Source organism: Telopea speciosissima, chromosome 11, assembly GCF_018873765.1.
Source record: "Telopea speciosissima isolate NSW1024214 ecotype Mountain lineage chromosome 11, Tspe_v1, whole genome shotgun sequence".
NCBI lineage: Eukaryota > Viridiplantae > Streptophyta > Magnoliopsida > Proteales > Proteaceae > Telopea > Telopea speciosissima.
The window spans coordinates 10,600,903-10,668,893 of record NC_057926.1 but is presented as its reverse complement, the minus strand read 5'-3'; the positions used below and the strand labels follow the sequence as shown (position 1 = coordinate 10,668,893).

General features: G+C 40.1%; 1 protein-coding gene across 1 annotated transcript; it reads right to left on the bottom strand.

Annotated features, from left to right (window-relative positions):
- Positions 1–9,839: 9,839 nt before the first annotated feature.
- LOC122644627 (monothiol glutaredoxin-S15, mitochondrial-like) lies at positions 9,840–57,245 on the bottom strand. Its single transcript, XM_043838007.1, has 8 exons — positions 57,235–57,245; positions 47,162–47,168; positions 45,139–45,302; positions 40,561–40,695; positions 40,320–40,419; positions 11,251–11,317; positions 10,034–10,112; positions 9,840–9,954 (listed from the first exon to the last, which is right to left on the bottom strand). The coding sequence occupies exons 3-8, from the start codon at positions 45,211–45,213 to the stop codon at positions 9,895–9,897; spliced, it is 516 nt and encodes a 171-aa protein (XP_043693942.1). The 5' UTR covers positions 45,214–45,302; positions 47,162–47,168; positions 57,235–57,245; the 3' UTR covers positions 9,840–9,894.
- Positions 57,246–67,991: the final 10,746 nt, after the last annotated feature.

Genomic DNA, 67,991 nt, shown 5'->3' with positions numbered 1-67,991 from the left:
GCCTGAACGGAGTCAGGGACGGACTTACCCTGTTGCTTCCATCTGTGAGTCCACTTGTGCTGTCTTGGTTGAAACTTGATTTTAACCTTGGGGGCATAACATGGGACCCCTCTATACATCTTTTAATGCTTGCTTTTATATTTTTAGGCTACCCAACTCGATATATAACTAGTGCACCGATGAGATTCATGTCAACCACGTCGGATAACAGTCGAGTTCGGCAAGTGGGTTTTGGGTGACTTTGTTGGGTTTGAATATATATATTTGGCAATCTTAAGCATGCTATTATATAAATATAAGCATTGTGTGCAGTGCATTATTTACCTCAATGTAAACTGTTATGAATGTGATATTATTCTCACCATTGTATCGGGCTACGGTGTCGGGTGTGTCGGTATCGAAACCCTAATTTATTTAATTATGAAAACTGTTATATGCCGTCCTAATCTGTATATGCCGTGCCGTGCTGGTACCTGGGTACTAGATGGAATAGAACGTTGATGCACCCGGAATACCTCTCGGAACGATAGGACTTGCATGTAGTATATCTGTGGCTAGGATGCTTGCTCCCTTATGCTACGACTTTTGCTAACAGGGGTTTATGTGTTGGATAGTCTGAGCACCTGTTGCCTGTGGAGGTGGGAGAGGCCAGGTCAGAGGTAGTGATGGCTATCGGGGTCTGCCACTAGGTGACAGGATGATTTCTACCAGCGTAGGCTCCCATGTGATAATTGAGGTTTTCCTGGAGAGATAAGTTAAGTGACCCTCAGTGTCTCCCAAGTTATCACAGTAGCATACACTTGACCTTGTGTGTTAGGTGGAAAATGAATCTAACATTAGCATGCATCATTTTGCTTGAACTTGTTTGTGTGTATGTATGTGCATTCTCCTTTGCTCCCTCACTAGTTGGTGTAGCTAACCCCGTTGCGCAACCCCTTTTTAGTTAATATGTAGGTAATCTCTTGATGAGCACCGTTGGATGCAAATCAAGTGAAGTCGATGGCTGTGACTTAGATGTAGATGTACACCCAAGGATGGTGCCCCTGTGGTAATTATTTATTATTTAATTTCTATACCCATCCACAATCATGCATAAACTTTATGTTTAATTATAAGGAGAGATTGAATGGTTACAAAGATTTAAATTGTACTATGTGTTATCATTAGAGAACCGATGCTCTATAATTTTACATGATTTAATTATATTTCGTTTCCACTAACTCTGTGATTGTAACTATTTATTCTATTTAGTATGTTCCTTGCTGTTATCACGATTGATGACAGGGTGGACTGTGGCTTGGGACACTGTATCTATGATCCTGGTAGGTATTGGGATGACACGTGTTGTCCTAGTCACCCCCTATTTAATGCAAAATATCTACATCGGGATGGGGGCGTGACACGAAATCCTTCATTTTCGGGAGGAGTGGAGAAAGAGAAAGAGAGAGAAAGAGAGAGAGAAAGAGAGAGGAGAGAGAGAGAGAGAGAGAAGAGAGAATAGTGGGACAGAGAGAAATAGAGTTCATGAGTACATCGGGAAGTGGAAAAGTTGTTTTTAAAATTAATTGTTGGATGATTTTAGTACACGTGTCTTACATCGAGTAAAGGAATTGTAGGAACCGTTAGGTGTCAGAACCGTAGAGGATAAAAATCTGATCGTCCCCACATACAAAACCAGAGAAGAAGAAGAGAGAGAGACTGCAAATCAAGGGAAAAGGCTGGGTAAGCAGGCAGCTTACCCAGCCTTTGTTTGTCTCTCTCCCACCCACCCCCTTCCCTCCCCATTGGGCACAACCACTAGCTAACTTGGACCTGGCAGCTTACCCAACCCTCTCCCACAAATCAAATCAAAATTAAGTACATTTTGGTTGTGTTGGAGTCATTGGGGTTGATTTGTAAAGAACTGGTTTTGAAATCGACAAGAAGGTCCATGATCATAGATAAAGGAAGGGTTAAGGGAAAAGATTTTGAAACTCGAAGCCGAGGTCAAATCCTTGTCCACTCTGATGCATATCAGCTCGAATCGGTCTCCAAAACCCTAGATTCAACCCCTCAGAATTGGTTGTTTCAGAATAGCCAGAATTGGAACCGTCAGATTGATTCCGATCCAACTCGTCAATTCTTTTGTAATTACAAAAACCTTTTTCTATTAATTAGATTGAAGTTAGCATGTCAAAAGATCCACAGATTACTTATACTAATTTTGTGTCCTATATTAAATCCTTTGGAAGATTATATACAAAGATAAGGACATCAACCAATATAACGTGACTAATTCGATGGACATTTGCTGAACAGACATCAAGAGTAGTCAGTAAAATTAAACCCACAACCTATTGTAGCCCCTAAAGATATTCTAAGGCCAATTCCTTCGTACCTATTTCAAATCACTCAGACCAATTTGCAATTGACATACAAGGGATGAAGAAAGTATGGGTCAACTAATTGAGTGAAACAATGGTTCAAGGACTTACATCCTCGAGTTAAAGCATGAGTGGCAGGCACATGATTCAAGATTTCAGGTCAATCGAGACATGAGACTATGAATTCTATCTGTTCCTGGTCTTGGTTGAGCGATGGTGGTCAAGTATGCATACTTTCCACCTTCCGAGTTGAAAGAAAGATCACACCCTTATGTTTTTCTATATTTACGGTTTCCACTTTGGCAGTGAACCCATTACATACAGTGTTAGGAAAAACTCTGTTTGAAGAAGGAAACTTCAAACTGCTTTGAACGCGATCTCACTGTCTTAAAGGAGATATTTGCCCCACACAACAAATTCACCTTCAGGAATCAACAAAGCAACAAAAATAAAAACACAGAACTCCCTTTTAGAGTTAATGAATTGCAAGAGAGAGATAATTTGTTTGAACACAACACTTCTATTTTATAGAAGTGGAGCACCTCTTCTGAATAGACATATCTATTCATTTTGTATTTAGACCATTAGATCGATTGTCATCCGATCTAACGGTCTAGATTAAACCAGAGATGAACCTGTTCACAACAGTCATATCCTATCAAACGTGACCGTAGGAACTTCTAATCCGACGGATCTGATCATTCCAAAAAATCAACGTACCAGATCAGATCGCTTGCATCGCGATGCAAGTGTGCAAAGTGCTAAGTGCGTGCGTACGCCACTAACACCTCTACAGTCCATTGCCCACGCCGCACGTGCACGTGTACAGACGACTACTCCGTCCTCGCATATACACCGTAGAATGTCTCCCTTTTCCGGTTTAATTTAAGAGATAAAGAAGGTAATATACTAAATAGCATTTATAACTCTTATAGTTTTCCGATGTGGGATTAAAGCACTTCTCCCAAAATAACAAAGTATTTATTTAATCTCTCATTTTATTACAATCTATCTAACAATCCCCCATTATATTGTAATAAACATCTTAATACCTCTAACTACATAGTTATGTATACGAAAATGTTGGCTTTGCATTAAACCTCTAATTAGTGTAAGTATTTCAGAGTTGTAATATAGAATGTGGTTGACTTAGCATTAAACCAATTCTTACAAATATTAAAATCGAAAATATTACACACACAACTATGATTGATTCTATGTCAAAATCTTTAACATAGTAGCACTCTTATGGCCTTGTGCTCTATCCTGAATTCATGAACACTTACAAGAATAAACCCTAAATTCTTATTTAGAAACGGCACCATTTCAGTATTCATATAGGTAGGTTCTTCTTTAATATTTCTGTTATTGTAGATACTCTTACTTTACAAAAACCTTATTAGAACTTTATAGAAGTTATCCTCAACTCATAACAGTTAAACATTGACACCTTTTGGGCTGTTAATTTCAATGTTTTTTTCAATCACTTAGCAGTAGCTTGTTATTACTCATTAAACCTTATTTATAAGGTTGGGTTCCCACTACTGGTGACTATAAGGGTTTCAGTCCCATTCCTTTGGATGTACTTTCTACAAGCTCCCTAGGTAGGCATTTCGTAAAAGGATCCGCTAAATTATAGTTAGACTTCACATACAGACTGGTAACTATACCATCTCGGATCAATTGTCTAACATATTCATGTCTTAAGCTTATATGTCTAGACTTTCCGTTGTAGATCTTACTATAAGCATTAGACATAATGGCTTCATTATCACAGTACAGAAAAATAGCTAGCATCGGTTGTGGCCACAACTTTATATCCAGTAATATATTTCTAAACCATTCTGCTTCTTTTTCTGCTGCTCCCAAAGCTATAAATTCAGATTCCATGGTTGAATGTGAGATACAAGCTTGCTTCTTTGAAGCCCAAGATATGGCTCCACCAACTAGTGTAAAAATCCATCCAGATGTGGACTTATTATCACCTCTACTAGTGATCCAACTAGCATCCGAGTATCCCTCTAACACTGCTGGAAAGTTTCTATCAAACAAACCAAAGTTCATAGTCTTCTTAAGATATCCAAAAACTCGACCAATGGCTTTCCAGTGATCCACACTAGGATTACTTGTGTATCTCGAAAGTTTACAAACAGCAAAAGCTATATCAGGTCTTGTACAATGCATTGCGTACATTAGGCTTCTAATTGCACTAGCATACTCAAGCTGTGCCACAGCCCTACCTGAATGCTCACTTGTTTTAGAACTAGAATCATAAGAAGAACTTGCTTCTTTTATATCAAGAAACTTAAATTTCTCTATCATTTTCTGAATATAATGTGACTGATATAAAGCAAACCCCTCACTATGTTTCTTTATTTTAATTCTTAAAATAGTATCCACTTCATTTCAAATCTTAAAGTAAGGTACTTTTTAGTTTCAAGTACACCAACTAAGTTCGTTCAAAAAATAAGCATATCATCGATCTAGAGGCATATAATTACACCATGTGTCTGTAAACTTAGAATATATGCATTTGTCTGCACTGTTATGCTTAAAACCATTTGACAAAATTACTTGATCAAATTTTTCATACCATTATTTTAGCGCTTATTTTAAGCCATACAGTGATTTAACTAATTTACAGACTTTCTTATTATTTTTAGGTAGAACAAAACCCTTGGGTTGTTCCATATAGACTTCTTCATCTAAATCACCGTTTAAAAATGCTATTTTAACATCCATCTGATGAACACATAAGTCATATAATGAAGCTAAGGCAAATAACACTCTAATGGACGTTATTCTAGCAACAGGTGCATATGTATCAAAATAGTCAACGCCTTCCTTTTGTTTAAAACCTTTAGCAACTAGCATTGCCTTAAATTTTTGGACATATCCATCTGTATTTAATTTCTTTCGAAATACCCACTTACAACCTATGAGTTTAGATCCTTGAAGTAAATCAACTAGCACCCATGTGCCATTAGACATTATGGAATCCATCTCATCATTTATAGCCTTTCTCCAGAAAACTGAATCCCTTGAACACATAGCCTCACTATATGTTTTAGGATCATCTTCTAAACTGAATACTATTGGTATTTCATTTAGAACAACTTTCCTATTCCCTTCCATAAGAAAAACAAGAGCTTGTGAGGAAATAAAATCCGGACCTAAGTCCTTTTCTTTTCTAACTCTTTGACTTCTTTTGGGTTCACTAATCACACTCGAACCTCTTTTCAAACTAAGAGATGGTTGAGTTTCCACGTTAGTGTGATCACTAGACTCCAAAATAGAAGACGGTGTTTGAATAGGTACTTCTAGATTTTGATTCATTGATGAATTTATTCTCTATAAATTCCATATCTCTTGAGTCAATAATTATGTTAGAATCCAAATCCAAAAGTCTATATACTTTTGAATTTTCAGCATATCCCACGAATACACTTTTAAGTGCTCTAGAACCTGATTTTGTCCTTTTAGGATCTGGTGTTCTATAAAAGGCTAAGCACCCCCACACTTTAAAATATCCAATGTTAGGCTTTCTTCCTTTCCATAACTCATATGGACTTGACTGTATTTTCTTAGAAGGAATCCTATTACTTATATGGCATGCAGTTAATAATGCCTCACCTCATAAGTTATTTGGCAAACTAGCACCTGATAACATAGCATTTATCATATCGACAAGTGTGCTATTTTTTCTTTCAGCTGTGCCATTTTACTGAGGTGTATAGGATGCAGACCTTTGGTGTATTATCCCATGTTCTTCACCAAATACAGAAAAATCATTGAAAAAATATTTTCCACCTCTATCACTTCTAAGGATTTTAATCCTTTTATCCTTTTAGTTTTCTACTTCTGCTTTATACCTTTTAAACATATCAAAGGCTTCATCTTTAGTTCTCAATAAAAATACATGTGAAAATCTTGTATAATCATCTATAAAGGTTATAAAGTACATTTTTCCTCCTCTAGTTAAGAGGCCATTAATTTCACAAATATCAGAATGTATTAATTTCAAAATTTTTGAATTTCTCTCAATATTTGAAAATGACTTCTTAACCATTTTTGACTGAACACAGACTTCACATTTATTTTAATTTTCATGCTTATAAAAAATTAAACATTGTTTAGACATATTTTTCATGTATCTAAGATTCAAGTATCCTAAACAAGCATGCTATAAATCAGAAGAACAATCAATCAAGTAAGCAGAACTAGAAATCATCTTATCAATACTGAGCTTGAACATCCCATCAACAGAATAACCCTTTTCCACAAAGACACCCCCCTTGGACAATATCATGTTATCAGACTCTAGAACGATTTTAAAACCATTCTTACAAAGCACACTAGCAGAGACCAAATTCTTAAGAGTCTCTAGAACATACAATACATTCATTAACTTCAATTTCTTCCCAGAAGTAAATTGCAGTTCAACACTTCTTTTTCCCAGGACCTTAGCAGAATTGTGATTCCCCATCAGAACATCTTGTCCTGCAATATCCTCAAAGGTCTTGAACTGTATCTTGTCATTGCACATATGAACCGTTGCTCCTAAGTGAAGCCACCAATCTTGAGATTTCACCACATTAGCCATATGCAATTCAGTAATCATACCAATTTCCATCATTACAACTAGATCTTGTGGTGCAGATTCAACAACATTTGCTTTGTCTGGAATACTACTGTTCTTCCAATACTTACAATCACGAATGTAGTAACCCTTTTTTCCACAATGAAAACATGCTCTGTCTTTCTTGTCTTTGCTGCTATTCTTGAAAACTCCCTTCTTATTGATCTTTAGTTTTTTATGAAACTTCTTAACTCCACTTTGTTCAAGAGTGTTCACTTTAGAACCAATGACCAAGCCATCACGAATTCTATTCTCTTCCTCAATTCGTAGATGCTTTTCGAGTTGTCCAACAGACAAATCTTATGTCATATAAAGAAGTTTCTTTCTATAATCATTCCAACTGGGGGGAAGTTTAGATATAATCACCTCCACTTGGAGTAAATCAGAAACTGTGATTTCAAGATCACGGAGTTTTCCCACTATAACTTGAAGATCATGAAATTGATTCATAATACTGACACCATCACTCATACTGAATTCAAAATATTTCATGGTGAGAAATTTTCTCATACCTATTTCCTCAGTTCTGTATTTCTCTTCAATCTGTTTCCAAATTTCATATGGTGACTTGATTGGCTTGTGATAATCATAGAGACGATCTGAGAGACTATTTAGAATATATCCTCTGCAGATTAACTCATCTTCTTCACGCTTACTTCTTTCTTTCTTCACAGCATCAGTGTCTTTATCGGACGGTTCTGGCAATGGTTGCAACATAGAACTTAGCAAATAAAAGATCTTCAGACGAGTCAACAGGAACACCATCTTATCTTACCAGCGGGTGTAGTTGGTGCCATCAAAACGTTCGAGTTTGACGAAGTCTGGGGACGTCATCATCTTCAAAGCAGCATTATCTAATCCTCCTTCCATGATAACAAAAATATCTCATTTAAATTGTTAGGAAAAACTCTGTTTAAAGAAGGAAACTTCAAACTGCTTTGAACGCGATCTCGTTGTCTTAAAGGAGATATTTGCCCCACACGACAAATTCACCTTCAGGAATCAACAAAGCAACAAAAATAAAAACACAGAACTCCCTTTTAGAGGTACTGAATTGTAAGAGAGAGATAATTCGTTTGAACACAACACTTCTATTTTATAGAAGTAGAGCACCTCTTCTGAATAGACATATCTATTCATTTTGTATTTAGACCATTAGATCGATTGCCATCCGATCTAACGGTCCAAATTAAATCAGAGATGTACCTGTTCACAACAGTCATATCCTATCAAACGTGACCGTAGGATCTTCTAATCCAACAGATCTGATGATTTCAAAAAATCAACGCGATGCAAGCGTGCAAAGTGCTAAGTGCATGCGTACGCCACTAACGCCTCTACAGCCCACTGCCCACGCCGCGCGTGCGCGTGTGCGGACGACTACTCCATCCTCGCATATACACCGTAGAATATCTTCCTTTCCGGTTTAATTCAAGAGATAAAGAAGATAATATACTAAATACCATTTATATCTCTTGTAGTTTTCCGATGCGGGATTAAAACACTTTTCTCAAAATAACAAAGTATTTATTTAATCTCTCATTTTATTACAATCTATCTAACATATAGGCTGTCGACATATGATAAAGATCCAACGAGTGTTCGATCGTTACTTGGTTTCATTCCAACCGCAGGGGATCCTCATTAGTATCCATCCAAACTACATGGAGTGACGTAGTGATTAATGAAGCTTCTACTGACAAGGAGGTAGATCAATAGGCTCGATGTTGTAGACATTGATTTTTTTTCTTCTCAAACCCAAACGTAGCTAACAAAGACCGGGTGTACCTCTTAAAAGTTAAAAGAGGTTTTACAAACCTTGAAATGTTGGAATAAGATGCCACTTATTATATGATATCATTTGTGTAATTAACTTCCGCACATACTTTGATTTGAATTGTTATGTGGAGTCAGTGATTCGGGTACTGCAAAGTGTAGATCCTTGGGGTTAGTGTGTAGGGAGCGGGGTGTGACATGTGCCTTCCCTTGGTTCAGGCTGAATGGGGAATTCCCAATGCATACAATGTGAGTAGGAACACCTCTATACGCACCCGCAGCTTTTGCATGCCTTATATCAGATAATATCTGAAAGATTTCAAATCATTTACACAAGTTAATTCCAACTGATTCAACGGGCTGAGGAGTTATTTCACCTAGTTAAAAAGAAATCCATTTAACCTATTTAATACTAAACACTTTAATAAACATGAGCTTAGAATGAGGCTGAAAAAATCATTAAATTACATAACACCCCCTGAAAATGGAATGATACTCAAGTCACCCCCTATTTTTTTTGAAAATACTCACCTGTCCCCTGTATTAGAGCGCTATATTACAATTAAGTCCCTACCGTTAGTTTTATGCAGTTAACGTATGATGTCAGCAAGTTGAATAAATTTAAATCCCTAAACTACCCTTTAATCTAAAAACAATTAGGATAATGAAGGGGTTATCCCCGTCTTCAACCTCTGCCCAAAACAGAAAAAGTAAGGGTCTATACAAACATTCAGCCGCCGATTGCGGCCTCTTCCGATACCCTTCGTCACTGATTGAAGAAAATTCCAAAGAATATCAAAGCCTTGCAATTTCATTTGCATTGGTTTCAGCTCTGAGAATTGGATGGTAATATCTGATTGACAAAGATGCACACCAAAAAAATATACATATTATCTATCCTTTTATCACTTAGTTGCAAGTTGAGAAACAACAGAAACTCTAACACACAATCAATGGGAAGCACTCTATATCCTTCTACCACATTGAATTTATTGCTGAAACTTTCCCATAATGTGAAGAAGCTTCTAACCGCGTGGTGCAGAGCTATTGCCCTCCCAAAAAAACTCATCCAGTATGGGTATCCACCACTCTTTATCTTAGACGCAAGAGCATCATCTATTCCTTGATTTCCTGGTTGGCAGCAATATCCTTGATCTTTTCCTCCAGTTCCCCAGTCTACACATGGCATAAATTGGAGTTAACACACAACCCTTAAAGGTGCAAACAGCCTATTATAACCATTACTAGTATTCACCTGATGCATATTGAGAATAATATCAGATCCTCCAACAAATTCTCCTTTAATGAATATCTGTGGGAATGTGGGCCAGTTGCTGCACAAACGATCCACAAATTGCAGGGTTAGGGAAACATATGATTCTGAGTGCCAAAAAATTTGGTCAAGCCATGACACAGATGTTTGGTTGCATTTTGGGATAGTATTTGGTGTGTAACAGTAAAGTTTTTGCTAACAATCAGCACAGGATGTTAGCTATAAAAAAAGTTTTCAGCATAGTTATCAAGGTGCCAAAGCGACCATGGGATTGGAGAGAGTCCAAAATCAAGGCAACACCAACAAGGTGGCAAGGAGCCCGCCTAGGCACCCAAGGTGACCAAGGAGCTTGGACGCCTAGGCGATGCCTTGATAACTATGGTGTTCAGTCCTAAAGGTACTCTATATACATCACCAAACCCAGCCCCCTTTCGAGTAACTACCAATTAAAACAGTGTACCTACTCCCCCCCCCCCCCCCCTCCCTCCTTTTTTTCTTCCCACTCATCAGTCAGAATCTCAAGGCCCACAGCCATGCTTGACATAATTTCACAATCAACCCCAGGATCTATAATTTACATCATTGACAGTTATGATCTTAACTCAGGACTCTCCAATCAAAGAACCGACTTAGGAGATTGATATTCTTTAAAATGAAAAACAACTAAATTCAGGCCTAGCAACTGCAAATGGCCAAAAAGATAATCTGTTGGTAGGAAGATTAGAATCATCTAATGGAATGTAGGTACTGGTGCTTGATAATGATACAAACCACAAACAAATATACTATTGATTCCAATATAAGTTTCGGTAACAAACAAAACAAAAACAAAAGCAAACAATGTCAATCTGTTTCAGTCCTGAGTAAACTCTAAATGCTAACCACATACTCATTATAACAGAACTTAGGGTGTGTTCTTGAAACATAGTAACTGGATTCAGGGAGACACAGAATTAAGGTCTAACCAGCTTCTCTAAGAACATTCATGTTGAAGAATAAGCTCACAGCCATTTTGTATCACAGATCCATTAAGCTTTTTGGAGATCTTATGTAACTTGATAACAAAGCTAGAAGTTAGACTACAACTAGTTTTCACAGAGGAGGTGGTCTTGAAAGACCAAAGTCAGAACATAAGATTGCTCTAAACGGTAAAAATAAAGTCATGTTCATGGTTTTAAGCAGAAAAATAAGCACTTTACCTGAAGGCTTTTACAGCAGTCTTCAGTTCAGGGTCTTCCATAATGTTTCTAGAACTGAAAGGAACATCTGCAGGCAACATCCATCACAAGTAAATTTCCGTCAATAGACTCCCAAGTAAAATGGGGGGTAGGAGAGATATTGGAATATGATGACCAGACCTTATATAGTTAAAGATTGTATATAAGATTGCTGACGTAACATGTAGAAGCCAATAAATTCTAGGGAGTAGGATAATTGCATTGCATACAAAAGCTTTGACAGAATTATCCACATTATAACTTCTGCTATCATGTCCTTGTAGGACGTTTACAACTTAATGATATTTGCATTTTTTATAATAAAATCTCTCGTGATAAGTTAGCAATCTTAAAGAAGGCAACAACACCTCTTTCTCATGATAAGTTAGACCTATCTTTACTAACGCAAAAACCCATAGTTGGTAGTTTCAAGGACTTGTCTAGTTGCATCATGTGTCAAGCATTTTAGGGTGAAAGAGCTAGAGTATAATTAACATCTGTAGTCTTAGTGAGAGGAGGAATGACACAGATGACTCTGCTACAGTAATTGGATGCATAAGGAAAAAGGCTGGCTGGCCTGTTATCCCATCAGATTCACTTTGTCACTCACGTTGCTTCCTGAGAGAGTATCACTTTCCAATGGAAGTTGAGGTCGGAAAATGACATAGCCAACATTCTTGCAAAGCAAGTGATGCAGATCGTCGGAGGATCTGCTGGTTGATGCAGATAAACCATGGACGTTGGCTTATTTTAGTAAAAATAAGCCTTGGTTGGGTTTTATATATATGTGTTGGGTCTTTAGTTCAATGGGTTTTCTTTGTAATTGGCTGCTACTTTAATAGACCAAAATTATGGGTAGGAGAATAGTTGTCATGGCGTTTGCGATGCCTTGGCATCAGCGAAGCCTTGTTGTCCAGTTGCCTTACGTCCAGGCTCCCCCAACGTCCTTGGTCACTAGACACCATGACAACTGTGTAGGAGGTAGGAATACGGGTTTTTGTTGGCAGAATAGTGGGTTAGAAAGAGCAGCAGAGAAATTAATAGCTTAGAATGTTATATCTTCATTGATAGGTAAGCCCCTCTATTATAATTACAAAGAGACTAAACTAGGCGATGTGGGACTAAAACCCACATAGTCGACATAAACTTAATAATATAAGAAGAATAAAACTACCCCAAAAAGACCAGAATACCCCCACGGTATTCTGAATTACATATTCCAACACTCCCCCTCAAGCTGGATTATACAAATATGTAAAGAAAAAAGATCCAGCTTGAACTAAAGAAAAAAAGAACTCTTAATAATGCTAACACTCCCCCTCAAGTTGGCGCATACAAGGTACTAATGTCCAACTTGAACGAAATGGGAAAAAACTAAGTTGTAACAGAATCCAGCTTGACAGATGAATGCAGCTCCCAAAAAAACCTTCAAGAACTTGAAATAATTGATCTTCAAAACCTGGACAGACATAATCAGCAAACCGGAACTGGAATTTCTTCCAAAAAAGGCAGCTTTCAACGATCTTCAATAGCTAACCAGTGATGAATCTCAGATTGTCATAGTGACATAAAATCTTGAAGTTAAATAACTAGAGCAGCAAGCAGCGGAAACAAACTGAATTAGGCAGCGGAAAAAAAACTGTATCAACCCAACTGAAAGTCCTCAAATAGGCAACAACCAAATATCTTCAATACTATTCAATACTTCAATCTCCCCCTTACGGCAAACTCAACCCAATAACAAAGGATACCCAATAGCAATGATGGAAAACACTGATCTTCTATGTTTTGCCACAAATGTTCCTGCAAGTTCTGCTTCTGCAATGTCTGCAAGTGTACTGTATATAATCTCCCCCTCACGTGTAGTAATACACATGGACAAATAATGGAGATGATGTAAGGTTTAATGGCAAAAACGTAACTTTCCAAAATTTTACAAAGGTGCTATGGGTAATTAAAAAGGAAGGAATGGTAAAATTGTAATTTACTAGAAGTTTCCAAAGGAGTTATGGGTAAATACCAAAGGTATGGGATATGAAGGGAATTAGAATTATTGAAAGGGAACGGTGTTGGAAAAAAAGGATGGCATGGTTGTAATTTGGTGGAAATCCACTTTTAAATATAATCCAAGCCAAAGGGCAAACTGGTAATAAACCAGAATTTTCAAGGGTCAATTGGGTAGTCAAATAGATATATGAAAAAGTAATGGCAAGGATGGATAATAATTAAAGGTAGGGTATTAATTACCTAATAAGTTAAAACTTAAAAGGAAAAAAAAGGAAACGTGATATGGGTAATAAAATAAAGAAAAAAAGGAAAGGTAAAAAGGAAGGCTGATTTGAAAAGTAGTGAGTAGGACTTGTGAGATGCAACCTTGAAAAGGGACTCGCGTGAAACCAGGGAAAAAATGGGAGGCGGAAGTGGGCGGTGACCAAAGAGAAAAATCAGAGAAAAAAAATGGGTTTTATACAAACCCACGTGAAGGTGTTGTCTTCAACCTTCGACCAACAACATCTCAAGCAACCACGTTTTCAAGCTCTGGACGAAAGTAGCAAAGGCGGAAAAAAAAGATCTGTTCGATTTTATGCAGCAGAGAAATCCTTCAGTCAGGCTCCCCATCAAATCAATAACTTCGAGACCCCCTTGTCTCCTTCACGAAACCAGGGGCGATAGTAGTGGATGCAACGGCAACCTAGCAAAATCTCACAAGGGAAGAGAAGTAAACCACAGCTGCTGCAAACACCATACAACCAGAGCACCAAACACCGCAACCAGCCCAGCAGGAAACCAATATGTAAATCTGCAGGACCTTTTTCTTCTAGAGAGGGCTGCACCTTCAACGAATAGAGGTTCTTCAAATGTTGGTTCGATTCACACAACAGCAGTCATTTCTCCAACAGAATCACTCCACGATAGTAAAAATAAAAGGGCAGTAATAGCAGCCCCATCCCCAGACAAATAACACAGCCAGCAGAAAATTGCAGGTGGATGTCCTTCTTCTTCCACCTTCGAACCAGTCCTCAAAAAGGAACAGTGGCAAGCAACCGACACATATTCATCGAAGAACCCAACCATAGCAGTAGAGCTCCTTCAACCATTAACGGTAGCAGGGGTATCGTAGTAATGGCAGCGTATCTCATACCCAACAAGGAATAAACTCTTCGAATAAAAACAGCGGCAAACAAGAACCAGATCTGAAACTAGCCAGGAAAAGGAGTTGTTCCCAATAATAACCTTGATCGATCTCCAAGGAATCTTCAAACAGAACAGCAATCAATTCCAAAAAAACACACTGCAGAAAATAGATCTCCAAAAAAGCAGATCAGAACCTGAGTAAATCAATGTTTACATAATCACAGGTATGAAAAAGGGGTAGGTTGGAGGGAGGGCAGCAACTAAATCATTGGTTTAGGTTTTCCTCATTAGTGCTGCCCTCTTACAAGGGGGGGGGGGGGGAAAAAAAAAAAAGGGCTAAAAACCAGAAGAAGGAGAAACCAAGAGAGAGAAAAGAGGGGTTTTTCTTTCTTTCTAATCTAGATTAGACCTGCTCTGATACCATGTTTGCAGAATCGTGGGTTAGAAAGAGAGAAGCAGAGAAATTAATAGCTTAGAATGTTATATCTTCATTGATAGGTAAGCCCCTCTATTTATAATAGAGGAGAAATTACAAAGAGACTAAACTAGGCGATGTGGGACTAAAACCCAGATAATCGACATAAAGTTAATAATATAAGAAGAATTAAACTACCCCAAAAAGACCAGAATACCGTGGGGGTATTCTGGATTACATATTCCAACAGTTTTACTATATTAGGTTAGTTTGAATTATTTTATTTCATAAAGTAATTATTATTTCCTTGGTTGTTAAGGATAGGATAGGGTCTTTCTTGAATAGAACTACTCCTACTTTGGATAGGGTTTTAATTATGTGGGACACCTATTCTAACTTATTAAGATAGAGTTTTAGTTATAAGGGACATCTATTCCTCATAGGATGCCACTATAACTCCAGATCATACATTGGATCAGACTCTTTTGACGAGTTATTCTGGACCATTAAAATGACCTTCAACTAGAATTTTATTCCCATTTGAGTCGTTGATTGCCACATATTGGATATCTCCTAAATCTGGTCTTTTCTCTTCACTGAGATTCTGGTTTTTAACCAAGTTTCTGAACCTAATCCTTTAGGTTTCTAGAACCTATGGTATCAGAGTTATGGCCAGCATTGATTCAAGGAACCTTGACAGGGCTAGTATAAAAAAAAAATATGTTGGCTGAGTTGGTCTGGAAAGCATCAGTAAAAACTAAGATGTCTAAGACATAGTAAGTACGCATGTGTATGTATAGATCTAAAATACATATGTTTATGAATAAAAGCACATATGGTAAATAACATGACTTTTATATGTACGAGTATTAAACACATATGATATGCATACAAACATATTCTACACCATAACTTAGGATTTCTTCAAGGAAAAAAACCCAAAAAACAAAATGAAAACCCCTACCATTCCTGATTGAGATTTTAGCCCTAAATCCTTCACGCCTTTCGTTTTCCTTCTTCCTCAGTTTTTTATTTTGGAACCCTATAACACTCAACACTAATACTAACCACTAATCACTCATATTACGGCGAAGAGTTTTAGTGTCAAATCTCCGTCCAAGGTCCAAGCTCGAGTTGCAGCGTCTAAGGCAAAGAGTTGCAGCAGTGAGTCTCCATCCAATGCCTGAATTCATTCCAAGTCTCTCAAGAATGGATTGCAGCGGCAAGCCCCCTTCCTCTTCTCTCTCCCCCTTCCCTGGTGATTCTGTATCTACCTAAGTATAGCTTGATAACCCACATGGTATATACAACATGGCATGCTGAATAGTGCATTAATGCCTTCCATGGGCTTAGTTATGGAGTTTTTGCTGCAATCACTGGTCAGCCTTGGACCCGTCCATGGCCCTTGTACAGATTATTGGAGTTAATATAAATTTATCTGATTTGTAAGATTGAAATACAGTTAAAATAGTTACCTTTTTTTTTTTTTTTGGGATGAATAAAAATTTAATTACGAAGAAAGGAGAGGAATATACAAGCCCTAGGGCCAACAACAAACTGAAGCTAAAGACTAGCTAGGGCTCAAAATGGAGGTAGGAAGATCCCAGGAGACAACAATGAGCCTGTTCCTGGGGGTATCCTTAACACCAGCCAGGGGAAGGGAACCAGCTTTAGACGAAACATCAAAGAAAATGGCCTTCCAAATCTAGTCGAAAGAGCGGGAGTTGGAGGTCCATCTTCTAAGGTTACGTTCCATCCAAATGTGGGAGATAGTGGCACAAAAGGCAAGCTTGCCAATCGAATCACATATCAAGTTGCCTCTGAAAGTCCTACCAATCCAAACCCATTCTCTGGAGAGGGGCAGCGGCGATCTTCGAGCAGGCCAGCAGTGGCGAAGGACATGGTTCCAGATGGAGGCAGAAAAGGGGCAAGAGAAGAACAGGTGGTCTGCATCTTCGTGCCCATTCCAACAAAGGCAGCAGCTGGGGGAGACTTGCATGTGGTGATGACTGAGGAAAGCTTGGGTTGGGAGGCAGTTTGCTAGGGCGCACCAAGCGGTAAAGCTCTGACGAGGGATGTGCCCTTTAAACCAAACAGCTTTGTGCCAAGGACAGGAGGTCCCTCTATGTCTAACCATGTCCCAAGCGGAGCGGGAACTGAAACTGTCAGAGGGGGAGGGAAGCCACAAGATGGTGTCACCTCTGCCTCAATGACCAGGGGGATAGGGGGGAGGGAGCTCCAAAGATCTGCGAGGGGAGGAGGGGAGGGGGGGACCAAGAGCCTCTGGTAATGATGGAAGCCACAAGGGTAGATCTGTCCAGGCCGAAAGCATAAATGGCACGGGAGTGACAATGGAAGCAAGGACACTTGAAGGATGCCATTTGTCAAGCCAAAGGTAGGTCTGCAACCCATCATCGATCCTGCAAGATATAGCGCCCCTGGCTATATGCCTCACTTGATGGATTCTATGCCAAATCCAGGAGGAGTCTGGAGTTGAGCTGACAGCCCAAATAGAGTCTCTACGGAGAAGCCCTGCATACACCCAGGAAGTCCAAATGCTGGATTTGTTGGTGAGGAGCTTCCATAACAGCTTTGATAGAACTAGCAAAGTTGACATTTTTAATCCTTCTGAGACCAAGACCTCCTTCAGATTTGGGGGAGCAAATGGAAGACCAGCTCTTGGGGTGAAGGAACCTAGCTGAATCCACACCTTTCCATAGGAAAGCACACATAATAGATTCGGCAGCCTTGATGGTAGCCTTAGGAAGGCCGAAAACACCGCTCCAATAGATGTAGCAAGACTGGAGAACCGATCTGATAAGCTCGAGACGACCTGCATAGGATAAAAGTTTGGCTTTCCAAAGCTGCAACCTCCTGCGAAGGAGGTCAAGGATGGGGTTACAGTGGTGTGCTGAAACTCTGAAAGTCTGGCAGGGATGAGGGGGAGGCCAAGGTAGCGGACGGGTAAGGTGCCAAGGGAAAAGCCTATGATGGCGGAGAGGGAAGCTTTGGTGGTATCGGGAACCCCAGCCAGGAAGATTTGGGATTTAAGGAGGTTAATGCGAAGACCAGAAAGCCCCTGGAAAAGGTGAAGGGAAGACATGGTGGACTCAAGGGAGAGAGGTTCAGCTTTGGAGAATATCATGAGGTCATTAGCGAAAGCAAGGTGGGTCAGGTTGGTGGGCTTACATTTAGGAATGGGGGAGATGAGGTGGAGGTCAGTTTTGGACTGGATACTACGGGGAAAGGGGGCAGCCCTGACGAATACCAACAGAGAAGTTAAAGTAACCAGCAGGGCTGCCATTGAGGAGGACAGAAAAGCGAGGAGTGGAGATGCAGAAGTGGATCCAGTTGACAAAGGTGGGAAGGAAGGACATCTTAAGAAGGACTTGGGAGATGAAGTCCCAACAGATGGAGTTGAAGGCTTTGTGGATATCTATCTTCAAAAGGGTTGAAGGAGAGATGGATTTACGGTGGAATCCTCGAACAATTTCCTGGCAAAGGATAATGTTGTCCGTGATGCTTCTCCCGGAGATAAAGGCGGACTGGTTGGGGCTGACAAGGGAGTCGATGACAAGTTGGAGCCGGTTGGCTAGAATTTTGGCAATGAACTTGTAGAGGAGGTTGCAGAGGGAGATGGGTCTGAAGTCAGGCATGGAAGAGCCTCCAGAAGATTTTGGGATGAGGAAGAGAAAGGTGATTGACGCTTTGGATCTGGGGGGGTTGAAGAAAAAGCTCTTGATGGCACTAATAAGCTCAGCACCGATGATGTCCCAACAAGTGAAGAAGAACCCCATACTGAAACCATCAGGGCATGGAGCTTTACTAGCCTTGTGAGAGCGAACAGCAGAGAATCTCAGAGACAAAGGGGATGGAGCAGAGGGAGTTGAAGAGGTGGGAAGGAACGAATTTGTTGATTAGGTCGTCCGGGATGGAGGATTGGGTGGTGGAGGGGGGGCAAAAGATACCAGTGAAGTAGGCCACAGCTTCGGATTTGATAGCTTCAACAGAGGAAAGAACCGAGCCATCAGAGGTGGTGAGAGAGAGAATGGAGTTGGAGTTGGATCTGGTTTTGAGGGATCGGTGAAAGAAAGCTGTGTTCCAGTCGCCAAGCTCGAGCCATTTAATCCGGGATTTTTGTTTGAGGAAACTTTCCTCAAGAGAGAGAGAGGAGGACAGCTCAAAGGCAGCAAGGATCTCTTCCTCAGCGAGGGAGGAGTTGAGGGGATCGGACTGGAGACGGGACTGGATGGAGGAGAGGGTGTCACGACAAGAGGAGACACGGGAGGAGATGTTTCCAAAGGTGGAAGAATTCCAAGATTTGAGGGCAGATTTGACATTTTTCAGCTTTTTAGAGAAGGTAAGGAGAGGGGAGGAGAAGGACTGGATAAGAAGATCCCAAGCAGCCTGAACAATAAAGAGGAAACTAATATGGGAGGACCACATGTCAAAAGACTTAAAGGGTTTGGAACCAAAGGATAAGTAGAAGAGGACAAAGAGAGAGATGGGGGAGTGGTCAGAGAGGCCGGGGAGGTCGAAGACGGCATAAGAAGGAAGGGAGGAGAGCCAGGGATCATTGACGAGGACACGATCAATCTTGCAAGCTACTCTATCAAGGCCAGAGCACTTATTGTGCCAAGAAAGCTCAGCACCCGACCATCTAAGGTCGTTTAGCTTAGCATCCTCGAGACAAGAATTGAAGGCGTCAACAGCTTGGTGATCTATGGGGGAACCACCCAACTTTTCGTCGCAATAACGGACAACATTGAAGTCGCCACCCATGCCCCAGGGGGCAGAACCAACGGACAGAGAAATGGAGCGGATATCGTCCCAAAGGGGGAGCCGATCCAGGTAACGATTAAAAGCATAAACCATGGTGAAGAAGAGAAGGTGATTGTGAAGGTGATCAGATATGCTAAGATGGAGGTATTGGGGGGAGGCGGAGGAGACCGAGATATGGAATTTGGAGGGATCCCAAAGGACCCAGATTCGGCCATTTGGAGAGTGGGTGTAGTTGGAGAGGAAGGACCATAAGGGGGGAAGAGAGTGAGCAATGCGAGAAGAATTGGGTTCAAGAACTTTTGTTTCAAGGAGGCAGCAGAGGGTGGATCTGGAGGATTTGATAAGGTCACAAATCTCAGCTTGTTTGGCCGGGGCGTTGAGGCCACGGACATTCCAAATGGTCCAAGGGATCATGAGCAAAGGGGGGGAGGGGGCAACCAACCAGCTGTTGAACTAACCGAGACCCCGGGGGAACACTGCGGGGCCTCAGGCGGTACTCTCTCAAAGGGGGAAAGCAAACCAGAGGGGAGGAGGGGGAGGAAAGGAACAAGGATGAAGGGCAATGGGCCAAAGTAGGACCGGCTGGTGGACCAGAAATAGGTTTGTTATGGTTCGGCCAGGGGGTAAGGTGTTTTGGAATAAGTTAAATGGGCTGGATGGGTAAGGTGGGTTAGGTGGGTTGAGTGGGCGGGTTGATGGGCCGGGTCAGACTGGGTGTTAACTTGAGATGGGACAAAAGGGCGGGTGTGGTGGTTAGATGGGACACGTGGACGGGGGAGGTGGTTCGTGTTGGGAAAAGAGGGCCTCGTGAAAAGCGGTGTATAGGTTTTGGTTATCAGGGGATAAAGGGGGGTTTGGATTGCCAAAAGGGGAAGGAGAACAGGACGATGGTAAAAGGGGATTTACAGGTGTGACGGCAGGGGGAGCCTACAGATCGTAATCGCAGTTCAAGTAGGTCTCGAGAGGAGTAATTGAGACTGCAACATCACCATCATCACCAAGATCGAGAGACTGAAGTACCACGAATTTGTTGTGGTCAACGTCAGTGGATCTGCGTGGTAGGTGGGCATCGGGAGAGTCGCCATGGTTAGGATCCTTGCCGGAGTCACGGATGCTTTTCCAGTAACGGTTCCTTTCTTTTTTCCGGCCACGGGATGGTTTCAGAGAGCCTTCAGACACCTGAGCTTTCCCGGCCACCGAAGCAGTATTTGCCTGAGCATGAATCAAGGCACCAACGTCGTCATCCACCAAGGTTGCGATCATGGCAGCAACTTCGTCTTCCACAGGGTCTTCTTTCTCCTCCACAGTAAGTAGCGCTGCTGCAGTAACATCAACAGTGGCCACTTCTTCAGCCAAAGGGACTGAAGCAGTGGTCGATGGAGGCGGAGGAGCTAGAGTGCCTAGAGGGCCCGGGAGGCAATGCTTCGAAGGATGACCGAAGGATTTGCAGACGGAGCAGTAGTGGGGCAGCCACTCATAAGTTACCCTTTGAGAGAATGAATGGCCATCTTCTTCCTGGATGATGACAAAGTCAGGGGGAGGGTTGTCTACAGTAATTTCCACGTAGATACAAGCGTAGGAGAGACGATCCATTTTCTTGGTGCGCTCATCGGAGAAGAGAGGATTGTCGATGGTCGATCCAACAATACTGAGTCCAGAGGCACACCAATAGTGGAAGGGAAGACCTGGCAGATTGACCCAGATTGGGATGGATTTGAGGTCTATTTTGCCGAGAGAGGAGCGTTGGTCCCCTTGCCGGAGGAAGATCGGTTTCTTGCCAACCAGCCATGGACCACCCTCCAAGGCTCAAGACTTGTCGAAGTCGTCGGAGAACCTGGAGATGAAGATGCCACTGGATAGAAGGTAGGTGAAGACAGCCCCTGCCGCACGCCATTGCTTTTGCAGAGAGGATTTGACGACATGGAAGGGTGGATGGGCGCCAAGAAAGTGCCCCACGAGGCAACACTACCATTTGGAGAGCTCGTCATCAAGCAGGCCCTTGGGGCAGAAGCCAACCCTGGAGTCATCGATAATGGAAGGAGGGACAAAGTACAGGGAGTGTCTGTCAATGGTGGCAAAGGAGTTGCCGGAGAAGAGGGAGCTCCAAGTGGTGGATGGTGGGTTGCTTTGGGCATGGACAGAGCTAGATGGAGGAGAAGAGGTTAATGCAGGGTTTGAGGGTAGTACAGGGGATGAAGCAAAGGGGTAGGCAGCAATGGTAGGGGGTATTCGGATAGTGAGGGCATGACTGAAAGGAGGGGGAGAGGCTGTTGCAGGGGAGAAGGATGGTACAAAGGGTGAAGCATCAGGGCAGGCAGCAAACAGAGCTGCCGGAGGGGGGGAGGCATTGCCGGAGAACCTCAAAACTTCATTGCGTCTTTCTACCAAGTCATCTCATGAGATTCATATCTTTTGGTTCCACTTTAATTGGATACTAACTAAGAAAAGACCGGGGGCAGGGGGGTGAAGGAATAGTTACCTTAGTAATAGTCAAAGTTGTAAACCCCTTTGGGAAGACAAAACAGACAAGAAGCGATGAAGCGTCTTTTACTGTCCATTACATACAAAATTTAATTAGGTAATTTTTTTAATCCATATACATTATAATGAGAAGTTAGTCTGTTAATTATTACTTTTTTAATTGTTTGGGAGCTTTGGAAGGAGAGGAACAACAGAAGGCATGGGGAAAACAGGCGCACTACTGGCTCAATAGTTGAGCGCATTAAAGCCTGGGTGAAAGATGTGCCATTACCCTCCAAGGTTGGTCGGGTGGAGTCCACTAGAGATGGCTTAATTCTACAGTGTTTTGGCCTCTTGGCCCCAACACCCAAGCAGAAACGCCCTCTCCCAGTTTATTGGTGTCTGCCTTTTGCCTCAGTAAAGCTTAATGTGGATGGTGCTTGTAGGGGTAATCCGAGCATTGGAGGGGGTGGAGGGGTCATCAGGGATTCGAATGGTGTGGCCCTGGCGGTATTCTCAAACTTTATGGTGTTTGCACTAACTCGATTGTAGAGCTAAGAGCCTTGAAGGATGGTTTGCTCCTGTGCCAGGAATTGGGTTTCTTTGATTTGGTAGTTAACTCGGATTCCGCATCCACTGTCAAAATGGTTAACCACAAGAGGTGTAACTTATGGAAGGGTTGGTACTGGTTTCAGGAGATTGTGGCTTTAGTTTCTTCTGCTCGGGCCTACATGTCCTTGCTTATTGTGAAAGTAACAAGGTGGCTGACTGGTTGGCTAATCTTGTTTGTGATTCTGTGTCCTCTTTCACTCTCTAGCAGGGCTGTCTGCCTATGGGTGCCTTCCAGGGTATTCTATGGGAGGACAAGGCCGAACAACCTGTTCTCATAAAATAGCCCATGTGTTTTCTGTTCATATCAGGTTGGGTCTGGAATGCTTTGTTTTTGAGAGACCAAGAGTGGTTTTGCTCCTTGGGTTGGGGTACAGGTGGCATGTCCCCCCCCTTCTATTCTTTTATTAATTTTTTATCTTAATAAAATTTTAGGGTCTGGCCTGGGTCCCAGGTAATATCGGGGAAAAAAAAAAAGAAGTTAGTCAATTACCCTGATGTAGCCCTCCCATGTTTGGATTATCACCTAATCAGAGGGAGAGAGAAAGAGATGGTTCGACTATAGAAGTGAAGGGAATAAGACGATAATGGAAGGCCTCTTGTGTCTTATAGAGGCCTTTAAATGATAGATGGAACGATGGATGTTTTTAATTGGGAACGTTATTGTAACTTTTCTTAACTTCAGCATTTTGGAGTATTGAAACCATAGTTCTCAAGACGTTGCCTAGGCGTTCAGGCGGTTTTTTATATTTGTAATTTCATTTACTTAAAATATTATTCATAAATAAGCAAATACCCCCCTATTTGAATCCAATAAAAATAGTTAAAAAATCAAATTCCAAAAGGATAAAAAGTCAACCCCCCAGTTCAAGAACAAAAACTGCATTTTCGGCTGTAGGTGAAATTTTCAACTTTCAAATACTAGGGTTTTTCTCAAATCTAAAAATTCTATAAATCTTAATATGGTAAAACATTACTAAAAACCAAAAGTACGATAAAATATTCATTTGTTTTGATATTATAAAAAAATATTTTTATTCAGAGCGATTTTGACTGCATTTGCACAGACCAAATAAGGTTTGACCGGAACATAACTTCTTCAATATAAATCAGATTTAAGCACTTTTGGATTTGTTGGAAAGCTGGTTTTGTGCTCTAACTAATACAAAAAGTCTGATGTAAAACTAAAATCATTTGACTAGACAAACTTCTTAGAGAACAGGAACATCTCTCTAAATCGAGAGGAATTTAATTTCTTATAGATAAGCTCATATTTTCTAAGAACAGTATAAACAAAAAGTGAGACTAGTATAAACCAAATGTATGTTTTGATTGTTTCAAACTTCCAATAGCTTGCTTCTTCAGTTCTGCTGTCTTCTAGTTCTATGCTGATTTTTGATGACTTGATGAGGCTTAATATTGATTTTTGATGAGTTGATGTCACTTAATGTTATTTTTGATGACTTGAGGAGGCTTAATGTTGATTTTTTATGATATAAGGTTTTTTTTTTTAAACCCGAATAATACCTGGGACCCGGGCCTGCCCTTGTAATATTATTAAAATCCAAAAAATGAATAAAGAATACAAGGGGGAACGTACCACCTTACCCCAACCCAAAGGAGCAAACACTCTCACCTCAAATCTGGACCCAACCCATACAATCATGAGAAAACGAGCAAAACTAAACTCTACTTCCTTAGAACTGGCAAGCCAGCCCTGTCTTCGCGAAGAATATGCTGCATTTACCCTGGTGGCCGGCTGCCAACTTGGTAAATGATGGAGGAACCAGAATCACAGGCTAGGTTGGCCATCCAATCAACCGCCTTGTTACTCTTCCTATAAGCAAAGGAAACCAGAGCCCGAGTAGAACAAATTAAGGTCATGACTTGCTAGAAACAGTACCATCCCCTCCAAAGGTTACATCTTGAGATTAATCATTCTAACAGTGGAAGCAGAGTCTGAATTTACCACAAAATCAGCAAGTCCCAAATCATGGCACAATTTCAAACCATCTCTCAAAGCTCTCAACTTTGCCATTGAATTTGTGCAATCACCACAGGAACTTGAGAAGGCTGCCAAAACAACACCCACCTTGTTCGTGATGACCCCTCCACCCCCACCAATACCAGGATTGCCTCTACAAGCACTCATCCACATTAAGCTTCACTGAGACGAAAGGCGGCCACCAATAAACAGGGAGAGGACAGTTCAGCCGGGTAGGAGGAGCCGTTAAACCAAAAAACTGCAGAATTAAGCCATCTCTAGAGGAAGATAAGCGCCCAATCTAGGAGGGTTACGGAAGGCCTCTCACCCAGAGCTTAACGCTTTCAATAATAGCACCTGCAGCCCGCATACTTTCCCGATGTCTTCTATTATTCCTTTCCTTCCATAGCTCCCAAACAACTAGGGAGGGTAAAAGCCCGGTAATATAGGCACTTAGACTGCTACAGCCCGCCGATCCATGCCAAAGAAAAATACGACTTCTGACGTCCTGTGATGGCAACAATTCAATATCAAAGACACGTGAAAAGAAGCTCCAAACCTTCGCCGCAGTGCATCCAACAATCAGGCAATGATCAGTGGTTTCCCTCCTGGGCCTCCCACAATAGTTGCACTTGGAAGCTAGGGGAATGCCTACAACCATTAAAGACTCATCTGTGGGAATTTTCCCATTAAGGAGCTGCCATGTAAAAAAAGCTACCTTCGTGGGTAGAGATTGGTTCCAGATCCATCTAGCATAGGGAACCTCAGGTGACCTGCACCGTACTTCATTCCAGGCCGATTTAGCTGTGAAACAACCATCACTAGTAATAGTCGACACCAAAACATCATCCTTATCTGAAAAAGAAAAACTACCCTGTAGGACGCTTTGCCTAACCCCTGCCGAGTCAATCCGATTCAACAAGTCCTGGCTCCAAGTGCCATCATCATTTACAGCATCCTTGACACGCAAAGTTGTGTCAACCTAAAAGGCGTCGTCCACATAATCAATCAAAGGACCAACTCCCACCTAGTTATCTAATCAGAAAAAAATATTTCCAGAGCTAATTAACCATCGTGACTTATCCAGCATGAAATCTTTAAATGCCAGGCATTTCTCCAAGATTTCGTTCCTAGTCCACTCGACCCTGCCAATGCAACATGATTACTTTTAAAGACTTTGGATTTGAAAAAAGCACTCCACAACGAGTGGTCAAAAAGGATCCTCCATAAACCTTTGAGCCTTAGAGAGAGGCCGAAATCCTCCAACCACCTAACCCCAACCCCCCCCCCCTTCTTCTAGTGGCCTGCAAACCTTCTGCCAGTTCACCTAGTGCCTGCGCTTACCCCACTCCAAACTCCCCTATAGAAAGTCAACGAAAATGCCATAGATCCTCCTTAGGACAGCCTTCGGTGGCTCCAAAGTAGCAAGAACATGGATGGGGATAAAGGTAAGAACATGTTTTAACAGTGTCACACGTCCTCCAGCAGAGAAGAGCTTTCCTTTCCAACCCGCCACCTTGTTTCTTATTTTTCCAACTAGGTCATCAAAGAAACAAACTTTAAGCCTTCCAGCATGGAGAGGGGCTCCCAAATTAGTTATCGGTAACACCTTTCTCACAAAACCTGTAACGGTCCCCACCATTCGAGCCCTAGCCACCGAAGCCTTTTACCCAACACAAAACAACTTTTTTTGTCTATTCACTAGCTACCCGAAAAACTTTCATATCTGCTAATAAAACCCAAGACTTATTTCAGTAAGCTCTTCACACCCCCTAGTAAAGATAATAGTATCATCTGCAAACAAGCAATGGGAGATTCCAAGACACCCTCTTAGAAGCACGAAATATGAGGCCCGCCCCTCAGTGAATAGATTTTTAAGCCCCCTGCTAAGAACTTCTTCTGCCAAAATGAAAAGAGCAGGCGATAACGGATCCCCTTGTCTCAAACCCCTAGCAGACTTGAAGAAACCCAAAGCAAAGCCTCCCAGAACTATATAGAAAACCAGCAATTCTCTATAGTCTTCCTGATTAAACCAATCCAAGCATCAGCAAAACCAAATTTAGAGAGCACCAAATAGAGGAACTTCCACTCCAAGCGGTCATAAGCCTTCGCCATATCCAACTTGAGAATCACATTGCCTCATCGGGCCTTCCTGTTCAAGTCCTGGGCGACCTCTTGGACAATGGAGATATTATCATGGATACACCTGCCTTGAACAAAAGCACCCTGCTCTTCTGCTACCAAGGAGGGGAGAAACACAGCCAATCTAGAAACAATAATATGGGCAATAATTTTATAGGAAAAGTTACAATGGGTCGAAAATCAGACATTACCTTAGGGCTGTCCTTTTTTGGAATAAGCACCAGGTTGGCAGAGGTGAAGCTTCATGGAAAACTGCCCCCTTCAAAAAAGTCCTTTACTACTACCCAGACATCACTACCAACAACCTCTCAGCAAGCCGTGAAAAAATACCTAGAGAAACCATCAAGACCCGGAGCACTGTCACTTGACAAGGAGAAAACAGCCACTCTCACCTCCAAAGAGGGTGAATTCTACAAAGAGGTATTGTCTTCCACCGTCACCACCTGGGGGATGTGAGAAAGCAGGTCCTCATCAACTAAACACCCCTGAGTGGAGAAAATGTCCAAGAAATGACTCACCGCCACCGCCTACACCTCCTCTTGGTCAGTGATCCACAAGCCATCACCAGCTTTTATTTTTGGAATACCACTAAGCCTTCTTCTGACATTAACCATAGAGTGAAAAAATTTAGTATTTCGATACCCCTCCTTTAACCATGTAACCCTAGACTTTTGCCTCCAGAAAATTTCCTCTTGCAGCAACACCCCCTCCAACATTTTCCTGGCTTCCACAAGGGCCCCCTTGGACTCAAGGCTAGCAAGGTGGTCATTGGCCGCCTCTGCCCTGCTAACCGCGTCCTCAGCATCCCTGACTTTCTGGTGAATATTGCCAAAAACCTCCCTATTCCACGTGCGAAGTGCACAATGTAGTCATTTAAGCTTCGAGATCAACACAAAGAGAGGTGAGCCGAAAGCAGGCAGCTCTCATTGGCTCTTAATAAAATCATGAAAGCTCGGATGCAATAACCACATCTGCTGGAACTTGAAAGCAGAAAAAGAGCGGGTACTAGGATCTGAAACAAAGAGCCATAAAGGTGCATGATCTGAACAGGCTTTGCTGAGATGGGTTACCTCACACCTTGGGAAAGTTGCTAACTAGGCCGAGTTCACCAAAAACCAATCCAGCCTGGTCAGCACCCTCCCCGCACCATTTTGGTTATTCGACCAAGTGTAAAAATTGCCAACATGCCCCGTATCCATGAGGGCAGCACTACTAACAAAATTACCAAAGTCATCCAAAGATAAGGAGCACGCAGGCCTGCCACCTATTTTCTCCAAGGGAGCTAAAACTACATTAAAGTCACCAACAACCGACCAAGGAAGGGAGGTAGACCTTGAGAACCGATCAACAGCCTCCCACATCTCCCCCCGCTCCACCGCCGTGCAAAGCCCATAGACAAAAGTGATATAGAAGTTAAACACATTAGCAGCCAGCCATTCTAGCGTGACAAACTGGCGATTCTCCTCCACAATATTTACTTGCAACGTACTCCTCCAGAAAACCCAAATTCTCTCAGTATATATAAGGTATATATTGTAGCATATTAAAATATTGTAGCACACTAAATAATTTTAGAAAAGGGGAGAAATAAAAAATAGCACTTGAGGGCGCCTTGGACGCCTAGGCGGGTGCCTTGTCGCCTAAGCGCTTAGGCACCTCTCCAACGCCTTGGGTCGCCTTGCAGCCTTGACAACTGAACAAACAACAAAGAGACAGAAGAAAAAAGAGAGGAGAAGAGAAGAGAAGAGAAACAAGAGTGCTGCAACAGTGGGAGTCACAGTCTCATATTACGACTGCCCCAATCCATTCATCTTTATATGTTTACCCAATAGGGTAAACAGTGTCAACACCGAAAAGGCAAAAACACCCCTCAAGGGGGAATCGTGAATTAGCGCTAATTACTAATTCACCATTCCCTCCCCCCTTACACATATCGACTTCTAACACTCCCCCTCAAGCTGGAGCATAGATGTTAATCATGCCCAGCTTGTTACAAATATAATCTACTCTCGCACTCCCTAAAGACTTTGTAAACAAGTCAGCAAGTTGCTCCCCCGTTCGAATATGACGAGGAGAAATAACCCCTTGTTGTAGCTTCTCACGAACAAAATGACAATCGATCTCAATATGTTTTGTTCTCTCATGAAACACAGGATTCTCAAAAATATGAATAGCAGCCTGACTATCACACCATAGCAACATAGGAGAATCGTCACCAAACCCAAGTTCAGTCATCAACTGTTTAACCCACATCAGCTCACAAGTCCCATGTGCCAAAGCCCGATACTCCAACTCTGCACTGGACCGAGCTACAACAGTTTGTTTCTTGCTCTTCCACAACACAAGGTTCCCTCCAACAAACACACAATAATCTGAAGTAGACCTTTGATCAACCGGAGACCCTGCCCAGTCAGCATTGGAAAATCCAGCAATCCTCCCATGACCCTGATCAGAATATAGGAGACCTTGTCCCGGTTCCTTTTTGATATAGCGTAAAACCCTTATAACTGCATCCCAATGAGACGTCCGAGGAGCGGACATAAACTGACTTAGCACACTGACAGGAAAGGAAATGTAAGGTCTAGTCACAGTCAAATAGTTGAGTTTCCCCACAAGCCTCCGTTACTTCTCAGGGTCATCAAGAATATCACCATCATCTGACATAAATTTCACGCTAGGATCCATAGGTGTGTCCAAAGGTTTAGAACCCAACAGTCCTGTCTTTGACAACAAGTCAAGAACATATTTTCGCTGAGAGAGCGAAATCCCTTTCTGTGATTGAGCAACCTCAATACCCAAAAAATATTTCAGTCATCCCAAGTCTTTAGTCTGAAACTACTGTCCCAAATGTATCTTCAAATTCTCAATACTTGAATAATCATCTCCTGTGATAACAATATCATCCACATAAACAACCAAAAATATCCTCCCTGCATCAGAAAGACGAAAAAACACTGAGTGATCACTCTCAGACTGTTTCAACCCAAACTCCAATACAACATCAGTAAAACGACCAAAACATGCCCGTGGCGACTGTTTTAGTCCATACAATGATTCTTTAGCCTACACACCTTCCCAGACTCCCCCTGAGCAACAAACTCAGGAGGTTGCTCCATGTACACCTCCTCATGGAGACGAGAGACCACCATGCAAAAATGCATTTTTCATGTCTAACTGAAACAAAGGCCAATGATGTGTAGCAGCCAAAGAAATCAAAATGCGAACAGATGTAAGCTGTGCAATAAGAGAAAAAGTATCCAGGTAATCGACCCCATATACCTGGGCATATCCCTTCGCAACAAGTCAGGCCTTCAAACGAGCCACAGACCCATTAGAGTTGACCTTCACCACAAATATCCACCTATAGCCAATGGCAGACTTACCAGGGGGTAACGAAACAAGTTCCCATATCTGATTTTCCTCCAATGCAAAGAATTCCTCAGTCATAGCAGCCTTCCACCCAGGATTAGACGAGGCCTCGGTAACAGACTTAGGAATAGGATGACGGTCAACAGTAGACAAGCAAGCAACAAAAGTAGAAGTCAAACCAGAATAGGACACGAAATTAGAGATATGATGCTCGGTACAATGCCGAACACCCTTACGATGCGCAATAGGTAAATCCAAATCAGAAATAACAGGAACAGTGGAAGAAGGGGAAGTACCTATTGGTGGATCCGAAGGCAAAGAAGACGAGGTAGAAGCATTAAACCTGCTGCTATATTGATCAAAAGGTGCAATCCGGGGTGTCGCTGCCTCGACTGATGAGCAACGTTGAAACACAACAAGTGTATTTGTAGGAGGTGGCGCTGAAGGCAACTGAACCTGCAAAGGAAAAGACTCAACAACATATACGGGCAGATCATCATCCAAGGCTGAATTGGGCACTGAAGACTCAACAAAGGGAGTGGACTCGAAGAAAGAAACAGCATCCGTAAAAGTACATATTTAAATCAAAAGAATAACAGCGATACCCCTTTTGAGTTTTAGAATACCCAACAAAAAGACATTTAAGGGCTCTAGGATCCAACTTAGAGCGACGAGGACGATGATCCCGAATAAAACAAATACTCCCAAAAACACGTGGTGGTAACACAAACAAAGGATTAGAAGGAAACAACAAAGAATACGGAATACCACCACTTAAAACTGTAGAAGGCATACAATTAATAAGATAACACGCAATTAGAACAGCATCAGCCCAAAAAATGTTAGCCACTTTCATCTCAAACAGAAGAGATCGAGTGACTTCCATCAACTGTCTGTTTTTCCTTTTGGCGGCACCATTTTGTTGAGGTGTATCAGCACAAGAGGACTGATGAATGATTCCATGCTTAACCATAAAATCATTGAAAGAAGCAGAAAAATAATCTTTAGCATTATCAGACTAAAGATTTGGGACGACTGAAATATTTTTTGGGTATTGAGGTTGCTCAATCACAGAAAGGAATTTCGCTCTCTCAGCGAAAATATGTTCTTAACTTGTTGTTAGAGACAGGACTGTTGGGTTCTAAACCTTTGGACATACCTATGGATCCTAACGTGAAACTTATGTCAGATGATGGTGATATTCTTGATGACCTTGATAAGTATCAGAGGCTTGTGGGGAAACTCAACTATTTGATTGTGACTAGACCTGACATTTCCTTTCCTGTCAGTATGCTAAGTCAGTTTATGTCTGCTCCCCATAAAACCTCTTAAACTCAGCAAAATATTGGGTGACATTAAGGGTCTTCTAATCCACCTTATAGAAAGCCTGGGATAGATCATAAATGCGAGACAAGTTGTCCTTTCCCGAATACAAGACACTCAAATACTCCCATAAGTCCTTAACCATGTCAATATGAGTCACCAAGTCGGCAATCTGATTATCCATCGAATTCAACATCTGACTCAATATCCTTGCATCCACAGTGTCCCATGTCGTATCAGCCTCAGGTTTTGCCTTCGTCAAGTGATCCTGTTGATCACGGCCAATCAAAGCCAACGTGACAACCTTCTTCCATTGCTGAAAATTAGAAATTCCTTCTAACTTCCTTTCAATAATGCAATGAGAAGATGATGAGATTTCAGTCACCGTAGTCTTTGTATCACCCATTCTAAACCGTCAAAGAAGCCTAAAAAATCAGAAGCAGCCCCAAAAATTATCCTCCAAACAATCACAATTAAACACAAATCGTGAATCACCACACAAACAAAACCAACATAAAGAGGCACGATTAAGAGAAAAATCGTGGACACTCTTAATATCGCTGACTTCTGATTAAAAAATAAAAAACTGATCTCAATTCATCAATCTTCTCCCCCAAAATAAATCATCAATACCACCAACAACAGACCTAGTTCTTCATGTAATCATGAACTAGTCTTAAATAAAGATCAAACACAGCATTAGGGTGCTGCTCCCCTTTAACCGAAAAGTTGGAGAGTCTACAACGTGAGTTGTTTGTAGAAGAACTCAGTCGATGTAAACCTTCATACAAGAGCACAATCGATCCTTGGAAGCGTGAATCAGTCTCTAACGATCCTGCTCTGATACCATGTAACAAACAATAAAGAGAAAGAAGAAAGAAGAGAGGAGAAGAGAAGAGAAGAAGAGAAACGAGAGTGCTGCAACAGTAGGAGTCACAGTCTCATATTACGACTGCCCCAATCCATTCATCTTTATATGTTTATCCAATAGGGTAAGCAGTGTCAACACCGAAAAGACAAAAACACCCCTCAAGGGGGAATCGTGAATTAGGGCTAATTACTAATTCACGATTCCCTCCCCCCTTACACATATCAACTTCTAACAACAACTATGATTGAAACAAACTTTCTTCATAACAGAATAGCTTGATAACCCAAAGGTGCTGGATTTCTGGTTCACAAGCTATCAATTCAGCATCTTTCTTCATTTTCAAGTCTGCTGCTTGTGAACCAAAATCCAGCACCAGTTTTGTGCTGAAAAAAAGGGGGAGGGAGGGAGGGAGGGAGGGAAGGGGGGGGGGGGAAGAGAACATCTATTTGAACACTTGTTGCTAGTTCCAAAGTAGGATTCTGTATGCAATGGTCTTAAAAGTGTAAAATATGTGTTATCAGAAATGAATTAAGTCATGAAATGTTTTCCGTAAGAAAGAGAGCTTTGGTTATACACTATTCAAAGTTGTAACTAATTCTGATATGTGGACTGAATTAAACCCCACCAATTCACACTACTTTCATATGGTGTTTCTATTTTATATTTTATTGTTTTGGTCCTTTATATTTATGGTTGTTTGGTATTATTGAATTTTTATTTCCTTATATATTTCTTAGGGCACTAGGCAAAAATGGTTAGACAAAGAGATGAACTAAGGAAGAATGTCGATGATTCAAAGGAGCATTTTAAATGAAATTTTTGTAATAAGGAATATGTTGGTAGTATTTCAAGAGTGAATTATCATTTGGCTTGTAAGAAAGGAAATGATGTTAGAATATGTTCCAATGTGCCTGATGATGTGCAAGCCGAGGCACTTCGTGAACTAAATAAGGATAATAAGAAAGTTATGACGAGGGAAAGTTCAACTGCATGCAATGTTGGTTCTTTACTTAGCCCCTAAGACAATGGAAGACCTATGGATCATTCTTCAAGTCTCCAACAACCACCTGTAGATGAAATGTTTAAGCAGATAAATAAAGATGGAGTTGATGACTTGGCTGAATTTTTTTATCTTGAATATAACTGTCTTTTGTTATTCAGACTCCTAGTTTCCTTCAAATGATGTGGTCTACTATTTGTTATGGTCCAAGTTATTCTATCCCTAGTTACTCTACATTGAGGACCAAATTGGTGCAAAGGGAAAGGAAGAATGTTGAAGCATATATTTCTTCAATTACAGAGTCATGGTCTGTTTTAGGATGCACTATAATGTTCGATATGTGGACGATATAAAAGATCTTGCATTTATTAATGTTGTTTCTTACTCACTTAGTAGATGGTGAAGGAACTACAAATCCAATTTTGTATGAGGCAATGGAAAGGGCAAAGAATACTATCATAGATCGTTGCAACCAAGACTCGACAATTACAGGAGGTTATTGTAGTTGCTTGATGGTAGAAAAGAGACAAACATATTATATCATGTGCATGAGGCTGTTGCTTTTCTTAATCCTTCTTTTATGTATGAGGGAAAGATTTCATACAACCAGAGTGATGTGCAAAAAGCAAAATGATCTGTCATAAAGATCATAGTTCCTCCAAATGACAGGAAACCATTTGGCAGGGAATTCAAAGACTATTATGAGAAGGATGACAAGCTATTACATGAACTCTCATTGGCAATGATTGATTATCATTCACGTTAAGTAAAAAAATTTGATAAATTTATTATTATTCTATGTTACATTCTTATTTCGTTTTCCTTTAATTTTAGGAACTTGATAATGAATTTATTCTCTATTATTTCTTTTTATATGTGTAGATATATGGTGGTTTATGCATGGAAGTTCTATTCCCTTGATTCCAAAAAAATTCTTTTTCGTATTTTGAGTCAGCCTTGTAGTTCCTAATTCATGTGAGGGAAATTGAAATGCTTTTGAAGCAAAACAGACCAAGGAAAGAAACAAACTCTCTCCTGACATGTTAGAGATTTGGTATTTGTAAGGATAAATTCCCTAATGAAAACCAAATCAAAAGAATTTGAGAATTTTGATAAGGAATCAATTAAGTTAGATAAACTTGTTGAGATTCCAGTCAATGAAGATGATTATGGACTTTGAATTGAAAATAAGGAGGGTGCAAAAATGGAAGATGATGCGGGATGGTCTGATAGCGAACTGGGGATTGGATCTGCAATTGACTTTGATAATATTAACACTCTAGTCTATAGTGGCACTCTAAGTCAACTGCAAAATATCATCAATACTCCTTTCACATATGGTTCAAAGACAAGCACCACCAAATATGAAGTTTAATATATTTTGTGGATTTCATGGGTTATATGATGGATGATATATTCATTTTCTTGTTATAGATAATATTTTATGGGATTTTAATGGTTCTATAACACATCATATGTTACTTTTTATACTTGATGAGACGATGCCATTGATACTTTAATGTGTAAAATGATAATCTTATGGGATGTAATAAGGGATTAAGTATTCAATTATTATATTGTGTTTATTTCAATTGTGAGGCTTCTTTTTAAAAAAAAATCATCGTCTACATACTATTATTTATCAGGTGGTGTACATGTCTGTTTCATAGAGAATATCTACATGTATTTTTGCTCCAGGGTTTTTATAGAGAAAATCCATACACGTTTTAAACATGTATCGTATCATTGCTATACGTGCTTTCTTGAGCTGAATTTTTCAAACTTTACCACCATATAGTCCGTTTAATACCAGTACGTATCCATACCCCTTTTTTTGTGGTACCCGAACTTACTATCCAATAACCATGGTTTAGGCAACCAGTTAATAGACTTGATGTTCTAATTCAAGAGGGGGCATGTTCGAAAAAAAAAAAAGAGACCTCCTATTGGAGGCTTAATAAGAAAACCGATTTCCCTTCTAAAGTACAGGCTGAGCTCGAATTTGCACCCCATAGGAAGATGAGACCAAACCAATCAAAGAAGCAAAGCCTGAATTTGAGGATAAAATTGAAGAAGTCACAATAACTAGCATAGACAACAAAGAGGCAAGACTTAAAGACTTTAAAACGGACGACTAACAATCAGAGGCTGTTAATACGATATGATCAGCAAGTCTGATCTAGCCAATTTTCTGGTCAAGTGGACTGTTTATAAATGAGAATATCTCAGTAAATTTGTAGAATAATGCAACAGTCAAATTACAAAGTATGGACGAATCCTTGCTGAAATAAGAAATTGAAATTCTAACAGGAAGCCAAAATTCGATATGCAGCAATTTCAGACACTCAGAATTGCAGTATTGGAGAACTGATCTAATAATTAGATAGCAAACTGAGATCCTAACAGTAAATAGAAACAGAATTTGGAAATTTAAGCCCAAAAGTGAGAATTTGAAAAATCCTACTTGAAGAATGATTTCAAACTTTGATTGAAAGATCAGATTTTAAAGAAGAATTGTAATTAGAACTGAAACAGGGATTCAGATCAGCAAACAAAGCAGGATTAGATGAAGAATTAATGCTGAAACAAAACTAGAATTAAGCATAAAACTGAAACCAGAAATATTCTAACTGAAATAGAAAATCGCAAGTAATAGAGTTTAGAACTGACCTGAATCTGATGCAGATAATAGAAAGAATAAATGGGGAAAGATACGATCAGGAATCCACCTGACCTTTGGGTTAGGAATCCACCAACACCCCTTTCTGAATCCATAGCATTCACACTTAAATCCACAAAAGAAAGTTTGAAAGCCACAGACAACTGAGCCAAAGCTTCATCTTCATTACTAGGTCGTGTACAAGGTATAGCCCTTGCATATGCTTAAATAAAAAAATTCAAGACAAAAATGAAACTAAGCCTAAAACTCCTCCAGCCAATAGCTTGCTATGCAGGTAGTCACTAAAACTCTACATAAAATAAGAAAGAAACAACTTAAACAAGTCTGGACTAGTAGAGACCTATTCCAGCCTAACTAAAACACTTCAATAATAATTAAAAAATAAAGAATAGGATTCTATCTAGACTAACTGATAAAACAAATCTTGTATTCCTACCTCCTACCCATATTTGAGGCCCATTAAAGTTGCCTATTACAAAGAAAACCCATTGGAACAAAGGCTTAACATATTTGTACGCCAACCAAAAGCTTATTTCCAAAAAATGGGGCCACTGCTGTGATTATCTGCATCCCTAAGTCAATATTGTTAACCTGAATATTTCATTTCTTGAAAAAATAACTCAACTCAACTCAGCCATATCCCAACTAAAAGGGGCCCACTACATGGATCCTTTTTCTCCTATCAGCTCTATTCAAAGCCTTACTTTTTACTAGCCCTAAGCTATGCATGTCTTTCCTCACCACTTCTCCTAGTCATTTTAGGCCTACTGATGCAGATCAAAGCAAGATGCAAATTGAAGGGAGGATTTAGGTAGTCAATATAGTTTCTATTTTTTGTCTTCGGCAGCAAGTTTTGTTCCTATTTTTGTTTCCTTCTAAATCAGTACTTTGTCTATTGTATTAGTTGCTTAGCAACAAGTTAGATTTACTTAGGAAGCAAGTAATTTCTTTATTTTTGGTAAGTCAATATTCTCTTGTAATGGTTGTCTAACAACAACTAAGTAGTTACTTAGAGAAAATGTTTGTTTTATTTTTAGAAGGTAAGTCTTATATATTGTAATAGACCCAAGGGGTCTCCCCATGATTTTATGATGAATGAAAGTTTGCTTTTGCATCCCTATTGTCCTGAGAGAAGCTGTGACTGAGAGAGTCAAAGAGGGTGAGATGCCCAGGCTGAGATAGCCACCTATCCCTATCCCCCCCCCCCTCTTCCACTTGATCTCTCTTCTTCCTCCTACTTTCTAGTTTGTTTCTCTATTTATTTCTGCGACCATCAAGGCTGACTGAGACCTATCCGTGACGTTTTGATTGATTCCTTGTCTCCTTGAGCCCCCCTACCTGTGCTGATATTGCTGCTGATCAGAGAACCAGAATCAAACCTGTGGTTCCAGATCTGAGTGTTTCTTCTCAGAATTTGTTCTTGCCATATCTCAGCAACCAAGAGGGCACTGTTGCTGCACCTTTAGGGTTATCATTCCCCTCCCAGGAGGACCAGTCGATCCTGTTCAGAGAGCCATCTGCCGGCTGTGTTGGGATTTCTCCATTAAGTTTCTATTTTGAAAACTAGTTTATATTTTTGAGACCACCTCAGATCTAAGAAACTAGCCATCAGAATTGAGCCAAATTTTGAATATTCAACCAGCACCCCAGGAGTTCCCTTCGATCAAATTTTGAGGCCATTCCAAATTCTGGTTTGTGAGTTATTAGAATTCTCCACTTTTAACCTAACTTTCCAGGTCTCAGATAACTGCTATTCTGTCCATGTTTCAGTCTGATAGCGGTGATTGATTCCTGGCTATTTGGGCTTGGTTTGGGTTGATGTTTATGCCCTAGTTATTGTCTGATTATTGGTGTTTTGTTTATCACTTATTTGCGGGAGTTAAACCCTATTCTGTCCCAGCCAATTGGCTACTTTTTGGGTTTATATTACATTATTACTGATTTGGGGGTTATTGTCCCAGCCAATTGGCTACTTTTTGGGTTTATATTACATTATTACTGATTTGGGGGTTATTGTTACACTGATATCAGACCTGGGGTTGGAGTTGTTGTAGTTCCTAATTGGGATTGGGAATCCATACCTAGCCTTACATTACCTACCCCTAGCTCTTTTAGCTCCTTCAATATGAATCAAATCACCCCTCCGTACTGGAGCATTCAAAGGCCTCCATTACACAATTCCATGCCACCTCAAACAACTTTCTCACAACTTATCGTGTATTGGAGCTACACCTAAATTAGCTCTAATTTGTTTATTCCTTATTTTATTTTTTCTAGTTTTACCACTCATCCATCTCAATTCTCAACATCCTCATTTCAGCCGCAAAATACAACACAACACAACAACAAACTCAGCCTTATCCCAACTAAATGGTGTCAGGGTACATAGATCCATTCAGAACAAATTAAGTAAAACAAAGATACACACAAAGATCAAGGAAAGTAAGAGGAATGAAGAAATGACATAAGAAAAGTGAGAAATGAAAAATGAATGATGAAAGTAAGAGGAGAGAGGATAGCCCAGGAAATCAGGAGAATCTCAGCTAAATGGTGTTGACAACGTGGACCCTTGTCCTCCAATAGGCTCTATCTAAGGTCATACTTGGCATAAGACCCAAACTATGCATGTCATCTTCACAACCTCACCTATTGTCATTTTAGGCCTGCCCGTAGATCTGTTAGCTCCTTCAATTGGAATCAGATCACTTCTCCTTACTGGGGCGTCCCCAGGCCTCCATTGCACATGGCCAAACCACCTCAGATGACATTCTCGAAGCTTGTTGCTGATTGGGGCAACTCCCACATCAGCTCTAATAAGTTCGTTCCTCACTGTATCCTTCCTAGTTTTGCCGCACATCCATCTTAACATCCTCATCTCTGCGACACAAAGCTTCGCTATATGGCACTTCTTAATTACCTAACATTCCGCCCCATACATCATAGCAGGTCGGACAACAGTCCTGTAGAACTTTCCTTTAAGCTTTAGGGGAATGTATCGGTCACACAGTACTCCAGTCGCACCTCTCCATTTCATCCATCCCACTTTAATTCTTTGAGAAACATCATCATCTATGTCACATTCTTTGTGTATGATAGACCCCAAATATCTGAAACAGTCACTTGGCAGTATCTCTCTCCTCAATTTTCACCATGTCATCATCCTGCATAGTATGACTAAAGTTACACATCATATATTCCGTCTTTGATCTACTAATCTTAAAGCCTCTTGTTTTCAAGGTTGATCTCCACAACTCTAACGTAGCATTCCTTGCTTTTGTCCCATCTACCAAAACGATATCATCGGCGAAGAACATGCTATTTCAGCTGCAAAATAGCATGTTTATATAATTATATGTTGTTCCTTCATTTTGCAACATTCAGCTTATACATCATTTCTGGTCGTATAATTATCCTATAAAATTTTCCTTCACAACTTGATGGTTGCAGGTTCAAAACTTGGAAACATCCTCTCTTGCGAAGCATTGGGTAAGGCTGCGTACATTTGCCCCTCCAGACCCTGCAGTAGCGGGAGCCTTGCGCACTAGGATGCTCTTTTTTCTACTGATCACACAACACTCCAAATGCACCCGTCTACTTTATCCACCATATTCTAATTAGGACCAAGTTTCCCTCCACCCATGGTGAATGGGATCTCATTCACCAAGGGGCGGGAGAGGGCGAGAATGGTTATCAGGAGGGTATTTTGGAACATACCAAATTTTAGAAGGGGTTTGTGAACCCTAGGATGGTGGGTGAACCATCCTCTATGGGTGGAAGAAAACTTTGTCCTAATTATATGCAAACATCATTCTCTATTTCTCCTTCTCATTTATAATTGAACCTAGGCACCTAAAACTTTCACTTTTCGGTATCTCCCTATCATCAGTTTTCACCACCTCCCTTTCAGTCCTATTGTTACTAAAGTTACACACCATCTCTTCAAGAGATCCAGTATCAAAATCATATAAAGAGACATAATGGGCACTTTTTAATGGAATTTTTTAGGAGAAAAATGTGCTGTGAAATATTGGTAAATTTATGCCAAATTTTTTAATATTTTTGGTAATTGCCACTAGTATTATGGACATTTTGGAAAATTTTAATGCAGCTACTTTTGAAATAATGAGAACAAAAATTGGGAAATTAGGAAAATGTAAAACTTTTCAATACTCGCTATAAGGTACATTAAAAAAGCATTATTACATATGGGACCCAAAGAATATGAATTTCAATTAATGAGCCTGGCAAAACTAAAAAGATGGACACAATTGTAATACTTACTGTATGCTTTCAGTACTCTAACCGCTAGTGAACTAAATCCACATTGAGGCATATCAGGAACGCCTTTCATATAAATCATCACAGGATTTTCCTTGACATCCTGCACACCAAAAAGTTGCCACAATCCATAAATGAGGAACACAAGATTAAAGAAGCTAACCTGGAGGAGCAATATAAAGTTAACCATGGTCAATTGAGATATATCATAAAGAAACTGCTCTAGCAGATAGCAAACATATACCTGCTCAACAATGGCCTCTTTAGAAAGGTCAGATCCAACAAGCTTGCTGGTGGGTCTGAAATCCTCATGGGTATCAGGATCATCAGTCACATTAGTAGAATAGGTCATGACATGATGGTAGAAAGATCCTGCCACCTATTTGTACAAACTACAATCAGTCCAAGGATAAAAATTCACCTCCACAGGTAGAACATTAATCATTAACTAAAAAAATTGAAACAAGTGGAAAGTGTGAATATTATTTAAAACTAACACCTTTAGCTCCAGTCTGAAAGTCCAGCGAGAGCACCCGTATGAACTCTCAACTTATTCAGACCTTATTAGATTTAATAAACATTAAAGATTGAATCTATAGTTCAATCACAAAACTCTCGACTGCCTATGTGTAAGTTCAATCAGATTTTGCTCAACTTCTTATGTATAAGTTCAATCAAATTATTCTCAACTGCTTCTCCTGCTCTTTGAAAAGCCACTTTCTGAATACAGAAGACACCTCCAGGACACTATACGTTTCCGCCCGTCTCTGAAACATGAGATTCCTTCCTACATCCCCTCATTCTCACTTCCAATCATGGTTTGTAATCTTGGATCGGATCAGCCAATATCGGGCGGATTGGATAGGATCGGTATCGGCCGAGGCTGATCCCGAGATTAGACTGATCCTGTCCAGATTTTATGAATCAATAGCTGGATCGGATGACCCATTCTAATCGGGTGATTGGATCCGATACGCATGACTTGCAGAAGGGTTTTAAAACCCAAATTTTTTTCCTATGTTCTTTGTCCCGAGTCTCAAATCCTTGAGTGGGGAATCTTGACATTTTTTACTAGAGAACCCATTAAGGGAATATTTCATTCCAAGTTGAAGTTGAGAAAGACGAGAGAAAAGAATGATTTCGGCTAATCAAATAGACAGAGGCCACCTCTTTATTTATAATCATAGATCATTACAATCTGGAAATAAATCCTAACATAATCAACATGTGCAATATGTGCATAATGAGCCTAGACACACTAATGTTTCTGGGTCTGGGTCACGGGTTACTGGGTCATCCGTTAACACTCCCCCCCAAGTTGGTGCATAGATATCTCGCATGCCCAACTTTATACAACTGGATGAAATGACGTAGAAGTTAAACCCATGGTGAAAACATTAGCCAATTAATTTTCAGTAGTGACAAAAGGTATGCATATCAAGTCTTCTTCAAGCTTTTCCTAGATGAAATAGTGATCCAGCTCAATATGTTTGGTTCGATCATTTTGAACTGGATTATGGGCTATGCTGATTGCAGCCTTGTTGTCACAGTAAAGTTGCATGGGGTCTTCAAAAGTAATACTCAGATCTTTGAGAAGGATCTTTAACCAAAGTAGTTCATAAACTCCTTGTGCCATGGCTCGGTATTCAGCTTCTGCACTTGACCTGCACAGATTAGGACCAGAGTTGGATTGAACCTTCCAAAGGGCAGGAAGGACACTCAGTCAAGGTTTGGTAGTGTTCTGATGGTTACGTTATGCTGGGCAGGTTATGGATGGTGTAGAGGAGAAGTAGAGAGTGGTTAGGGTTTGTTTCAGGTTCAACTTACTTGGTTATTGAAGAACAAACTTGACCAGAATTTCCTCGTTGATGTAGAATACTCCTTGAAACCAGGACTTGAATGTAACAGCAATGGAGAAAAACAAGTAACCAATTCGAACCACCCGGGCTTCCCACTGCAAGGTGTCTAATGGATCAAACACTGATTCCGTCAGCCTTGATCAAACACAAGACAAAGACAAGTTGCAGCATGTTACGTGCAAAGATAATCTAAAAATTAAATAAAAAAAAAGAGAGAAATAATAGGGAGAGAGAAAGAGAGAGAGAATATGCTTTACGGACGAAGCAAGGGCATCTGGCTTGAGTGAGGAAGCCTACCTCATCTCTAAGAGATAAATTAGGGAATTCAATTTTCTATCTTCCATTTCATAGTAGCCTATTAAATAGGCAAAGCCAAACAAGTAGTTACTAACTCCTAAAACTTCTCCCATATCTCTCACTCCTCACGTACAACTCCAATAACCTCCCTAAATAATTACCTAAATAACTATAGTAATATAAGTAACATATGTCAAATAAAATAATTAAATAATACGTAATACAACAACAGCCTTGGAGAGAGATTTCAAAAATGTGAGCATAGTTGTCAAGGGTCTAGGCAACCCAAGGCATTCGGAGAGGGTAAAAAATCAAGGCGACTCCAACTAGACGACTAAGGCATCCAAGGCACCCAAGTCGACCAAGGCGCCTGGACGCGTAGGCGACGCCTTGACAATTATGATTGTGAGGTTAAAGAGCCCCCAAGGTTTTCCTTTATATATAAAGGCCAAAAGCCCAAAATCCTATTCAGCCTAGGAGTACAAATCCCCTAGCCGATTCTACTCACAAGACTACCTCCCCTTTCAAAACCGTGAAGAGGGGGACACTATGTCACAACTTAAGTTGTCACATGACTACTAAAACCATTTAAGAAATCTATATAATTCACTTAAATTGAATCATTGGTTCAAACCAGCTTTGGTCTGATTCAATTTAAAACACAAAAACATGAAAATAAAATTTAGTATGAAACTAAAACAGCTAATCCCGTATGCAACCCTATTACCCATACTTTAGGTCCATAAAAATGACCTATTACATTGAAAACCATGGATCAAAGGCCCAACATATATATATAATATAGTTCGAGATTGGTAGGAGACGAACTAGAAGCCAATAACCAGGATCTGCTATGAACTAGGTAATTCAGCTAGGTCAAAATAGATGAAGATTGTGAAATTAGGGTTAGGGTTTGATGGGATCTAGGGTTTAATGGTAGGGTTAGGTCAAGTGGGTGTAAGAGAGTCTATCAGTGAAGGTTACATTAAGTTTAATGGTTGGAAGTGTGCCGAAATGAATTGGCAGCAGCTTAGGTTTAGGGTTTTGGGTTTTTGAAAAGAAGAAGATGAGGGAATCTAGGGTTTAAAGTGGTCAACTAGGGCTGGGGCTTGGATCGAGTTTTCCTTAGGGTGGGGAGAATTCGATCCAAATTTAGAGGGGTTTCTAATGATTGAATAGGTCTGGACAGAATTTGGGTTATGGGAAAAAGGGTTAGAGATGGAAGGCATGCTAGGGTTTGGTGGTTTAGAGGATTAGAAGAAGAAAGGTTGGGGTGGGGATGATTCGACTCACTGTTGTTGCAGAGTTCCCTTGGCAGCAGCTTGTTTGAAGCTGAAAACTTGAATTAAAAAATCAGAACTTCAAGGAAAGATTCAAAGGAACCACCCGGGCTTCACACTGCAAGGTGTCGATTGGATCAACCACCAATCCCACCAGCCTTGAGCAGACACAAAACAAAACTCCAATGGAGAAGACAAGTTGCAGCAGCAGCTTAGAATAATTTTCACAAGTGAGGTCTGAAGAGAGTCCCCACTATTTTATTATTTATAATGGCCAAAAGGCCTGCTGTCCTAATCAGCCTAGGAGTCTAAAAGCTCCTAGCCAATTCTAATTACAAATCACAACCTCTCTCGAAACTGTGGAGAGGTGTAATATACTTTAAAACTAATTAAAAGAAAGGTGACTCAAGTCACTTAAATTGAATCACTGATTCAAACCAGTTTTGGATAGGTTCAATTTAAAACACTAAAACATGAAAATAAACTAAGTATAGAAGCTAATCCCGTATTCAACCTAATTAACCACACTTTAGGTCCATAAAAGTGATCTATTACATTGAAAACCCAAGGGATCAAAGGCCCAACATGTATATAACCCAACCCTAGACTTATTCCTAATAAAACAATCTCATTTTGATGATGAATCTGCATCAATTACCCTCCAAGAGTATGTATTCATTCTCCATATCAAGCTCATAATCTAAGTACGCAACCTCTCATATCCTCCCCAATTGTTTTCCAGCTTTCTATTAAAAGTTCTGACTTACATAAATCCTCTCTCCATTTGAAGTTCCTTGAATTGATATCTCCACATTTTCTTAAGATTGCATCTTGCTTCATCATCTATTTCTAGTAAATGACAGTTACCATCTCCTCCCAGCAATCAGAACTAACAAGCATAAGCCCATCACCAGAATACTCTAGGGATTCCTATAAAGGATTAAATCAATCATAAGAATTATATGCACAAAGTTTAGCTCATCAGCTACTTCCTTGAGATTGCTATCCATTTGGATTCAGAGGTAGTTCTTCGTGTCTTCAGATAAGCAAGCCTTTTACTCTATGATTGGAACCCCAGACTGGAAGTTTGCAAAGAGATGTAAGCATTTTGACATCTTTCACATTACTCTGTTCCCGTTATAAGTTGAGCCTCTTGTTCATGCAGTAAGCTTTATTGCTTTTATTTTCTTTTTCATCATACAGTTTTTCCTGAACTTTCAGTGCGACAGAAGACAGGAGAAAGGAGACTTATAGACTTTTGTGTCTGGATTTTGGAACCTGATTCTTGGTATAGATTGTGTCAACAAGGTCATATTCAGCATCTTTAAACAAATCTTATAGACTAAGGAAGCAAAATGTACAAGCACTGAAAAGCACCTATCTTACCGTTGTCCTCAAGGAATGGGCAGCTGGAAGGCCCGCGAGACCCTTCAGGAGTAAACCAGATAATGATCTAGCCATTATTATCTTATATATGGAGATTCCAATGCTTCAGCCCTTGTATTTACGATAGGCACAAACCAATATGTAAATGAAAGTATGAAATGTACCTAAACAAAAGACCAAACAAATTATTAGTTTGACAGGTAAAATCCACAAGGGGTTTACAAAGATTCTCAGTTCAAGGGGAAATGAATAACAGTATGTCTGAACTCCAAGCAGATATGAAACTAAACCATCATGTATATCATTCAACTCTTCAAAGAAGTCCATAATATCAGGCAGGAAGCACCAAAATTGAGATCCAAAACAGCATTCTAGATGATTGCGATAAGTCATAAGAGATAAATATCTCCTAGAGCAGAAACAGAATCGTAGTTTAGATACCTGAAGACTAAAGAATACCTAGAACAAGAAATGCAATGCACGTCTACAAATCTCTGAAATCCTATGTATCCTTGCACTTTCACCAAATCAGCACCAACAATATAGTTAATTTTCCAATATGCTATATCTACAAAGCCATATCTCGACGGATGTTTGACAAATTTAATTTCCAAGTTAATACATAAAACTAAATTCCAAAAATTGTATTGCTACTGTTAAATCCTGATGCAAACCTGAGAGGGTAAGCAAGCCAAGATCGAATCTGGAAGAGAATTCTGATTTGAGTGGGTTATGGGTAGGTATGATGGAGGTTGATGGAAGGTGGCTGCAGGGAATGGATGATGGAGATGATGAGGATGATGATAGTTGAAGATGAAGATATATAGGTGGCAGCCTAGAGTCCCACTAGTTGCCCAACCGTCGGACTCCCACAGAGGTCACAATCGAAGGAGTCCTACCTAGGCCCACTGTAGGAATCTCACCTAAGCCCTCTTGAGTCATACAAGAAAATATTTCGATTGTTTGTTGTAAAAATTCATTGGGTGCCTTTGAGAGCAGCCCATGGTTTGCATTATGTAGGAGTGGGGAAGGCTTTAAACACCTTGAGTACATCAAGTAGCATTAAAGTAGACTCTTAGAATTCCGAAGGGGCTTTGGAATTCCCCATACATAGATAACAAATCCTAGACATGAAAAACTATTCCCAAGACCTAGAAACTAAAACCAATTAAACATTAAAAACATAACACATGAATCTAGGAATATGAAAAGATTAACACTAGACTCTGGACTAATACTTAGAAAAATTAAAAGACTTAACTAACAGCCTAGGAATAGGAAAAGGTTTATTATAAATATGCCTAGGAAACATGAAAATAAGCTACTATTAAGCCTAATCCCGTATTCCTTCCGTGTACACATATTTTAGGCCCATTAAAGTGGCTCATTACAAAGAAAACACATGGAATCAAAGGCCCAATGTATACATAACCCCACCAAAGGCTTATTTCCAATAAAATAAGCCCATTATGTGACTTATCTGCATCAAATCCCGATAATAATCCTAGTCAATTAGGTGGGGCTTAAATGTCTAATAATGACAAATCAGTATCTAGGAATTGCAACTCCTTCCAATCGGCAATTAGGTTTCTTCAATGTCTAATAATGACAAATCAGTATCTAGGAGTTGCAACTTCTTCCAATCTTTCAATTATTTCTGGGTAGGTGATTCCTTCAAAACTTCAATACCTCTTAGAGCCACAAAGAGTACTCCTCAGTCAAGGAAATTGAAGCTTCAAAAGACCAAGAATCCTTGTTCATGTTGCTTCCGTTTTTTATTGAGTCGGTCACTACCTCCTGCAGCTACATCATACAATAGGTTTGCCGCTCTCTTAATGAATCTAATGGTTAATAGGAAACTGTAGGAACACCATCATTCAAAATCTGAAGTTACTCCAACTCACCAAACCAATATTATCCAAAGGATATTTTAAGAAGTGTTAAAAAAAATTCTATTCTGTTAAAAAAATATATGAGAGAGACCCATGAGAAGTGTTTATCAAGAGAAGAGGCCAAAGAACACCACAGATCTCTAATGGGTTTCTAGAAGACTAAGGTTACTAGATTCAAAAATCCAAAGAAACCAGAATCGCAGTGACAGATTTAGAAACCAGATTTCAAGAGAAATATTACTAAGAATCGGAAACTCAAATGGACTTAGAATTCTTGTCAAAGGTTAAAAGTATGGCCAAGAATAAGTCCTCAAAATATGGGTAATCCAATAACCTGATCGGGAGTTATAATCCTATTAGGGATAGGATTCTTTAAAACAGAATTCCAGAATTGACAATTGATAGCACATCTTATGAGCTCAAAACAGCAATCAAAACTGTATCAAAACAGCAACATATTTCAGCAATAAGATAAGGATACTATTAACGCAAACACCAAGAAACATGAAGAAACAAAAACTGAGCAAAGATGACATAGAGATATAACGGGAAAAAGATCTTGTGCAGCCGTGGCGGGAGTTGCACAGGTACAGCACCGCTAAAACAGGGGTAAGGTAGTCATTTCACAGGTGGATCCCACCTGGGCCCCACATGTGAAATGACCACCTCCCCCCTGTATTTGGGGTGGTTTTTGTGCTGCACCTGTGCAGCTCCCACCTCGGCTGCTCATGAGCCAAGTCTGATTTAACGTGGTTCACACGAATTTTATCACCTGTGGTTCCCCTGCCCGGTACGGTTCCCTAGTGCCTCTAATAAAAGGAGGGTAGACTCCACCCGGGCAGTGTGTTCAGTCAGGGGGTGGAATGGTCATTTCAGCCCCCTATGAGAGGAACTGCACAACCGTACCGATCAGCGAACCTCAGGGGATAAAGGTCTGGTTCACACACCAATATGATGTGCTACATCCACAGGTGAAGCTGAAGATGATTCACTATATAATGGAAGAGAAGTACAATGGAGATCTCTCAAGAACACCAAAAGTTGTGCAAGAACTCTACCCAGAAAACCCTAACTCGAAAAAATCTCCAAATTTCACTTCTTTTACTTGCTTACACAACAAAAAGATAGACCATATAAATACTCCTCGAAGTCGGGTCATACCATCACAGACCTCACAAAAATTCCCATTCGGGTTGCCACAAAAAAAAATGTCGGTGCGGGGCATACTTAGAAACGGGTACAAGAATTCGAGATGCACATAACAGATACTAATCTGAAACAGGATATTAAAAATAGCGAACAAGAAATCCAACTGGAAGTAGGACTCTAGAAATCAACACAAAAATCAAATTTTGAAACCGTATGGATGTTGTTTAGAATACTATCCAAGTACCAAATATGAAATCAAATTTGAAATCGAAACAATGGATAAATTCAAAATTTCAGCAAGAAAGGTATGCACAAGAACAGAATAAAAATTAAAATACTAACCTGATTGAATGGTGGATTATTCAAAGTGATTTGTCTAATTCATTCCGATTCCTTCCTTCATAATCTAGAAGTTCTTTTCGGATAAAAGGAAATTATTTAGTTCCAGAGCTAAAGATCGTAAATCTCGAATGAACAATCATCTGGGGCATCCTCGGGGTTAAGAATTGTGCGTCCAACGATCAAATGGATTCGGACTTATACTCAAGGAAGGTAGTAAAAAACAAAGGGTCAATTAGGGCTTTGTATGGTAACGCTTCTGGTTTTTTTTAGTGTTTTAGGGTCCGGTATATTTTTATGTGTTTCTATGTTTTTTGAGCGTTTCTGGGTCCTGAAATGCTGTATGATAACCCCGAAAAATAAAACATTTCTGAAATTTAGAAGAAACAGAAATCTGTATGGATCGCACTTAACAGAATCATTTTTGCTGTTTACCAAAAATTATGTAATTGCCACATACACCATGGCTTTTGTACTTATAATTTTTGCAACAAACCGGTAACAAGATATGATTAACTCATGAAATGGAGGTGTATAACTCTGGAATATTTGGAAGAAGCAGTCTTTCAATTTTCTCTTAAAAACTCTGGCATTTGTCCCAGTTTCAAGGATCACTGAAACAGACATTCCATAAAAAATAATACAAAACCTGGTCCTATTACAAAAGCTTAGGGAAGAATAGTAAAACAATATAGAAGAACTAGAGAAAGATAAGATAAACTGGAGAGCAATAAAAACATTTCTCTCTTTTTTATTAGAAATTCTTACAGCAGAGCATGGCTGAGAAACATAATTGGTAAGGCCAGTAAACAAAGATCAATGAAAAGGCCTAAATCACCTTCCAGCTGGCTCTCAACACGAAAATATCATGTGACCAGTGCACCAAACAAGGACAGCAGCTGCACTAAGCAGCAAATGGGAAGCCATTTTGCACCAACACCTTAACTTACATGATGACAAAATATATATATATATATATATATATAAGAAGGGCCTCCTTTCTATAAATCCATCACCTCAAAGAAGAATGATTTTTCATTGTCAAACTCTCCAATTTTGTAATTTTCAAATGAATCAGAATTAAAAAGCTCTGTTTATGCTTCCCAGAATTGTCAACAAATATACACATTGGTTCAAGGGTATGGCAGCTGACACAACAACATCAGGATAAATTGTGAAATACTAAGAATAAACGATCATTCTACACTTTGTTTTACCTGGTATCTAGTGGTTCGATTGATGATGGAGCTGTTGCATTATTTCCAGAAGATGCCCCTACTGTTTCTATTACAATCTCATCAGATTTGCAAGATGGATAAACTTCTCTAACAAACAATTCATCAGAAACAATAAACCACTTTTCTGGTTGAACTTCACACTCCCATAACAGAGTTCGATTAGAATCTGTAACAGCATATGCTTTCTGCTCTTACAACTCAATGGAGTTGAAATAAAACATAAACAAATTAACCCTTCTAATTCATACCTTGGGATGAGGAGCAGAGTCTCGAAGTGCAGCAGAGGTCGTGCTCGAAGTGCAGCAGGGGTCGTGCGCGAGAGAGAAGATGGAGAGGGCGAGGGTGAGTTCAGAAGATGGAGAGGGCGAGAGAGAGAGAGAGAGAGGATGGAGAGGGAGAGGGCGAGGGCGAGGGCGAGGGCGAGTTGAGAAGATGGAAAGGGTGAGGTCGATGGTCGTCGTTCTTGCACAGAAGAGGTGAGAATGAGAGTGTTTTGCGATTTTAGGTTTAGTTTCACCAATTGTTATGTTTTTCTGTCAAAGTCGGACTGCTGTTTCTCCGAAAATTAGTAGAGCCCATTTGGTAATACATGTGTTTCTTGTTTTTTATGTTTTTCTATATTCGGTAACACTTCTGTTTTTTGTTTTTGGTGTTTTTCTGTGCTACTGGCACAAAAAAACCGAATCTACCATTTGGATGCACCGGTCTGTTTTTCTGTGCTAATGAAACAAATCAGCCAAAAAAAACACAAAAAATAATAAATGTCAAAACAAGCAAAACCTTGTTTCATCACTTCTGAAACACTTCAAATGAAACAAATTTGGGAAAAGTGGTAGATTTGTGCCCGATCTTTTTGAAGACAAGAGAGCTCCATCGTCTTCTCTTCTCCAACGAGCAGCTCCTGTGAAGGTCTTCTCCAACGAAACCCTAAGATCTAAATTGGTTCCTTGCGACATCGATTGGCATTCTCTCTTCCCTGACGATCTCTATGATTCAGCTCCTCATGGCATCATGTGTGACTATTTCCCTTTACTCTCTTCTTTCACCAACCTCAGCAAGCTCTTCTTCTACAAATGTTTTACAGAAACCATGGTTTCTTTCCCTGGGTTCCTCTCCATCTTGGGTTCTACCTTAGAAGAACTCGTGTTCATCGATACCCCTTCTCTGGTTTGGACTCTGAATGGACATCTCGGCAACTTAACCCGTCTCAGGAGGTTCATTATCAATGGGATTAGTGTTTCTGGAGAAATCCCAAGTGAATTGGTGGTTTACTCAAGCTTGAACCGGCTACAATCTGCAGAAATCGTTTCCGTAAGTTAGAAGGGAATCTCACAAAATCAATCGGGAAGATGACAAAGTTGGTGAAGCTCGAGTTGGGTTCGAATAGCTTTGATGGGGAAATCCCCGAGAGCCTAGTGGGTTTGCAGGAATTGGAGTTCTTGGACTGGAGCTACAACCATTTTGGTAAACTTGGAATTCCGCTATTTTTAGCAGAGGTGCCAAACCTGAGAGAAGTGTACTTGAGTGGGAACCCACTTGGAGGCCAGATACCTAAAATTTGGGAGAAGCTTGGGGGCATTTTGTGTTATCTGCTTGAAAATCAATTGGGCTTCATAACCTCAAGCCAGACGAACAGTAGTGATCTATTGGAATACATTAAGATGATGGTTAGGTCATCTTTGGTGGTCACAGATGGGAACCAATCTGCAAACCAGAGTTCAAGTTTCCCAATGGTTGCTTTGGTGCTCTTACCTTCAACAGGGTTCGTTTTGTTGATTACAATTTTGGTCCTAAGCATACTCTGGTGGAGAAGGCGTAAGCTTTCAACACATTCAAAACCAGACATATCAAATTCCTCTTCTTCATTGAAGCTTGATGAGATCTTTTCCATCCTTAGTTTACCTGCGAGATTTTATTACGGAGTTCTTGAAGCTGCAACCAATTACTTTGAGAACCAAATCGGTTTAGGTGGATTGGGGTCTATTTACAAGGGTGTTGTTCCTGATAAATCTTTTATTGTAGTGAAGAAAATAAATCATATTGGTGTTCAAGGGAGGAAGGAATTCTGTGCAAAGATTGCAGTGATTGGTAACATTCACCATATTAACTTGGTTAAACTCAATGGCTTTTGTACCCGAAGGCAAGAACAGCTTATGATCTATGTGCAGCTCTGTTCTCTGTTTATTCATACTTTCTTGTGGCAGCAAGAACCTGCAAATGTCCAGGTATCACTACTAATTGGGTCCCCACATTGAGAACCCAACATGATCAGTTTAATAGAATGGCAGATAAGGTTTCTCCATCTTTGTTATAAATTTTGAGTTTAATCATCTCAAGATTCTACCTGAGTAATCAACTTAATTTATTAACTCTTTTTGTATCATTCCAATTTTATCCAAAGGAAAGTCTTCAAACAAGTTGTGAATAAGCTTAAAATCATGGGATTCTGCAGATATGATGAGAACATGCATTGGGTTTTAATTTTTTTTGTCAAACTTTTTTTATCGGATGCATTGGGTTTTACCCCTTTCTTCAAACATGTTAATGACAATGAGTACAGCATATAGGACTGATAAAAAAAACCTACCAAACCAAAGGATGGAACTATTGGATCAGCCATATACATTGCAGATAAACATGGCTTGTTAAGAGTATTTTTTCCTTCAGTTATTTAATTTTGGTTGGCATGAACCACATAACAAATATGAATTGATCAGAATTGAGGAAAAGAATTGATCTTTTTCTTAGTGAGCTATAAGGGTGGAAAACATGCAGGTTTTTGTGTTTTGGGAAAGATGTGACAAGCCTGAACTAGCTCATTTATTAATTAGAGAGGGGTAAGCATGCACAAGGTAAGCTCATTTGTAGTAGGACCAGCTCATTTGTTCTTGTTTATATTGTTCTTGAAATTGACACCACATTGTAGTGACCTATCTGTAAATGATTTCTTTTTCATTAGCACCCCATTGATATTATGTTTGTAGCTCAATGAGGTTTGGATTTCATTTGAATCTGTTTCATTAGATTTGGGTAAGGTTTGGGTTACTTGTAAACTTCAAACTCTACTTGTTGGGTCTTTAGCTCAAAGGTAGAGCACTTAGAACATGCGCATGTCTCAAACATGTTCTAAGGGGATGGTGGTTCGAATCCACCAAGATCATTTTTGCATTGTCATACATGATCATGGTGGATGTTTTCATCTTAATTTTAAGTAAGTTTAGTCAAGCAATGACATTTCTATAATAATTCATTGATTTGGTAAAAGGTATTTCAGAACAAATTTTACCAAGCGGATTTGTATTGTTTTTCTGTTCTAAAAACATTTCTAGAACAAGTTTACCAAACACCATTTTAAAGCCCAGAAACATATTTCTAGCATAGAAACAGAAAAAAATGATGAAGGTAAAAAACATTTGTTCTGCAACAGAAGCGTTACTAAACGGGCTCAAGGTTCTGTATGGTAACGTTCTTTTTTAGTGTTTTTCTACTTTTTTGGAACAGAAACACGCTAAAAACTGTATGGCAAGTCCGGTTTGTTTTTCTATTTTTTTGAAATTAATCGGGCACTTGGCACACTTTTAGAACACATTTGCAAAACACCAAATTGGTGTTTCTCACCTAAGAGAAGCACTTCTTCAAATTTTCGGAGAAACATGTGCCCACTTAAGTTAACGAAGGGCAATACTGGTATTTGTCCCAAAAACATAACATTTGGTGAAATCTTGAAATGTATCCTAAAATCTCACTACTCTCATCTTCTTCAAGCTCGACCGCTGCTCCTCCCAATCGACCTGCAACCCTCCCAGCGATCGACATACTCTCATCTTGTTCGCGTTTGACCTGCTCTCAAACACTTGCATCTTTGCAACTCACAATCTCAAACCTAACAGTAATGGATGAGCTCGAAAACCCTAATGAGATGCCCAGAGTTATTACCTTCCTCTCGTCTCTGCTTTAGAGAGTGGCCGAATCGAATGACATGAACCGGCAGTTTGAGCAGCAAAAGATCTTCTTCTTCCATGGCCTCACCCAACCCACTATCTCAATACAGAGCTACCTGGAAAGGATCTCCAAGTACGCCAATTGCAGTTCGTCTTGCTTCGTTGTCGCTTATGTTTATCTGGATCGGTTTTCACAGAAGCAACCCTCGTTGCGCTTCAATTCATTCAATGTTCATCGATTGCTCATCACCAGTGTCATGGTCGCTACCAAATTCATGGATGACATGCGAGTTACTTAATTTTTTTTATTCTTCGACCATTCACGTCGTTTTATTTTTCTTTCTCTGGGTTTTTCGAGTTGCTTAAAGATTTTCTTTTTCTGCAGTAATTGAATTGAATTTTGATGTGCTTCTCTTTCTTTCTTTCTTCTTGTAGTTTTCTACATCTGGGTTTGGTTTCTTCTGCTCTGTGTAGCTGCAGTTGATGTTTTCTTTTTTTGTTTCTTCTTTCTTCTTTTTAATGGATTACTTTAGCAGAGTTCAAGTCTCTCTGAATTCAAATCTATCTTGTGTTCGCGTGAAATTCTAGTTTTAAGAGAAGATTTGACGATTTGATCTCCCAATTTTTTTGAGTCTCTCTGTTCTTCTATAATGAAGCCAGCTTCTGACCTGAATCCCCTGTAATCATCTAAGATTTACTGGAGTAAATGCGGCGGATGTTAGCAGTACTGTTTTGGAAACAACCACTGCCCAAAGAGAAAAAGGAAGACAGCCCTGAGCATAGATTTGAAGAGAATAGAGGGCTTTTATCTACTTCAATATTAGACAGACAACAGATGAGGATAGAGTTAGAGAGGAGATTCAGGACTGCAATTGCAGGAAATGAGACAGACAAGATGATGACCAGTCAGCCATTAGCAATCAAGATTCTTGTTCATCTAAATTATGAATTAACTTAGAATGCTTTGTTAAGCCAATGACATTGAAATTTGTGAGATCTGTTCTCATGTTTGAACTGATTGCTCTTCTTCGGACTTATGTAAATGTAGTACATAAAATGTTAATGCTTTGTTAAGCCAATGGCAATGAAATTTGTGGGAAAAAAATGCTGCATGAGTTCATTTTTGTATTTTTTATCCTATTGCCTTATTTTTCTACCCAAATGAACTCACAATTCTAAGCTCTTTTTTGTTATTTTCTGATCATCATGACTTTTGTGGTTTTTTTTATTCAATAACCGGAGAATGGAATGGAAAAAATAATCTCTTTATTGTTGTTGACCGGATGAAAATATCAGCTTGTACAAAGAATATACTTAAAAATGTCCAGTTCATTACTATATTGATTTGGTTAGTATTTTTTTTAACCAAAAAAAAAAATTCTGTGAAGTGTGAGCCATTACTAAACAAAATTTGCTTTTTTTGCTTAAAAAATCATAAGTATAAAAGTCATGGTGTAGGTGACAATTAGTAATTTTTGGTAAACAACAAAAACGATTTTGTTAAGTGCGACCCATACAGATTTCTGTTTCTTCTAAGTTTTAGAAACGTTTTTTTTTTAGGATTACCATACAGCATTTCAGGACCTAGAAACACTCAAAAAGCAAAGAAACATAAAAAAGTGTGTCGGACCCAAAAACACTAAAAAAAAATAGAAGCGTTACCATACAGAGCCTTGGTGTTTTGCAAATGTGTGCTAAAAGTGTGCCAAGTGCCCAATTCATTTCAAAAAAACAAAAAAACGAACCAGACTTGCCATACAGTTTTTAGTGTGTTTCTATTCCAAAAAGCGAAAAAACACTAAAAACGCTTAAAAAGAATGTTACCATACAAAGCCTAGGTCCCGTTTGGCAACACTTCCATTCTAGGAGAATGTTCTTTTCACAAAAGTGCTCTTTTTTTATTCCTTGCTGTGAGAATACTCTCGTGGAAGAGAAACAGTGTTTGGTAAAACTGTTACAGAAGTGCTCCACGAAATGAAAAAGAACAGAAACAGTGTTTGGCAGACATTTTACAAAATCACTTCTTTTGTACAAAAAAAATTATATAAGTGCCATTATGTTCATTATTAATCCATAATAATTATGATTATATACTTGTGGACATGCCTGTGCTACTTGTGCACATGACATAAAATATGGAATATGCAAGCAACCTTACAATAATGAAATATGGATGTCAAGAATGAAAGTTTTCAACATAAATTTGTAAACACTCTAATACCGCATTCAATTTTAGGGTAATGGGAATCACAAAATACATTGTAATAAACAAAACCACACCTCAAGTGTTAAAATAAAAACAGATAACAATCATAATGTAGGGTAACCGTTTAGTCTTGCCATCTGATTCACAATTCGTTTAGATTGCGATGCATGGGGGTTTTGGGATCTATGGCTCACATAGCCAACATGCATGGATTTTTATGCACATGAATCTGCAGAATTTATATATGGGAGGGTTTGAATTATACTGTAATAGTACTGATATAGGGTTTAGGTCATGAATTCAACATGCAATCAAGGTAAGCATGTCCTACACCTTAATCCATGTTCTAGGCTTGCTATATGGCATGGCAATGGGTCATTTCTAGGCTAGAACAGTTATCACAACAATCTAAACTTATAAGAAGGCAGAATAGAGATGAGAAAGTGCAGATTCTTACATGTATGCAAGGATCTAGTCTTCTACATGAAAAAATTATGAAATGACTTCATGCTACATGGTGGTTCATAGCTATATAGCAAGAACCCGAAGTTGATCATGCTCAATCCTAGGAACAACTTAGAGAACTAGAGAGTAATCGATTTGGAGGGGTTTACCTTGATGATCTCCAGCACAAGGAGGTATCCAAGCTTCCTCCCAATACTTTCTCGTCTCTCCCTCTCCTCCTTCTCTTCTCTTTCTTTCCTTCTTATCTCAACGAAATGAGTAGGGCCAATTTCTGAGGATAATAAGGTTTATATAGGGGCTGGTTTAATGCCTGTTTGCCTAAAGTCATTTTGGCTAAAAACACATTCTATAGCCTATTCTATTGTTCTTAAGCCTATAGGTGGGCCCTACATGGTCACATTGTCGGGGCAATATTTCCACGGGTTGGTTGAAGTGCGGGGAGATGATTCGGGGTGCGAGACACTGGGCCCCACATAGTAGGAGTGAAATTTACAAATGGTAGCAACACTGGTCGATTGAAGTGGTCGATCCAACCGAATAGTGGGAATGGACTAGTAGGTGATTTCCTGTTGTTTTTACATCCGGACATATCAGAAACTTAGGCCATTGTTTGGACACTTGCCAAACATGACTATCAAGCTACCGAAGGATTCAATTATTTAGAATCCTAATTAAAATAAATGAGAGGTTTACCTTAGGTTGTACATCAATTAAAGCACAGAACAACTACATGGGGTTGGTATTTGTCTCCTAGTTGGTATGTAAGATGTTACCACTGGACTTCCTTCCTCCCGAATGATTACCTGGTCAGTGCACCATAAGTTTCTAGTGGGAATGACCTTGGATTCTCCGGGTTTCGGACCTACATTCGGAGTTCGGGTTAGGGTTCGAGTACAGATATAAAAAATTTACTTGTGAAAGGAACCCCCATGTCCTTTACTATGGATGATTTAGAAGAAATTCTGAACATTAGGGCTTTTGGTGAGCGAAAATATCTTAAGACCAAGCAAAATCATGATGACTTCATGAATAAAGTAGAGGTTTATGGCATGATTATGAAGGAATATCTAGGAACATTCCAACAGGTTAAAGCCATTCAACTATTCGATATCCCTAGGGTTTTATGCCTGATCAACTCTTATAATATTCTTCCTAAATGCGATCATTGAGATGCGGTCAAACCATTCAAAGCTTATATCTTTGGTGTCTTATCACTGGAAATCAGATTAGCTTTCCCTACCTCATCATGAGAACTATGGAAATTGTTACTGCACGAACTTGTAAGGATAACTTGCCATATGGTCGAATGCTCACAACAATTTTTCACCACTTTTAAGTGGATTTTAATGATGAGATTCCTAATGAGAAGCCCTGTGATATTAATGCCACTACCATCAAGAAAATGGGAATTTCTGTTGTGGCTCTTACTTATGATATGTGCAATTTTATTCAGAAATGGCATGGATTAAGGGGAGAGTCTGTTATTTTTTTTCTTCCTTTTCGTTGTTGACAAAAGGGGGAGAAAAATGGATTTTAAGACCTAGATCTCTTTTGAATTAGTTTGAAATTACTTCAAGAATATGTATTAAGATTCCATGGTTATATCTTGATAATTTCAAAAAAAATTATTTGTTTGTCATCATCAAAAAGGGGGAGATTGTTGGAAAATACAATTTCATCTAATTTATTTTTATAGAGTTTTGATGATAACAAACACATGATTATACTAAAACACTTTGTGGAAGCTCAAAAGAAGAAGAAGAGTCATGACAAAGACATGGAAACTCAAGAAGTCACAAGTAGAAAGAAGAACTATGTTAAGTTAAAGACATGGATACTAAAACTTCAGAAAGAACAAAACAAGAAGACAAAGAAGGTTGAAGATTGAAGAACATCACCTAGGAAGACTCAAGTGAAGATCCAAGACTGCAAAGCTGCAAATGAACACTTAGATCTACACTATGCATATTGTAACACATGAAAAAAATAATTAAAAATGTATATCATCCATGCATACATCTTAAAGAGACCGTAGGAGGTATTTTTTAAGCTTTCAAGACCTTGACATAAGTTTGGATAAAGTTAGACAAGGTTCTATCAGAGACAGACAACAAAAATGACCAAATCAGTTAAGCGGTTGATCCACCGGTTGACTGGCCTATAGGCTATTTTCGTCTACTGAAAATAGTGGGTGTAGAAACCTCATTTTGTCTTTCCCTCAGAGGTTTCCCGTAATGATGATGAGCACCATCCAAGGCCTAGAGCCGGTGAATCTGTGGATGTAACGTCAGTATGCACTACCTGAATCCGTTTATCGATCGTTTATTCCCCTTGTCGGAGCCTAGACCAGAGCCTCCAAGCCCTCCAAGATCCCCTGGAAAGACTAGCCCTGACCCAAACCCCTTGGAACTACCCTGGCCCAAACAGTTCAAACCTTCCCTGTCGACTCTGAAACTCAGGTTGACACTCAAAGGCCCTAAGTCGACATCGAGCCCACCTTCCATCGACATCGAGCCATGCCCTTTCACTGTCGAACAATGTACTTCTATTATCTAACTTTCTTCGACATTCAGACAATGACAAGCAGTTAGGGATGGGCTTCATGGAGATATCCAAGGAAGCTATCAAAATCTTGAGCTCGAGGTCCTACAAAAAAGTTATGGTCGAACAAGCTGGCATTCCTTTTGAGAAGAAACAAGTAAAGAGAGAAAAATCAAAGTTACATCTTCATCCACGACATTGATAATAGCAATTGGGTTCACAACAGCAAGCAAAGGCAAGACTTTTGAAGAAGTAACTTTCTTCGTCTCCCTAGCTGGGTCACTATCGCCAACCTTCTTTGCTGGTATGTCAATTGGCTTGTCATCATCAATAGAAGGAGTCTCAATTTCTTGCTCGACTAAAGATGGAGAAAGAACTTCTACCTTTTTGTTTAGAGTGGCTTAAAAGACTGTTGTAGAGACGTCCATTCCGGCAAAAGTGCCTTCGGTCTGAGTGACCGATACTTCTTTCAATGGGGTGGCTACAAGTACTTTTTGGGTCACCTCATTAACACTCGTGCTAGAAGGTTTGGAGTGGCTAAGGTGCACAAAGGATTTGACCAAAGGTTTAAGCCCCTTTGAAACAGATGTTGACAGTTGTGCCAACAGTTGTTCATTCTCAAAGACCTCCACTTGGAGCTTTCGCTTGGTCGGAGCCTTTCTCGATGCTTTCACCTGTTTTTTGAAAAGTGTGAATGCTTTTTGGACTAGAGCATTGGCCGAGGTTTTCCTTTTCTTTTGTTGAGAGGGAGAATCAACAGATTCACCCCTTGACCAGCAAAAAGAACATTTCTCCTTGAGAAATAAATACACATAAGCATTAAGCTACAATAGAATAGGAAATGTCTTCTAAAGTAGAGAGTACTTAAACTAGGGTATTCATAAACCCTCACATAGTCTCCCTCATGATGATACCTTTGCCCATGGGAAAAAAAACCATGTGAAAGTTACACGTTGAGCTGGATCTGAAGAGGAAGATGGGCCCGATTGAATCAGCTAGACCAAAAGGGGAATTTGATGTTGAAGGGATTTCAATTTTATCGGCTAAGCTAAAGGTGGATTCTGGCATGGGAGGCAACTTTTCCAAAAACTGTCAAACTCGTTTTCAAATCGTGCCATAAGTTTTTGATAACTCTTGGCATCACAATAGGTATTTTTAGGTCAAGATAGAAAATGGCGACGATGATCATCTTTGGTGGCCATGATTCTAAAGTGATTCACAGTTGGACTGGGATGAATTTTAACACCAAAGTATTGCTCATAACAAATGATGGAGTTGATAAGCATACCTCTTTTCTTCTGTTGCCCTCTTGTCTGTGTCTGTGACAATGGAGAAAGAATATTAGAATGATGCCCTTTCTCTTCATCAAATGTTGAGGAATGTTGAACAGCAAGTGAAGAATCAATGGAGGGGGCTTCTTCAGCCGTAAAGAGCTTTGCCCACCAAGTGGCAAAATCTTTTGAAATCACAAGGAGAATCCTGAAAGGCCAAAATCTGAATTCAAACAATGCTATCTCCCTTAGAAGGGAGACTTTTGCAATCTCTTCTACCTTCTTCAAGACCGAGCGATAAGGTTTGCTGCAAGATATTGAATAGAAAGAAGGATAAAGGATGACCTGAACAAGGCCTAACTGACGAGCCACAAAATGAGGATTATATAGCTTGATGCTACAAGAATTATTATCATAAGGCTCAAGTGTAACCCCAAAGTGGAGATCCCTACAAACTAGGTAGTATTCCCACATGAATCGATTATTAAATGGTTTACTCATGACATCAGAAAGCCTTCCTGGGATACTATCAGAAGAATGAAAAGGAACCAAAAGATCCATGAAATGATCAGGGGAAAGTCTAATAAAAAGAATAAGTCGTCAAAGACCGAGTAGGGTGAATGGTGACAAATTTCATGCCAAAAATGAGGTAAGCATTGGGGGTAGGACTACGAAGCTCTGAAAAATAAGAATGAAGCCAGAGTTGAAGGACCCAGAAAAGGCCACCACCCTTAGAAAGCAGCATCCACAACTCCCAAGTTGTTAAAACACGAGATGAAGTCATCCATAGCAGCTCTATTAGGGGGTGATTGAGACTAAGGCTACCGCTACCTTAGATCCAAGCCTTTTTCTTTGAACCATGGTGGATGCTAATGATAGTGATAGGCCAATGATAAAGACAGGATAAATGCCCAGAAGGAAGCCAATAATTAAATTAAACAAGCGATGGGATACCACTAAAATCTATTCGCTACCATTTCATTGCAACCCCGATATAGGGAAGATAAGATGAGGGAAGCCATATCAATAGGTCGTTCATCAGCCAGAATATTGGCAAGTCTAAGAAAAGTCTTAGTTACTTTATCAGCCTTCGTACAAATTAAAAATGGACAAAGCTATAAAAGCAAAAAGGCTAAGTATTCAATCCTTTCAACAGGGCCTTCCACTTTCCTAAAGGAGGAAACAAAAAGAGAATAGCTGGTCAGTTTTGAGAAGGGAAGGCTGTGAATGTCTGAGGAACCTTCAGAGGCACCACATAATTCTTCTCCTTCACATTTAAGGCCCAAAATGGCACCCATATCTAAGAGTGTAGGGGTCACCATGCCAATGCTAAAGTGAAAAGAATTGGTCGACCTAGACCAGAAGTGAAGGGTAGAACAAATAAGGTCCTTGTCAATAAGTATGTGAAATTTTGAGAAGCTAATGACATCATGAATACCAAGGAGTTTCTAAGAGTCAGACTTATACGCAAACATTCTATCCACCCATTTATTCCAGTCTGGGATTCTAGAAGGCCACAAATCTAGTAAGAGGGTTAGTCTTAGGAAGCGCAAGCACCTAACCATGGCATAAAAGGGAGTCTGCACTATGTTTAGGAAAATCTAGAATAACTGAAGTAGACAAAGGCACAGAAGAACCAAGTGAAAAATTGGGAGAAGAGAAAGACACTACCTCAACATTGATAGAAGATGCTTTCAGTTGCTTCCTCTTTTTTGTAATATTTTCAATTAGGGCTTGATCCACGCCACTCATGATTGGTTGAAAATGTTGAGCTGGACCAGTTGTTTTGATGAGACAATAGGAAGAGGAAGAAGACGCAGGAGGAGCAATGACTACAAAAGGAAGGAGAGGAAGCGACAATGAAATGAAGAAGAAGATACAAAGGGCCAAAATACCCCAACTCTTATGTAGGGGCCCCAACTGAAAATCATTACCTCTCCTCGAAAATAGGCGATGCCATCTTCCACGATCAGAAGTGGAGGAAAGTAAATGGAGTGTCCCACATTGATCCCCAAAAAGTATATGGATGCTTTAGCCTTTACAAAAGAAGAATAAACGGATGCGTCTACATAGATGTTGCAACTTCCCAAGGACTTTATAAGCATCGTCCTTAGAAGCTGCAAGGGGAATTGTCTACACCCTAAAATTGTCGACTGACCGGTAATGAAAGACTGATCAACTTTAGGCCGCAAAGGATCGGTCAATAAGGCAAAATCCCTTGCGAAAAGAAGACGTGGATGATAAAACAGTTGTAAGCGTGACTTACCCACGTTGAATGCAACCTCCAAACTAGGAGCCACTTCTAGAGGACATGGTATTCAAACCATTCCACAACTGTCAAAGGGAGACACAGTTAGAAGCCACTCATGGAGGTTCCATCCTCAAAGTATAAAATACAGAATTACAGAGGAAGGAGGATCTCTCGATCAACCAACAAACCTGCAACTTAAGTTATCTTTTATTTCTTTTTATATTTTACAATTTGCTTAGTGTAAACTTCTTCTCCCTTCGGATCCTTACGATCATTCTTTTTCTGTCTCTCCCTCTATCAACTTCTTCTTTGATTTCTTGTAACAGTGGTATGTCCTTCGTGTATACCCGCATTAAGATCAATACAAGTTCTTGATTTCTTATATCACTATCAATTGTTCTATGATTATCCCTTTCTTCACATATTGCAATTTGGTATTTAATTTAAAGTCCTTGGAGCAATCGAGGCAAGAAGATGATCCACATAGCCTTATAGAAGTCAGAAATACAAACTTCTCCACATTGAGTCTGGTAGACTCTGGCACGCCCGCGCTCTCTCTACTAATACTATTTGTTACAGTAGACCGACTGTTTGAGTGACCAGAAAAAGAGCCAAATAATTTTTGGCATGCCCAGTGGGACACCCTAAGACTGAGTTGCAATGCCGCCAAAGAGAATTCTTAATAGTTCGAGCAACATTGATGGGCTGCATGAGTAGGAACATGACGATGAAAGCAGTCAAGGGTAAGGTCAGTCTGAAGAAGTCACTAAAGGACTGAATCGACATTTGACCATGGTTGTCCAGAGAGTATGTAGCCAGCGACCGATTCTATAAACCAGATGTGTGCTAGCATAGCCCAGTCAACTAACGGCCAACAGATACGATTCGACCAGTCAGTGATTGCGCTAATGGCTCAGGTACAACAACTAGTGATCAGCCAACCACCCACCACTAATCAGGTATCCTTTCTGAACCAGCCTACCCCGTTCGATGGGGGAAATCCAGGGGTTAGCCAAATCGACCAATCTAGTAACTGGCCAGGAGCTGTCCACAGCCTCGTAGGTGTCACCTAATGCACTTACAAGTTTCTATTTTCTTGGCCAAGGCCAGATCCCTTTTACTATACAAGGGGGAATCCCATTGCAACCAAGGCGAATGCAACACCATTAGGTGGATACCCAACCATTGGTTACCCCCGAAGAGGCCTTGGCACCAATACAAGACCAAATACGGCTCAGCCTATGGTGGGAGAAACTCAAGCCGAGAGATTGCAATTCGATCAAATCCCTCGATTTGACGGAGCTCCGACTCCAAGACCGGTAGCTATGCCTAACCCCATGAATGCATGATGTCTTTAATGTATGACATTTGACACCTTATCTTGGCGATTCGTTGGACGATGATGATATGAATTCAAGGGAAAATTATTTTAAACCGAAAGGGAATGATGCATGCTCGAAAACTGTATTGGAAGTCACCGTTGATCAGGTGGAGGTTCACCAAAACCACCCTAAATAGCTCAGGCGTTCTGTGAGGATTCAACAACGCAATAGTATTAAAAACAAGGGCTATGGCGGTAAGATGCACTCGTTATCTAATACATAATGGGGAAAGGACATTGTTATGGACTGACCCATGGTTACTAGAGGGCCCAATTGTGAAGCAGGGCCTGTTACTAGCAGAAGCGGTTGGTCGTAGCACCTATGATGCTGTTAGCTTGCTGAGATCTAGTAATGGGCAATGGGATGATTCATTCATGGAAGTTGCTTTGTAGGAAAGGGGTTTGGAGATTGCTCATACGAAGATTCACGGTAGGCTGAGGGAAGACACTGCTGTTTGGATGCCATCTTCAAATGGTAAATACTCTCTCAAGTCTGCTTGGGATGCGGTTCGAAGGCATGGTGATAAAGTTAATTGGTGTGGCTTAGTGTGGTTCTCTTACACCCAACCAAGGTTCTCTTTTATTGCCTGGTTGCCTGTTAATGATGCTCTTTCGACACGTGACAAGCTTAGACAATGGGGTCTGGCTACTGATTCCTCATGTGTTTTGTGTAGTGGTGGAGTGGAGAATGTTGAACATCTATTTTTTGAATGTAACTTCTCGACTGCTATTTGGGAGAAAGTCTTGAGGTTGAATGGTTTTGATAGATGTCCAATGCCTACATGGAAGGATGAAGTTGCATGGCTATGTGATCATGTCCAAGGGAATTCGCTAATCTCGAGTGTGAGGAAGTTCAGCTTGGTGGCATCAATCCACCGAATTTGGCAGGAGCGAAATGCAAGGATTTTTCACCAGGCTTACTCCACTTCAGATTCAATTTTTCAGTAAGTCATCATTGATACAAAAAGGAGGTTTACTGAGGTACACTCCGGTGTTATAGTCAGTAGCAGTAATAGAGAATTCTTTGGTCGATGGGGAATTGGTGTTAACTTTATCCATTCTACACCGGTTCCATTTGTTTGGCCAAGACCCCCTAGTGGTTGGATTGCTATCAACTGCGATGGGTCTATTAAACATGGAGTGGGTGGTTATGGTGTTCTTGGTTGGGACCCGAAGGGCGATCCAGTCTTTGCGCTTGCTGGTGGGTTACAGAGTGATGATGTTCTCTGTATGGAACTTTGGGCCATTAGGATGGGTTTGTTGAAAGCGAGGGCTATGCAAGTGCAACAGGTGCAGGTGCGTTATGATTCGAGGGTGGCAGTGTAGATGATTGTAGGGGCCTTTGAGGGCCGATGGGATGTACTTTGGTTGCTTGAAGAGATACGTGAGTTACGTGATGATTTTTACAGTTGTAGTTTCATCCATCATGTTAGGGAGATCAATACTTGTGCTGACTTTTTAACGGGGTTTGTTAGATGTTATTGACCAATATAGTCATTCCTATTCTAGGATCACTATATTGGTCTTCTAATCACACTCTATCACGTCTTCTTCATGTTATACATTCCCATGTGATAATGGACTCTTCCATTATCGCATGTGAGACCTACTCTAACTCTAACTCTTTGTATTATAAATATACTTGCTGTAATCGGTTCTATTTGAATTAATGGATACAAACACCTATTATAATATGGTATCTCGAGCAGTTTAAGCTCCAACGAGCCTTCTCCCTCCTCTTTTTAATTAAATTTTTTTTGGGCATTACGCTGCTGTGTTTTCTTCTCTCATGGGGGACCCTACTGATACGGTTTCTTCTTCTCCAACAGCCGATCATGGCCTCCTCCCTGCTGATTCTCCTTCCTTACACCATGCCCATCATTATCTATCGGTGAAACTCACCTCTAAAAATTACCTCTTCTGGCAGACTCAAGTTGAGCCCTTCATTGATGGACAAGGGCTATTTGGCTATCTCAACGGCACCACACCCTGCCCCGATGACGCTGCTTCTGCTCTTACATGGCGCCGACAGGATTCTCTCTTTCGTAGCCTCCTACTGTCCTCTCTCTCCGATGAGGTATTCCCTTTGGTGCTTGGCAAACGCACAAGTTGTGCCATTTGGGAAACACTTCAGACAGCCTTTTCATCCCCATCAGAGAGTCGCATCATGTCACGCCCCTATTCCAGACAAGGAATATAATATCATATAAAGGGTGACTAGGACGACGCGTGTCATCCTACTAAACCGCCCGGATCACAGACACAGTGTCCCAACGCACAGTCATAACCAATATTAACACAATATAATATTAGAATGCGGAAAAAGAGAGGGAATATTACATTCCAAGGATCAGTAGTATTGCGGAAGCATATAATCGAATAGTTACAAGATGTTCAAAGGCTAGATGATAAATACAGTAATTAGTTACATTTCCAATGACCATCTAATAACTATCAAAAATGGTATAACAGTAAATATTTCAATATAGGCCTTAGCCTCAAAAGTAAATCAAAAAGGGATCAAGTCCCGAATATCCTGTAGGCACAATCATCGCAAGGACACCCGTCGCCATGTTTCTCAAACACGGCCTCCGGTTCCTCCTCACCAATCTCATCGTATCCCGAGGGCTGAACTCCAAGTCCCGCGAGATATCCGTCACCTGCATCATAATCTAAAAAAAATGTACGCACGAGGAGGTTAGCTCCACTGAGCCAGTGAGGGGATGGGGATGCACAAACACGCAATTCACATAGTCCAATGATGCATGCACATGTTAAGTCCATTTTTCCACCTAACAAACAACTAAGTCAATGGCATATGCTACTGTGACAACTCGGGAGACACTGTGGGTCACTTAACTTATCGCCACAATGAAACCTCAATTGTCACGTGGGACCTACGCCGATCGAAGCCTCCAAGACCACTCAGTGGCAGACCCCTGATAACCAATACTACCATGACTGGCCTCTCCCACCTCCACAGAATCCGGTGTACTGATTACCCAACACCTAAACCCCTGTTGGTAAGGGTCGTAGCATAAGGGTGTGAAATCCTAGCCACAATTATACTACATGCAAGTCCTATCATCCCGAGAGGTAATCCGGGCGCATAAACTTTTCATCTGGTTTAGTGCCCGGTTACCAGCACGGCACGGCGCATACAGTTCAACATGACATTCAACATAATTTCTTCATAAATGTATATAGTGTTCGGGGTTCCGGCACCGATACCCACCGGCACCGAGACCCATCAAGGTACAACATTACCAATCAACATTATAACAAATAGATATAAAATTATGCAATATGCGCAAACATGCTCATGAATTATAATGAGTACATAATATATAATGCAATAATAATAACAAGCCCAAACAACCAAACCCACTCACTACGTATACGCCAAGCACCAAGATTATCAGTTGTCGCCTCGATCAAGCAATAAGCCACAAGATGAATATATTAACCTAAACAAAGAGTGAAATAAGGTTAAACGAGCGAAGGGAAAGGATCCCCAAAAGGTCTCCCATAATCACTTAAGTATAAGGTTTCAGAAACAAAGTGGTTGCAGGAGTGGTTTCATGCCCAAATTCTGCAACCACGTGTAAATCCTAGGAAACCAGGGGTTCAGGACAGTTTTAGTCAAGGTCGGTTGCAGATGTGGTTTCAGAAAACTGAAACCGAGTGTAAATCCTAGGAAACCAGGGGTTCAGGACAGTTTTAGTCAAGGTCGGTTGCAGATGTGGTTTCAGAAAACTGAAACCGAGTGTAAATCCGAGCTTCACAGGGGCCTTCTCGAGAAGGTAATTTCAGGGTGGTTTCTTGCATGTCTGAAACCACATGTAAATCCTCACACATTCAGGTCCAAAATCCGAAGGATCCCCCTCCAAGGACTCCATTTTCAAGTGGTTTTAAAGCACAAGAACTTCTGGGAAACTCCATCCTAAGCTCATTAGGGTCCTAAGACCTCTCTAGGTCCAACCAATCACAATAGGTTCAAGAAAAGGAACCGAGAAGAACCTAACCTAAGCATAATAGGGTCCAAACCTCAAATCTCTCTAATGGAAATGAGAACCCCTACATTAGAGCTCATAATGGAGTGAAATAACTCCACCATAGCTTAGGCTTTAAGGCTCCATCGACTTCCTAGGTTCCAAGAGAGATCTAGGTCAATCTCTC

Excerpts from the sequence above, each read along its gene's own strand:
- LOC122644627 (XM_043838007.1), bottom strand. The coding sequence starts at position 45,213 with ATGGCTAGATCATTATCTGGTTTACTCCTGAAGGGTCTCGCGGGCCTT. Across the intron at positions 40,696-45,138 it reads CCCATTCCTTGAGGACAACG|GTGGCAGGATCTTTCTACCA; the intron begins GTAAGATAGGTG and ends TTGTACAAATAG. Across the intron at positions 9,955-10,033 it reads TTATTCTCAATATGCATCAG|ACTGGGGAACTGGAGGAAAA; the intron begins GTGAATACTAGT and ends TGCCATGTGTAG.